Source organism: Rattus rattus, chromosome 7 (assembly GCF_011064425.1).
Source record: "Rattus rattus isolate New Zealand chromosome 7, Rrattus_CSIRO_v1, whole genome shotgun sequence".
Taxonomy (NCBI): domain Eukaryota; kingdom Metazoa; phylum Chordata; class Mammalia; order Rodentia; family Muridae; genus Rattus; species Rattus rattus.
This window is the reverse complement of record NC_046160.1, coordinates 31,088,757-31,160,845: the sequence shown is the minus strand read 5'-3', so window position 1 is coordinate 31,160,845 and position 72,089 is coordinate 31,088,757. Positions and strand designations below refer to the sequence as shown.

The 72,089-nt window shown below is 43.5% G+C and overlaps 1 protein-coding gene across 4 annotated transcripts; it reads left to right on the top strand.

Moving 5' to 3' along the window:
- The first annotated feature begins 16,511 nt into the window (after positions 1–16,511).
- Positions 16,512–63,807, top strand: Kcns3 (potassium voltage-gated channel modifier subfamily S member 3). 4 transcript variants are annotated; one of them, XM_032907473.1, is made up of 3 exons: positions 16,512–16,810; positions 43,927–44,117; positions 61,787–63,807. In XM_032907473.1, the coding sequence occupies exon 3, from the start codon at positions 61,846–61,848 to the stop codon at positions 63,319–63,321; it is 1,476 nt and encodes a 491-aa protein (XP_032763364.1). In that variant the 5' UTR covers positions 16,512–16,810; positions 43,927–44,117; positions 61,787–61,845; the 3' UTR covers positions 63,322–63,807. The 4 variants fall into 4 exon arrangements, with proteins under 4 accessions (XP_032763364.1, XP_032763365.1, XP_032763367.1 ...); XM_032907474.1 differs by lacking the exon at positions 16,512–16,810 and adding an exon at positions 17,510–17,564; XM_032907476.1 differs by lacking the exon at positions 16,512–16,810 and adding an exon at positions 36,076–36,222.
- The last annotated feature ends 8,282 nt before the right edge of the window (positions 63,808–72,089 follow it).

The following is a 72,089-nucleotide window of genomic DNA, read 5'->3' as shown; positions in this document are numbered from 1 at the left end:
AGACAGATCACCCATGACAGGATCAGCCCCCAGGAGTGATCGTGGCCTTGGAACTGGGCTAATTTCTCAGCTTCTTGGATCACTTTTCAGAGCTGGGTCTGAGGTAATCACGGCCCAGGACTGCTCAATGATAGAAACTTTTCACTGGGAACCGAGGCTTTTTTTCATCTTTATTAACTTGGGTATTTCTTATTTACATTTCGATTGTTATTCCATTTCCCGGTTTCCAGGCCAACATCCCCCTAGCCCCCCCCTTCTTTATGGGTGTTCCCCTCCCCATCCTCCCCCCATTACCGACCTCCCCCAACAATCACGTTCACTGGGGGTTCAGTCTTAGCAGGACCAAAGGCTTCCCCTTCCACTGGTGCTCTTACTAGGTTATTCATTGCTACCTATGAGGTTGGAGCCAGGGTCAGTCCATGTCTTTGGATAGTGGCTTAGTCCCTGGAAGCTCTGGTTGCTTGGCATTGTTGTTCATATGGGGTCTCGAGCCCCTTCAAGCTCTTCCAGTCCTTTCCTGATTCCTTCAACGGGGGTCCCGTTCTCAGTTCAGTGGTTTGCTGCAGGCATTTGCCTATGTATTTGCTGTATTCTGGCTGTGTCTCTCAGGAGAGATCTACATCTGGTTCCTGTTGCCCTGCACTTCTTTGCTTCATCCATCTTATCTAGTTTGGTGGCTGTATATGTATGGACCACATGTGGGGCAGGCTCTGAATGGGTGTTCCTTCTGCCTCTTGAACCGAGTCTTCTTAAACCTAAAGCTTGGAATTGGGGCCACAGATCCCCTTTATGGAGTCTTTTTCACAGTATGAGGACAGTCAATAAATTTTCTTTCTCTACCGCTCTAAAATAATGGCTGGTATATTGACCTGAGTATTCTAGGAAAGATTTTTTCAAGTTAGTTTATTCCTAATAAAAATTTTAGTTAGTATTCTGATAGAATAATTTTGCTCTATTTTCACACTGAGGTGTTTATCTTTGTACAATCTTTTAGCCTATAAACTTCTAAGTCAAAATAAAATCCCAAGCACTAAAGGTGAACATATCTAATAAAACGAAAAAAGTCTTTGGGTACAATGTGCACTTCCAACACAGTCTCTACTGTGTGTTTTGCGAATGAGTAGGGGGCTCTCTCATGCTGAAGGACCAGAACTGGAGGCAACAGGCTTGTCTAAGTGGCTGTGAACCTCTCTGTGTGCTCTTGACCCGTTTTCGAGATGGAGTTGAATCTATGAGCTACTTTCTCAGCCCATTTTACTAAGCACATCTGAATTTACGACTGACTTATACTAGGTCTGGTCTAATTCCTTAAGTTACCATTTGATAAGTAATTTCCACTGATGATGAGCTGTTCAATGTAGGGACCACGAGTGGTTCATGTGGAGTGTAATTCTCTCCTTTCTCCTTTTTCTCTCCTTCCTTCCTTCCTTCCTTCCTTCCTTCCTTCCTTCCTTCCTTCCTTTCTTCCTTCCTTCCTTCCTTCCCTCTTTCTTTCTTTCTTCCTTCCTCTCTTTCTTTCTTTCTTTCTTTCTTTCTTTCTTTCTTTCACAGGGTTTTAGGTAGATGTGGAACTTCTGGTTTTCCTGCCTATGCTGGGATTACATATGAATCCTACCATTCCTGGTGTCACAAGGTGCTGAGGATGAAACCTGGGGCTTGGGTATGGTAGGCAAACGCTCTGCTAACTATGCTACAGCTTTAGCCTGAGATACAAGAGTTTACTTTTGTATGCAATTATTCATTTATTTGGTCAGAGGTCTACTATGATCTTAGGGAGGACTGGGGTTGTGTTCAGAGGAAAGGAAGAAGAAAGAAAAGTCCAAGATTCACTTTGACTTGCAAAATAAATTCTTAATATAACCTAAGCCCACAAAAATGACTCTAATAGAAAAAGATTAACAAGAGCCAAGGTCCTGAGACAAATGAAAGTGGGTAAGAGAACCACTTTTTCTGTGTGGCTTCCACACACACTTCATAGTGCTTGATGTGGAGAAAAGTGGGATTCAGTTCTGAGAGAACTGGTCAGGAGGGAGGAAGATGGGAGTCCCCACTCAGGTGGGGTTGGAAGGGCGCTGAGCAGAGTACAGATTCCATCTTGATAATGATGATGGTGGGGGTGTGGGACGGTGTGTGTGTGTGGAGGATGTTGTTCTTAGCACAGTGTTAGAGCTGAAGAGTGGCTGTGTGAATTTTCTGGAATGGGAGACGAAGAGTGTTGACTAGCTAGCAACAGGCTTGGAGGTCATTGGAGATGGACTTCTCCCTCATTATCAGCAAAGTTAAAACAAGGAACTATGAGGCTGAAGAGTGGTGAAGAGCACTATTCCAAAGGACCAGGGTTCAATTCCCAGCACCCACATGCCGAGTGACACCTGTCTGTAACTCCAGTTACACAGAGTTTGACTGACACCCTGTTCTGGCCTCTGGAAGCACCAGGCATGGAAGGTGTGCACAGGCATAAATGCAGGCAAACACACATACACATAGACTAAAGAACTGGGAGCGAGGCATATTAGGGCACGAGAGTAGAGGCTGGAGACAGTATACCAGGATGAGCACACAAAGTGGAGTGTTCTGATGCACACCATTAGTTGCAGTATTTAGGAGACAGAGGTAGGCAGATCTCTGAGTTTGAGGGTCAGCCTGGTCTACAGAGTGAGGCTACACAGAGAAACCCTATCTCAAAAAACAAACAAATAAAAAATTAACATACAAAAAACACCAGTTGGCAGAGACAGGCTGGAAACTGTTCCTCATTTGGACTTGATAAACAAACAGGGTGTACTTGAGAAAAGCCTAGGTCCACAACTATGGAAGGGGTAGGTGGCGTGCAATGCATTCTAGCATAAGCAATGGCTTTGTGTGTGGGCGAGGGGGTTGCCTTTCCCTTGGCTCATTAGTTTTCTGCCATTCTTGTTTCTTCCCCTTTATTTTGAATCTCCCCATTTTAAAGATTAACTCCTTCTTTCCAGTCACTATGCATATCCGTACAGTTTACTAAGAGACACACGGACCTGGAAATCTCTACAGGTACCATACCAGTAGCAATATCTTTGTCTCTGAGATTCTGAATTGTCTGGAAGGTTATGAGATGGAGGTCCAGCTGGAGGCTGGTAAAGAACTGGGATCTATCATTGCCCCTTAGTAGTGACAATCAATTCAGTTGGTCCTGCCAATCACAGGACAGGAAAACACCCCCAGTATATGCTGTCTGCTCACAAGGCCCAAGAACTAATATGAAGCTGATCTGAAATGTAGATCCATGGAAAACTGTCTCTTGGCCTGTTGTTCACTCTTGCCCTTGAGTCTGCACACTCCCCTTCTCTGCAATAGACGTAACCTGACTTGTGCACTATGCTTTGTGTGTCTTGTCTTTCCAAGGAGATCATACGGACCCGGAAGCTGGGCAGAGTCCCACACTAGATCCTGATGGTGAATGTATCTCCCTCATGGCATGCTCTGTGCCTCATTCAATAGCAGGGAGGAGCTGAGAGTTTCTGACTCTTACAAGGGGACGTTGTAGCCGTGTGTGAGTTGATAGACCAAAAGCAGAGAAGTCAGACTCGTGAAAGAACAGAAAGTTTCTTCTGAGGGTGCAGAGGGTTTGTGGATATCAGTGTTGACCAGTGGTGCAGAATGAGGGTCATGCACTGAGAAGCCCACCCTGGCACAGGCCTTGGTGGACATAGAGAGACCCATTGTGTCAGAGTGACAGTTCTCCTTGGGCCATACATTAGTTTAAAGGAGAGGCAACAGAAGGTGGGGGAGAGATGAGGGCTGTAAATTCATAGAATTTAACTCTATAATATAGTCACTAGTTTGGCCTGGAATTACCACAATTGCTCTCTGTTGCTATAAGACAATTGTTGATAGGTAAAAAAAACAATCACAACTTGTATCCTGAAATTCACATTTAAGAGCCCTAGGTTTTTGTATTGAGTGTTGGTACTGTGCTAACATCAGAAAACATTTGTTGACTGGGGGCAAACGTTAATGAAAATGTAGTTCCTCTGTCTGGGTGGGGAGCCTATTGGCAATCCTCATAGCCAATCATCTAGCCTAGGGCTTTCCTGTTTATCATATGATAGCACTTGCCAACTATGCTCCAGAACGGTTTATTTTATTTTATTAACTTGAGTATTTCTTATTTACATTTCGAGTGTTATTCCCTTTCCCGGTTTCCGGGCCAACATCCCCCTAATCCCTCCCTCTTCCCTTCTTTACGGGTGTCCCCCTCCCCGTCCTCCCCCCATTGCTGCCCTCCCCCCCAACAATCACATAGAACGGTTTATAATAATGAAAATGTAGCTGAACAAGGCTGCTCAGATCTTAGTACTTCATTGTAGAAGCTGGAAGTGTATGCCTTGAAGTTTATTTAGGAGTTTGATTATTAAGGAAGGAAAGTGCAAGGTAATACTCATTTATTACTCCCTGTTGGGCTCAGCTGGACCAATAAAGCCTTAAGGAAAACTTTTAAGCTAGAATTAGCATCCCCCCATTTTGTCAGAGCTAAATTGTAGCTCCAATCAGTTCCCTTATTACTCAATAGACTTTCTGATATTGATTGAATGAATGAATGAACAAAAGCTGAGTCACGTGTTCACAGCTCCATGGGCAGAATGTGATAGAGCGGGAACGTGATCCTGATTTCTGCTGTTCTGTGAGAAGCATGCTACAACTGTAAATTAACTCCTTGGTGACTGTGCCAGTTCATTTTTTTGGATATAACAAAATATATAACTCTGTTCTATTTATAATAATATGGACTTGTTTTTATGGTTCTGGAGGTTGGACAGATCAAGACCCCAGTGGGTTCTGTTTCTATTTTGGAGATGGTGTCTTCTGTACACTGTCCTCATGGTGGAAGAGCAGATGAGCTCACTCATTTACGCTCTTTTATATGGGGTCTGATTCTATTCAAGAGTGTAAAGGTACAAATTGTTACTTAGTATTTTCTTAATATTTTCTAACAAAAAATAGCATTAAGAATTCTCTCATCATAGGTTTTGTGGCTAGAAAGAATTATTTCCAAATGGTGGATGAGAAAACTGAGGTGTATAGCCTGTATCTAGTATGGCACTTTAGATTTCTGTCAGTTCTGGTAATTGTCCCTAACATTGTTAAAAAAGTTAGCTCTTAATATTTATTTCTCAATAAATTATTCATGAGGATGGCACTTTTGAGAGCAGAGACCATGGATTCTTCATGTTTCCCTAAGATCTTAGCACGCAATGTGTAGGTCATCCAGATGGGTTCTCAAAAGACTGGTTTACACTTGGATGCTGCGTTCAAGATACAGCAGTAACCAAACTTACCTATGAGGTATCTGAAGGAGGAGACCTGGTGAGAGCACAGGTTCAGGTAGTAGCTTAATTTATTCTTATGGAAGGATTCACCATAAAGATGAGGCCTCACGAGGTTTAAATCCTCCAAGGATTCTTCCTTTGACTTTAGAAGTCCTATGTGTGTGTGGGGGGCTGGGAGTGGCATCATCTTCTTCCTGTTTTCCATCTGTGTTCATGCTGTGAGTTCACGTCTACGTATCCACCTCTATAGTCAAAATCAATTACCAAGCTCTCTTGTTCTTGCTTTTAATGACTGCCGACTTATATGCAAGTTATTGTTGAAAATAAGAACTCAGCAGGGCCTAGTGTTTTGATGAAAGAACAATCAGGGGCCTTTGTGTCATTGTGTGAAATCCACCAGAACTTTCTCCTCAGTATGGACACAAGGATGTGGCAGTGCATATGTATGTGTATGTGTATGTGTATGTGTATGTGTATGTGTATGTGTATGTGTATGCGTGTGTATGTGTATGTGTATGTGTGTATATGTATGTGTATGTGTATGTGTGTGTGTATGTATATGTGTATGTGTGTGTATGTATATGTGTATATATATGTGTGGCTACTTAAGAGCACTCAACTTGTGATTTCTTTTTTACTCTGTGATGGTGTGGAGTGTATTTATATGAACCTCTTCTATCCACTTCTACCGTGTAGTCAATCAGTTACACGAACTATTCAACATTATAACTTAGGCTATGTGTATGGTGGATTTTGCCCAACTCTAGGCAAGTGTAAATGTTCTGACTATGCTTAAGTAAAACAAGGTGAAACTTTGACATTTAGTGGGTTATTGCTGGAAATGGTGATGCATGCTTTTAAACCCTGCACTCAGGAGGCAGAGGCAGGGAGACTTCTGTGATTTTGAGGCCAGCTGGTCTACAGAGTGAGTTTCAGTACAGCCAGGACTACACAGAGAAATGGTGTCTCAAAGAACCAACCAACCAACCAACCAACCAAAAATGATTACTTATTATTTTCATCATGTGCTCAGGTGGATGCATCCTAAGGTCAGACAACAACTTTTGGGAACTGGTTTGTCCCTTCGACTGTCACATGGGTTCTGGGGTCAGACTCAGGTCATTAGATGTGGGCAGTGAATGCTCTTCCTTATGGGGCCATCTCACTGGCTTGTAAATGCAGGTTTGACTTATGATATTTTCAAGGTGGGATGTCTTTATCTGAATTACAACCCATCATGAGTTGAAGAGCATAGGTCATGGGTATCACGAAGGCTGGATGTAGCCCTAAGTCCCATGCAGCTGATTTGCTGTTCTGGGAATTTGCCTGCTATTTCAGGAGAAAGTAGAATTTTCCAGATTTCCCTGTCCTAATATGACCTGAACCATTGATTTGGAGCCACCAAAGGCAGTTTGGGAGTACCGTCATTGCTCACCATCGCCACAGCATTAGATATTTTGGGTCTGGAAAGCTGCCTCAGCAGTAAGATTGTACTCTGGTTGTGACAAAGAGGATTCTAGTTCAGTTTCCATCTTCCCAACACCCATGTTGGGGGGCTCACAACAGCCTGTAACTTTAGCTTTGGGAGATCCAAAGCCCTCTTTTGGCCTCTGCAGGCACCTGTACTCACGTGCTTATGCCCACACATGGATGCATAATTAAAAAAATAAAACAAATCTCAAAAGTATCATTTCTTTAAAATTCCTTAATGTTAGAACCTGAAATGGTGGCTATTTGTAATGCTAATGTTAAATACTGCCTGTGTCAACTGAGATTGGGATCAATGACTTATAGGCATGAACATGGGTACACACAAGCAGAGAGAGAGAGAGAGAGAGAGAGAGTGTCCCAGCTACTCAGCAGTTTACTCCCTATTTAAAGAAGCATACAGCATTGATGTACTATTTGATATAATAATCTTGTGATGGGGAAGTCCCCAGGTTCCTCTACTTCATACCCTGTTATCCTCATGTGCCCTTTGCTCTCATGGTCCCCAACAGCTGTTGGAATGGAACTGGCTCATCACAGTCTATGCAGGCAGTTGTAGGAAAGATTATATTTTCCCTCTTAAAAGAGGCTCCTTGGGGAAGCATCAGAAAGTATGAACGATTACATCTGACTGTAAAAGCAGATGTGACCACACGGGCCACAGGTATTTATGGGTCATATCACATTTTCAACTAAACACATTGAGCTTTTAAACCTCTACTGCAACCAGTGTGGCCACATCTGCTTTTACAGCTGAGAAGAATAGAAATCGAGTGCCATTTGCAGTCCCTGTCACATTGCACAGTGCCCTTATCTCTTAACAGCGGAGCCTTGAAGGCCTCCTGGGATCTCTGGCTCAGAGAGGTGGCCTGCTATATCGGCTTATTGAATCCTGAGCTCTTTGTGGGAAGGAATCTGCCATCAGCCTCGTCCTTCTGAGTCTTGAGTTCCCATTTTCAGCTTAGTATCTGGTATATCAAGGGAAACAAAGAGCAATGAGGTGACTTACGGTGGAGATTAATACTAGAACAGAAAGGTGTCAGTTCATCACCACCCAGCCCCTGACCATTTATCTACCAAAGCTGCCATGACTTCCAGAGACCCAGCATCTTCTTCAGGTTGTGGGGACTTTTGGGTGCGGAAAGCAACCATTATTTTATACGGACATGGTTCAGATTCTGGGGATGGATTAATGTAGTCTGTCTGAGTAGTTACCATTTCAGTTATGAATAACAGCATTCCCTCATTGTACCAAGAAAAAGGGAAATCATTTCTTACATGACACAGAAAATTGAAAGTTATTTAGTTGTTTTGTTTCTTTTAGGTGGTGTCTTATCTATTCTAGGAGGGCCTCAAGCTCAATATGTAGCCAAGGATAACCTTGAACTCCTGATCTTCACGTCTCCACTTTCTGAGTGCTGATATTTATAGGTGCACAACAACACTGGAAGTGGGTGTTTCCCCCACTTAAGAAAGTTCCTGGTAGATTCCCGCCAGAGACCAGTGCACCTTCACCGTCTGGCTAACCCCCACATTCTGCCTTGGTTTGCGTGAGCTACAACTAGAGCTCGGATCTTCATCGGTATCCACCCCTTTAACTTTACAGTACATTTGAGGTATGTGTCTACATTAGAGATATCAAGAGAACAGGCTGTTACACCACACCAGGCTGGGTAGCCAATAGTAGCCATCTACCTGTCAGAGAGGCACAGATGCTTCAATCCAAGAAACTGGTCACCTCCAAAGTCCCAATCTAGAGGCACAGACAGATGTTCCCTCGGTGCCACTGGTGCTGTGCTCACCATTGAAAGGCTAGAGAAGCTGCGGTCTGGGAGTTGGATGTCTGAGGAGGTGGCAGCAGTAGTGTCTATGCATCTTTAGGAAGTAAATGGAGGTTGTCCTGTGCAAGTCAGCTTCTTCTTCCCACTACTTTCCATCTGGACCCCCAACCCATTAGAGGGTGATGTCCACATTCCTTTCCCGTATTCCCTGTCTCTCATGCCAATCTGTTCTGGAAACAACTGACAGATACATGAAGATACGTTCCGGCAGTTCTAAACATCTCAATTCCATCAAGTTGACAGGCAAGACCACAGCATGAGCTCTGAGTGATTCCCACCCACACCACCAGTTAAGCCTCCTCTGCCTTAATAGTATGAGATGTAGAAGCACCGAGTCCTGAACTTCAGACATATGATACTGATGGCAGTTAACTTGCCATTTATATGAGGAGGCTACATATTGCACAGGTCTGCCCAGGGTGGCACTCAGGAGAAGCCTGGGCCCACAGGGACATGGGAAGCAGGTGTTATAGTGACAAGAGGTAGGCGACTTTCTATTGTCTTTGGGGAAGATGTGATGTAAGGGTTGAATAGTTCTGTTGTCTGTCAGGGAGGAGAAACCTATTAGGTTTAGGACAAAGTGTAACACAGCTGTCCCAGTTGGCAGGAAAACTAGCCAGGGGGACTGACTTTCCCATTAGCTGGGAGGCATTTGTAAGGTGAAAGACCTATAGTTAAGTCTCTGGGTCCCATGGGGCTCAAAGATATCAATGTAGCACATAGATTTCAGATGTTATTGTGTAAGGCCATCATCTTCCTTTTACATCAGAAGAAATGAGACCAAGTGCTAACCCTACACTGGTGTGATGCAGAGTTTGACATCAAAAGACATTTTTATGTTCTAAATGTCTCTGCAACACATCATTATCTTATTTGAGTCCTATTTGTTTAAAATTTAATTTAATGTAATTTGTTTTGTTTATTCACTTTACATCCCACTCACTGGCCCCCTCCTGGTCATCCCCTCCCATAATGCTTTCCCCCTCCTTTTCTCCTATGAGGGGATGGGACCCCTGGGCATCCCCCCTTGGCACATCAACTCTTTGCAGGGCTAGGCACATCCTCTCGCACTGAGGACAGACAAGGCAGCCCAGCTAGAACAATATAGCCACGGAGGGGCAACAGCTTTTGAGATAGTCCCCACTCCAGTTGTTGGGATTCATATGAAGTCCAAGCTGCACATCTGCTACATATGTGCAGGGGGCCTAGGTCCAGCCTGTATATGCTCTTTGGTTGGTGGTTCAGTATCTAAGAGTCCTAAGGGTTCAGGTTGGTTCACTCTGTTGGTCTTCTGTGTGGTTCCTATCTTCTTTGGGGCCACACAATGCTTCTTCCTATTCTTCTGTTAGAGGCACCAAGCTCTGTCCACTGTTTGACTGTGGGTGTCTGCATTTGTCTGAGTCAGCTGCTGGGTGGAGCCTCTCAGTGGACAGTAGTGCTAGACTCTGCTCTGCGAGCATAACAGAGTAGCATAAATAGTGTCAGGGATTGGTGCTTGCTCAAGGGATGGATTAGAGTCCCATTTTACTCCATGGAAGAATATCTTTAGATAAGGTGACTGGGGGAGAGAGAGAGAGAGAGGGAGGGAGGTAGGGAGAGGGTGAGGGAGGGGAGGGGAAAGGGGAGGGGAGGTGGAGAGGGAGAAGCACCTTGAGGTTCAATTTATGTAGGGTTTGAAAACTCAGATCCACCACATAAATTGAACCTCAAGGTGCTTATCTCAGAGTTCTTCAGAGGCCAGGATACGTGTCTCTTGTGTTGACCACCATCAGAAGAGTACCATCATCCTACTGGCTCCCATAGCTGGTTAGGATGGAGGAGGAGGATATAGCATAATAATATAGACAGAAATGCCAGTGGGGCTCTAGATTTATGACACTTTCTAAAATAAATGACAAGTGACTGGACTGAACTCTTCAGGGAAGTTTTCACTTTGAGCTGTTGTTTGTCCAACTAAAGCCCAAGAGGGCCATACTAATAATGTGTCTATCTTGAAAAATCTAGATATTAAGCACAGGACCTTCACTGTTAGCTGGTGTAGATATTGGCTTCATGGTTTAGACATGGTAGAAAATCATGGAGGATACTTGGGAGGACAAAGGACATGGTTATCAATAAATCAATATTGAATTGAGGGATATATATTTCTCTCAAATTCTCTACAAGTGTACAAGGTAATGGGGTCCAAGGCCATCCCAGGGTTGCTTGTGGTGGAGAATTTCAGGAATTCTCTAAATCCATCACTAGGAAATAGCTGTGGAAGATGCACGTGGTAATGAAGAAATTGAGCAATCATACACAGTTCTAGGGATGGACTTAAAGTACCCCACCATGTTGAATGGGACCTAAAAGAAGAGTCAGCTGAAGGACAGATTGCCACTTAGATCAATTAAAAATGTTTACATTTCAGGGGGTGGGGAGATGAGATGGCTCAGTATGTAAAGTGCTTGTCATGTAGGTGTGAGGACCTTGAGTTCAAATGCCAGCACTCATATATAAGAACCCAGAGATAGGAGGATCCCTGTGGCTTGTAGGCCAGTTAGTTGAGCTGAACCAGTGAGCTTTAGATACCTGATGTTGACCTCTGACCTTCACATAAATGTGTGCACACATGCACACACATGAGCATGTCTACATAGAGAAGCCCATGGGATTCAGCCTTAAGCAGCATAAACCTTCAAATAGAAATAGTTTAAATAAGATATAACTTTACTTCCCTTGTATAAGTGAAGGGGGATCAGGGCTCAGATGACCCAGTTCCTACCTGTGACCTTGCTCTGACTTCCTTATTACAAGGCTTTTTCTTGTGTGTCTAGATATCAAATCCGTGTCCAGCTGTCTTTTCTGCATTTCAAAGAGCCTAAAGGCAAAAAAGGGAGGAGGTACTTTCCCCACTTCCTTTGAGGATACATTCAAGAAACTGAATGCACCACTTCCACTGATGTCCCACTGTGAAGCCTTCAGTTATATGCTTTCCTGCAGCTCATGGAATGCCAGGATATGAAAATTTTATCTTCCACAGAAATACACCAAGAGAATGGGCAACTGTCCCGGTTTGCCCTGCACTGATGGCGTTCCTGGACTTTCAGTTTAAAACTGGAATCCTTCCAGACAAAAGGGAAGAATCAGTCACTTAGGCAATGACTGTAGATGCGGCTACTGAGAAAGCAGAAAACCCCACTGAATGTATTCAGCAGCTTCTGCCCTAGAGATACCCTTCACTCTTCTCCTTGCAAATAGGAGATAGACCCTAAGTTCCAGCCCACAAATGAAAAACTAGTATGGGTACAGAACTCCCCTTGGGGAAAAATGAAGACTGCATTGCTGGTCTTTGATGCTCCTGGATTGATTTTCTCCATTTTTATTCTCTCATATGATCCATCCTGACCACCGTTATCCATCCCTTCAGTATCCCCCACACCTTTCCCCCAAGATCTATTCCTCCTCTATTTCCCTTCAGAAGAGAGAAGCTCCCCAGAGATACCAACTGAATATGGCAACAGGATACAGCAAAACTAGGCACAAATCCTCATAGCAAGTCTGGGTGAGGCAAAGTGGTAGGAACAAAAGGGTTCCAAGAGCAGGCAGAAGAGTCAGAGACACCCAACTCCCATGTTTGGAATCCCAGAAGAACACCAAGCTAACACCTGTAACATATATGCAATTTTCTGTACCTTTCTATGCAGTCTCAGAAACAGCCATATATTTATCCATTCATCCATCATCTATCATCTGCCTTATTCCTAGTCAATTAAACGCCTGTAATAGATTCTGAAGGTGCTGACATTAATGGCATCACACAGTTCCTGCCCTCAAGGCACTCACAAATCAACACAAGAGACTCAGTTCAAATGAAAAAGGGCACAGTAGTCCCAGAGTGTAACTTTAATGAGTTTTGTATGAAGTATAATGGGGAGAACTAAAGAAAACAACTACATTTGTTCCATGATGATATCAATTATTTTTTCTCACGGATGGGACAGAATACTGATATAAACAACACAAGAGGGGAAAGATTGATATTTAAAATTTTAAATTTTTATTTATGTGTGTGTGTGTGTGTGTGTGTGTATGTGTGTGTGTGCTTGTGCCTGTATGAATTTGTGGGGGCCACATGGGTGCAAGTGTCCTTGCAGCTAGAGGATGTTGAATCTGATGGAACCAGAGTTATAGATAGTTGTGTGTCATCTGACCAATGTGCTGGGAAAAACAAAACAACAAAACAAAAAAACAAAAACAAAAAAACCCCTGGGTCCTCTCCAAGAGCAGTAAATGTTCCTCATTGCTGAGTCATTTATCCAGCCCTGGAATGATTTATCTTCGCTCATGGTTTCAAAGGTTTCAGTCCACAGCCTTTGGCTTCTTTGATTCTGGACCCACAGAGAGGCTGAATATCATGGTGGCTGGAGTGAGTAGAGGAGCAAGTTGTTCATTTCATAGAGAATAGGGCACATAGGGTAAAGAAGGTCCCAGGATCAGATGCAACCTTCAATGCAATGCCCACAGAGCCTTACTTATCTGTCTAGGAACCGTCTTTGATGTTTTCACCACTTCTTAAAATAGCACCATAAGCTGGAGACCCAGTGTTAAAAACATGGCCCACAGGAGACATTTCACATTCAGACTGTAATACACCACCAGTGGCCCCCAAAGGATTACTGCTTTTCATAATGCAAAGTGTACTGAGTTCACCTCCTATAATCTCCAGAGTCTTAAGAGTTCCAGTATTACTCGAAAGTCCAAGTGTAAAGACTTTTCTGAGACCCAAGGAAAACCTTTAGCTGTGACTCTTTGTAAAGTAAAAGAGGAAAGTTTTGATTCCAAGGTATCCAAGCACAAAGTAAATGTACTCATTTCAAAATGAAGGAATAAGAAAATACCAACGAAGGATCAGATCAAGGTCAGACTGAAAGCCACCGTGGCAAACGCTAAACCCTGCAGCTCCATGTCTAACGGCCCGGATACACGGAGTCATGATGTGAGCTCCTGAGTACTTTGGAAAGCCCCACCTCTACGGCATAAAGGAAAAGGGCCCAGACAAGGCCAAGACTCAGTGGTCAGGAAGCAGAGAAGAAAGGCTGGAGAGGGGCTGATTAATGAGACAGGAAGATGTGCAAAGCTGGAGAGGTAGTGAGAAGTCGAAAAGCAGCCACCAAAAGGCCACCCCCTTAGGGTACGTTCATGGCCTAACTTGTCAAAGTCTCTGTTTGGCTAAGTGGGTAAGGAATACCCACCAGGGAATGCAGTATACGTTAACCAAGGCCTTCTGCCAGGGCACTGCTCTGCAGAGCTCACTTTGGCTGGCTCTCGGGGGCCCCTGAAGGATGTCTCCAGGTACCTGAAGGGTGTATTCCTTTGCGCCGAGAGACTTGAGCCATGTTCTGTCACAGGATTCCTTCATTAATAATTTATAAACGGTCTCCTTTTATCTATGGAGGTATAAAGCTTTTAGAGCTGGCAAAGACCATGAATATCATATGGTCCGAAGCCAAAGCTAGCCAGGGAAGAAATACTGCTGAGCTTGTCGGAGGCAGAGGAGAATTGGAATTCAAGTCTTTGGACCTTTAAGAACATAAAACATTAAGGTCTGTTCAAGGCAGCAGCAGCAGCAGCAGCAGCAGCAACAACAACAACAACAATACTACACCATAAGGCGATAGGTAAATGTACCATAGTTTCATGAAAGAGGCATGATCATCATTGAAATAATCTGGAATGAGAACACATCGGCTAATTAAGAGCTAAATTTAATTTATATAAATTTAGTTCTGAGCTTCCCAGCAACCAAGCAAAACGAGAATTGTGATGGCTCATGTTTTCTTTCTACCTGGCAAAAGGCAGCATAGAAACAAAAGACTTCAGTACCCACGAGGAGCAGATGGAACTTGTGGGCTCCGCTACACAGCCTTCAGTCATTCACGGCATAAACATGAAGGTCCCTGAAATGTGGCTGCCAGGGAGCCCCTTAACTCGTGGAAGACGAACAGTTAAAAGCCAGCATGTTGGGGAGTCGGGGAAACACAGGGTGCTAAGGTGGGGTGGAGAGGAGATTCACAACCCTCGAGGGAGAAGGAACCTCCCAGAAGATCTTAATTGTTAATGGAGTCCACCTGACCCTCTGTGCAGCAAAGAAGAACCAGGTGATTGGGAATAGAGAGTCACTCTGAGGCAGGCAAACCTGAATAGCCTGGTGGTTTATGGGAAGGTGTTTTACTCACTCACGTGGCTATAGTGACATTCACATTGCAGGGTAAAGAGTAGAGACGGGTAAGGCACCAGCTGGACACATGTTGAACGTTGTTAACAATGTACGCTCACCCCTGTCCTGCAGCCTGAAGTGAGAACATCTTCATTCTCACCTCAGGCCTGTCCCCATTTCAGAGATGAACAGAGAATGAACCAGCACTGTCTTACCTCCAGTGTTGAGCTGGTTTTCTGTCATTTGGACTTTGAGAATGAAAAAAAAAATCAAGGACAGGTCTAGGTAGGCAGAGGAAGAATATGATCATGTGAGTTCATGGAGAAGTGGGCAGGGGGTGGGAGGAGGGGAGAGGAAAGAGAAGGTTTAAAGTTTCAGGAGCAAATGTGCCTTCCTGTTTATTGTCTCATGTATGCCGCTTGGTCACCAGGCAAGGAAGGAATTTTCCTTATAGTTGACACACCAGAACTGAAGGCAGGATTCAGTAGGATGTGTGAATGGCTGACCCACTGTTTCAGATGGGTGGCCCTCTATTCTACACATCCTGCTCTAGCCTGCTTACAGTGAGACTCACACTTTCTGTGTCTGCCTCCTGAAGGAACCGTTCCTGACAGCCTGGGATTGTGCCTCCTCTCCTCCTCTATTCACCTGTGCCACCCCACCTCAGGAGAAGGACTTACTGCTCATTCTGCACTGCGGATACCGTCTGCAGGCCACAGACGCTGACCATTTGTCCTTGTCCTTCTTAGGCAAAGGAGACTGGACTTGTGGGATAAACTTGGTGCTTTGAAATGATCAAGTAGCCAAGCTGCTGGGGAGACCCAGGAGTATTGATTCTATGATGCCGATAAAATGTAAACGTTTAGAATGACTTAGATCTTAGGTTAGAGATGACGGATTGCTTATGAAAATTACCTTCTGCAGACAAGCAAACACCAGAGTAGATATAGGCCTTGGGTCTTTAGTGACATGAGAGAGGAAGGCCCGAGGGGATCCAATAATGAAGACATAAGGAACAGAAGGTCTACATAGGTTCTACAGTGGCCTGTACCCTCATATTGAGCCTGGGACTTCAGAGTCCTCTGCCCATTGCTGGGGACTCTCTCGTCCGGGGTAGACTTCCTTTGAAGACACAGGTTTTGGGGCTAGTGAAATGGTTCAGTGTGTAAAAACACTTGTCACCAAACCTGACCTTCTGAGTTCAATCCACAGGACCTGCATGATGGAAGCAGGGGACCAATCCCTGAAAGTTGTCCTTTGAGCCTTTTTCCCCCACGTGCCAACGCGTGCATGCACCCACGCATATACGTACAGAAAAATAAAATGTAATAAAAAACAAATAAGATACAGTCTTCGTCTCTTTGAAACCTGGTGCTCTTTACCCTCTGAGTCAGTGTGGGTTTTGAAGGAACCGTTATGAAGCCCACAGACCCCAAAGGATGCTTCCACGGGGCCAGAAAAACATCTTTCTTCTTGTATCGATCCCTCTTGTCACCGTCATAAAGATGCTTAATTTTGCTAGGTGCATGTCTGAGGTGATTGTCACCAAGTCTGGGTTAGGGTGGCTGGGCTGGGAGCAGCCAGCAGAGCTTGTAATGCCTGGTGGGAACGCTGGGAATACTGGGCGCCTACAACTCCGAGCAGCTGGCTTTGAGGAACAGTTGCATGGCTGCACAACTTAAAAATCTGCAGTTTGGGGGCGGGAGGGGGAGCGCGGGGGTGGGTCCCCACGCGTCCCATTTCTCTTCCGGGCTGTTGGTTGTGTTTTCGCTCAGTGCCAGTGCGGGGAGGCCAGGCGTGTCTTCTGGACCACAGGCTGCCCTTGCACAGGTCCTTGGTTGGTAATTCAACCCTAGCTGGAGCCATCTCCCGGTGGCTCCTCTCCCATTCTCCTCACCTTTCCACCCAGTACCTTCCCTTTCTCCATCTGAGGTGCATATGCTTGGTGCATAAGTCGAGCCATCTCTTCAGACTTGGTAAGTCGAGGAAAGGAAGAAACTATCTTGTTCTTCACTGTGTGTGAATTTTCAGAGAGCGGGTGGTGGCAAACACTGGCAGAATCGGGGGTCGTTTCCTCCTTCGTACTTTGTTGTAAAACAAGTTGGGGCCTCGTGACGGCTCAAGAAAACCCTGGCAATTTAGCGAAGTGTTGCTTTGGACACGACTTTCGAGAGGCATTTTGCTTAGGCCACCGGAAAGGTCATTTTTCTTCTTCTGGATTGCGGTTCTCTCTCTGGAGGGAGCAGGGTGGGAGGCGTGGGACGTGACCTTGATATCCCTCTGGGGCAGGGCGGGACACTCCTGAGGAGGTGACTCTGCACTTGGGCCTGGGCCGGGATGCAAGTCCCGCACTGCTGTGTCTGGGTCCAAGCATCCGTGCGTGGGGCTCGCCGTGGGACCCCCTCGGTTTGCAGCGGTCCGCGCGCGAGCGCCGCGCCCTGGGCCGGGGGGAACCCTGGCGGAGAGCTGGACGCCAGGCGGCGGGAGGAGCACAGAGAAGCAGGGCGTTGACTGAGAGACTGGCCCCGCCCGGTCCCGCCCGCCTCTCGAGGCACCCAGCTCCGGCCGGACCGGATCCGCGGACTCGGCGACCCGTGCGGGCCAGCCCGCTCTCCTGCCGCTGCGGCGGCGGGCGCGGGGCGGCGCGGCGAGGCCGGATCCCTGCAGCGCGGGCAGGCGACGTCGCGGAACCCAGCCAGCCAGACGCGCCAGGACTCCCGACTCCTGCAGGTACCTGCTTGGGTCCCCACCTCCTCGCGCGCCCGCGATACTTCTCCAGGCGACCCCTCAACTTTATTGTACCTTTCCCCATCCTTTGCTCTTCCAGTCCCCAGTGGTTTTCAGGTTATGGGTGCAAAATCTGCTTAGGGACTTTGCATCCTGCCGGGTGTCTGGCTTCCTCCTCATCCTCCAGTCCCGGAGCCGGAGTCCGCCGTCGCTGGAGCTCGGACTCTGCCTGTTGCGCGAGCTGCGGACTGCCCGAACCGAGCGTGGGTCTCTTTGGACGCCTAGGACAGGGAGCTAGGACCAGCTTTGGGGGATAGGAGGTTAAGTGGAGGACCGACTGGAGACTGGAGCATGGGTGAGCCAGGGAAAGGCGGCACCTCGCGTGGGGGCATCCCCGGGGCGTTTCCTAAGCCGGGAAGCCCTTCCTTTCCTTTCTCGGGAGGAGGCGCTTTCCTGGCAAATGTTAGTGTTTCCCGGGCCGCCCACTCCGCCTTCTCTGCCATTTCTCCCCCTCCCCTCTGCCCTGCAGTGTTACAAGGCGCCCCGCGACAGTTGCAGGCAAGAGTGTACCCAGGGCCCTTGCCCTGGTGCGGTGCTGAGCCCGGGAACAGTCAGCGCGCTCTAGGTGGGTGGCTTGGGGGCTCACTGGGCCCATGTGGAATAGTCCCCAGAGTCTCCGCATTTGAATCTACCGTAGTTGCGTGAGGTGGGTCCGCAGGGTCAGGAACTCTCTAATTTCTTTCATCCTCACTGGTGGCTCCAATCAGATCTCAGGAGGTGCCTGGAAAGAGCTAGACCTGCCGGCAGGGGCCGCGGCGAGCCTGGCCGGGACGCCTTTCGCATTGCAGAGCTTAAGTTCCCTTGTGCTCCTCTCTTCCCTACCCCTTGCCTCCTTGTTAGATTTAGGACGGGAGCACCCTTTGCGACCTTGGTCACCCCTTCCTTATACCTGTCTGGTTTAGAGAGACTATGGTGATAGCTTAATTTTAGCGACCCTTGGCAAGGACAGAAATCTGCCAATAACTCCTTCAACCCGTAGAGTGACTTGAGGGGCCCGGGTGGACCGGGATGTTCCTTTTGATCATACTGAGAGAATGGATTTGTGATTCTACCAAGCTGTTGGGTTTTCTCTTTCACTCTGTCTGAAGGCAGTGAGACAGGTGAGGGGAGGAAACTAGATCAGAAAGCTTCCCACTCTTTGCATGGATTTGTTTATACAATTTGCATAACCATCGGTTTAGGCCTGGGTTTAACTCCTCTGGACTTCTTGTGAATACCCATTCAGGTAAACAGGAAGCAAGCACTTTGCCTCCTGTTAAAGGTAATGGTTTGCTAGAATGTCTGCGGATTCTGTACTTGAACTATTTCCCAGGCTCCCTAGCTCTTTGAGGTGACCGATTCACCCAGTGTGTCCTTGGCCAGCCACAGCGAAGGATGCCAGAGTTAGTTTTGCTCTTTTCCTTCCTCATAATTGGCATCCGTCTCCTCTTAACACTGTTTGTCTTTTCAGGACTAGACGTTGCCAGTGTTGGGACTGGGAGGAGAAGGTTGTGCTGAAGTGATTAAGACCTCTGGATCTAAAGCATGTTGTGAACACACTAAGAGAACCAATGGGATTTTGTGTGGGAGCTGAAAGTGCCTAAACTCAGCCATGAATGAAGGCAGCCTAGCCGTTTGGTTTGCCTAGGAGAGCAAGTTGGGAAGTTTAAAGCTGTCTTGGATTTGCTCAGAAATGTTAAAATACTAAAAATCCCATGCGCAGAATTGACGTCCTAGCTCTTCTCTGGTGCCGTGGTAAATTACTCACAAAACGAACTTGAAAGTGTATTATTTGACTGACAATTCCAGTTCATTGCAGCAGAGAAGTCACAGCAGTCCCAGCTTGAGAGAACTGGTCACGTTATGTTCACACTTCTAGGCAAAAAAAAAAAAAAAAAAAAAAAAAAGATGGATCAATACATGTATGCTAGTATTCCGGTAGCTTTCTAGTTTTTCTTTTTTTTTTTTTTTTTTTTTTTTTTTTTTTTCGGAGCTGGGGACCGAACCAGGGGCCTTGCGCTTGCTAGGCAAGCGCTCTACCACTGAGCTAAATCCCCAACCCTAGTTTTTCATTCAGTCCCTAGCTCCAAGCCGAGGGAATAGTGTTGCTCACAGTGGACAGGTCATCTCACATCAATGAGTGTAATTGAGATAATCTTTCTTAGACATTCTTGGAGGCCCTTCCTCCCTTGGAGGTGATTTGAGACTCTGTCAACCTGACAGTTAAAAGTATCACATTTGGCTTTGTCAGTAATTTCCCAGCTTAGGGTCTTTCTTCTCCTGCTTTTATTCTTGGGAAGAGGAGAGAAGGAGATTCCTGAATCTTCTGTCTGGTGAATTCATCCCTGCACTGTAATTCTTTACAGACCCAGCTTGGCGTCTCTCTTGTTCCTCCACAGATTCCAGTCTGCTCTTGTGTGGCATTTGGTGCTTGAACGTGTGTCAGCTTGGAGAAAGCAGGTACCATAGGGCTTTCCTCCACCATTTAAAGTAGAGAATATTTTAAATAGATAGCATTTATTGTCTACCTACGGTATTGGCTGGATTCTCTGCTAGGTGCTTCTCTAAGGATTGTTACTTGTGAGGATATAAGGCTTGCATTCGTTAGATCACTGCAGTGTTGATGTGGGAGCTTGCAGTGAATGGAGCCCTCTAGGGTGCTTCCTGAGTATGATAGAGGCCAACAGGAAGATGGCCTGAGGGTTCCCTAGGAGGGAAGGATAACTGTCTAGGTAGGTGCAGGCAGAGGGGACAATGGATTATTCTCACTTGCTTCTCAAGCCCCAGAATGATGGATCCTTACAGTGTCACAAATGAGACATGTCTTTCCTAAAACCCTTTTAAAATTTTGAGGACTCACTTTAGTCTCAGACTCATCATTGAGTCAAAGATGACCTTGAACTCGACTGACCTTTGAGTACTAGAATTTCAGATGCGTGCTACCATGTCTGATTTATGCTGTGATGGGATCTGCCCAGGGTTTCCTGTATGCTGGGCAAGCACTCTACCAACCAGGCTACAGCCCCAACTCTCTTGTGTGAAATATCTACAAGGAGGCATCATTCAAAGAGAACAGACTACCAAGCGCAGTACATGGTTCTTTGTGGCCCTTTGACATAGGTCACTTCTCTGCATTCTTTCTGTTTAGCTACAAAGACTTAGATTGCTATTCTTATTACCTTATACTAAGTTCTAAATGCTGAAGGATTTTTTTTTACACGTGTATTAACTCATTTCATTCTGAGGATAACCACATGAGCTAGGCTTAATCATTGTCCTGTTCTATAGGAGAAGGAGGAGACAAGGCCACTCAGCTAGGAAAATGTCTGCGAATGTCTGAGTCCTTCAGTCTGTCTACAGAACCACGGTGAAGCTCAGCACCTATGTCTGGTTCTGTAACTTACCTGCTGTGCCCTCTCTGTAGAGGAATCTCAGGTAGAGTTTGCTCAAGTGACTGGAAGGGGACACCCATGGTTATCAAGTGCCTTTATGCTCTGTGTCTCAATCTTACGAGGAACCTGGAAAACTAAAATTTAAAAGCTCAGCTAATGCTTAACAGAACTAGGACTTGAGTCATCTTATGGCAGAAGAAAAGAGACTGGTGAAATCATACCAAGATTAACATAAAAAGTTAGGCATCGGTAGTGCATACTGCACGCATTTAATCCCAGCACTCAGGTGACAGAAGCAGAATTCTGAGTTTGAGGCCAGCCTAGTCTACAGAGTGAGTTCCAAGACAGCCAAGGCTAGACACAGAAACCCTTTCTCAAAAAACAAAAACAAAATGAAATCCCTGGAACCTCCCCAAAAAGTAACCCCCCCAAACAAAAACAATAAGAACCAATCCAAACCAAAACAATAACAACACAGCCCACAAAGACAGAGTTTAAGTGCTTTTGTCTTTTCCAGCCTGCTTCTTAATGGACACTGCTCAGCTGATTAGAAAGGAAAGAGGGCCGGCAGGACCTAAAGCATCTTAAAAAAAAATCAACCAACTAGACAAACATCATTGTTGTTTTCAGATGATATCTGAGAAACCTAGAAAACTCATAGATTAGAGCCGCATTGACACAATCCTAACCCAGTGTCTGGAGGAACTGTCACCAGGTTTGTCTCATGCGGTCCTCATGGCCTCTTGTTCATGGTAAATGACAGCAGGGCAGAGCTGGCAGGATAGAGGGATGAGTCTTGAACAGCATGTCTGTCCTGATTCCAAACACACTGTCTTTCAGCTTCACTTTCTTGTCTCCGACAGAGAGTCCTTGATGGTAGATGAGTGAGAATTTTATTCTGAAGCCAACTTTTCTTTTTCTTTCTTCTCTTTTCTGAGGCAGGGTCTTAAGTATCCCAGGTTGACCTCAAACCTACTATGTAGCTGACCGTAAGTTTAAACTCTGGAGCTTCCAGCCTCCTTCTCCTGAGTGCTGGGGTGATAGTCCCGTACCCCTAGGGTGCTTGTGCAGAGCTAGGATTCAAACCCAGGACTATGTGTATGCTAGGCAAGTACTCAGTCAGCTGAGCCACGTTGCCAGCCCTGACCCTGATTTCTCAGTTCTGGTGTTGGCCTGGTGCTAAGTGGACACAATGGAAGAGGAGCAAATAGGAGAGGAAGAGGAGAAACTGTTCCGTTGCTATTTTACCTTTCATGGGGCTGTTATTGTAGGATGCAAGGAGAGGATTGGAGTTGATTGTAGTGAAATGCTTAGAATCTAGAGTGAAATACAAAAGCCTATTTGGACGTAACAATGCTTGACTCTTTTATTTCTTGTCACCATAGTTTGAAGCTTCCCAAGATGAGCACATTATAAAAGTAATCTTTAATAACCTGAAATTAGCTATTAGCCTAGATTGTTGCGTTGTCATCTTTGTTTGGGGTGGGGGTTGTCTCACTTTCTTTGGAATCCTGCAGAGCCTTAGATCATGATTTTCTTGTAAGAGATACTGTATAAATATTGTCCTTAATTGCACAGTGTTGAATGATAAAGGCTCATGGTCTGCTCGCTTTTAGTCAACAGTGCTACAATTGAGCAATCAGTGTTTATAGCAGCTGGCTTCAGTGAGCTTGGGGACCTTCCAAATGAATGAAATGTCCTGTTTACTGTCGGCAGAGTACTTACTAGATGCTCATCAAAGCTAATAATTACTAAACACACTCAGATACTTGATCTGTAAGAATTTGAGCACCTGCCTGGTGATGTATACTATGCTAGGAGCTGGGTACACTGTGGTAAGGGTGACAGATATAGAAGAGAGAAGGTGTGTGTGTGTGTGTGTGTGTGTGTGTGTGTGTATTTGTTAAGCTGATTTGATGAGGCCAACACACAATGGATCACAATTTGATGCCAGTTTGAATGCTATTCTCATTTAAAATTCCCATGGAAACACTGGAAATACTGTTTGACTAAATATCTGGGCACCCAGTAGTCCAACCAAGTTGACACATAGAATTAAACTAACTGTTAGATCAGGTTTAGCAAAGTATGCTGACCAGAAGGTCAATAACAAATGTCACCATTATTGTTTTAGGATTTCCATTGCTGTGAGGAGACACCATGACCAAGGCAAATCTTTTATCAATTTTTATTTTATTCTTTAATCCCCTCTCCCCTTTTTCTTACAGTCCAGTCATTATCCATTCTCCTGGTCCATGCCCTGACTGTTCCTCATCCCACACCTCCTCCAAGAGGATATTCCCATGTCCCACCCCCACCTTACCAGACTGCCCCACTCCCTAGGGCCTCAAGGGTTAGGTGCATCTTCTCTCACTGAGGCCAGACCAGGCAGTCCTCTGCTGTCTATGTGTCGGGGGCCTCATATCAGCTGGTGTATGCTGCCAAGGCAACTGCGACTCTTACAAAGGACAACATTTAATTGGGGCTCGCTTGCACTTTCAGAGGTTGAGTCCATTATCATCATGGCAGGAAGTATGGGAGCTGGTGCTGGAGGAGCTGAGAGTTCTACATGTTGATCCAGAGTCAGCCAGAAGGAAAGCATCGTTCAAGCATCTAGGACATGGGTCTCAAAGCCCACAGCGATACACTTCCTTTAATAAGGCCACACACACTCCAACAAGGCCACACCCAATAGTGCCACTCTCTGGGCCAAGCATCTTCAATCCACCACAATTATGCTGCTGTTCCTTAAAGAAAGAACTCTCAGCGATCCAGTTAAAGCTATAGACAGTAAGATTGAGCTAGGATCATAGACTTGAAATTGATACATGGAATCATCGAGTCCACTTGCTGTGTTATGATTCCCTCCCCTTCCTCCCCTTCCCTTTCTCCACTTTCTAGTCTTCAACAGGGTCTCTCTATGAAGCCATGGCTGCCCTGGAGTTCAATGTATAAATCAGGCTGGCCTCAAAGGCAGAGACACCCACTTCCGTCTCCCGAGAGCTGGGGTTAATGTGAGCCACCATGCCCGATGGGTTAAGACTCTTTTTGGTCAGGAAGACTTAAATTCTAGCACGTAATGTTTTCAGATATTAGGCAGCCAGCAGACTGCATCTGGGAGCTTGGATATGCTTATGTCTTTCTACTTTTCTTCTGCTATGAAGAAGTCTGGCTTTCTTAAACTGATTCATGTGCCAAGGTAAATATAAAAGTAGCCCCTATGATTTATTTGAGGTAAAAGTTATAATTGGCCAAAAAGATGGGAGACTTTGTGGTTGAAGGCTGTGGTTTGAGCATCTTGGCCCGAGATGCTTTGGTTCTGGCAAGGATGTTTTCACATTCTAGTCTTTGAAGTCAATAAATAATGCACACCAGGCAGTGGTTGTCTCGTGGGTTTTTATGATGCCTATTTTATAAGTGTGGGGATTTCACGAGACCACTGAATAGGACATTTCATGCTAAGGGGTGGAAAGGAATTTGTTAAGAAAGGGTTGGGGCAAGAGGATCGCAAGCTGAGGGTCGAGTGCCAAGCGCTGGGAGAAGGGTGTAGGGGAATGTGTGGGAGGAGCCTGAGGGTGGGGCTGGAGCTGGGTCAGGCTGTGGCTTTGAAGCCAAGTTCAAGATGCTATGGCTAATTCAAAGGGCAGTGGGAAGACATGAATGGATTTGTAGTAGGGGTTCTGATTACCCTGGTGACTAGATTTTATCTGGGTAATCAACAGCTGTGAAATTGTGTTCCGGGGTTGAACCCCTTTGTTTCAGAATTTATGTTTCCTGGGATGAAAGTATAAAAGAATGTCACATAAGACAGTATAAATTATCTATCTATCTATCTATCTATCTATCTATCTATCTATCTATCTATCTATCTACCTAATTTTCTGGCATCTATCTAGTATCCACCCATCCGTCCATCCATCTGACACCTATCTAGCATATATCTACCCATCTATCTATCTCTATGTATTTATATATGTTGTATGTATGTATGTGTGTACCTATCATCTATTATCCCTTATCTGTCTTCTGTCTCTATCAATTAGTAATATATCTACTTTTTATCATCTGTCAATTATCTATCTATCCACCCATCCACCCATCCAGCCATCCATTCATCCATCCATCCATCCATCCATCCATCCATCCATCCATCCATCCATCCATCCATCCATCCATCTGTGTCTATTGGTTTATCGTCGGTCTTTGTAGAATCTAAAAAGCCTCCAATATCTGCAACCCTCATCTCAAATCTTTTTATCCTTTGTCACCATCATTTGAAACTTACAGTGTAGCACAGTGTAAAAGGCAAACAATTTTTAACACGCTAAGGAGAATTGCTGGACTAGATTCCTGTGTTTCTTTGTTGGGAGGGAATGTCTTGAGATGGGAAATGGCAGTCTGATGAAGCTTCCTTTCTATGCCTTGAGAATTTGGTCCTTAAGCTGACTCATCAACATCTTATGCCGAGTCGAGAGTGAGTGTCAGTGTGCTGTTTATTATCATTATCATTATTATTATTATTTTTATTATCATTATCATTTTTGGTGAACATCTGGGTTTCTCCCAGTTCTTCTAGACGTTCCTTCTGTAAGGTGTTATACACGTCGCCTCATCACAGGGAAGCTAGTACTTTCCTATGCACGGTGAAGTGGAAAGCACGGTCACGCAGCTGCATTGCATGACCCTAAATGTTAATAGAGCCACTGCTTCTTACCAGTCATTTCTATCAACAGAGCTAAGAGTTCTGGAGCGCAGTTTTAGCCCTTGTCTTCCCCTTGGTGGGAACATCTCAGAATCCATATTTATGCAGTCATTCGATCATGGGGCCCAGCTTCAGACTGTTCAGCTGAGACTTTGGTACTCCGAGGAAATAAGACAGAGCATTGGTTGCATTCTTTTCCTGCTGTGAATGGAGTCCCTGCTGCATAGAATGCCATGAATAAGGGCAGCTGTCAGAAGGAAGAGTTTATGTAGTTTACGGCTCCAGAGGTGGAGTTCATAAGAGTGGGGGGAGCATGGCTGTAACCAGATGGAGCCAGAAGCTAACAGATCACACTTTCAGTCACACGTATGATGCAAAGAGAGTGAATTGGAAGTGGGACAAGACTATGAAAATTTAAAGCCCACCCCCCAGTAATGTAGTTCATTTAGGAAGGCTATACCACCTTTCCAAACAGTGCCACTGTGTATTAAGTGTTCAAATATCTAGAGCCTCTGGGCTGTTCACTTACAGCCCTATGAAAGGACTATATACGTATGCTGCAGACCCCTGCACACAAACTTAGATCTTCAAGGAGACAACAGTACTCATGGGTGTGGGCTGCTTAGCTGATTTGATACAAGTAGAGAACCTCAATGAGTACTGCACTGTTTTATCCAAATTAGTTTTGTAAACATGGCTTTCACCATCCTGTCTTCAGGAATTTCTTTAGGCTCTACTCAAATGGGCAAGTGTTGAGCGGTTGTGAATTTCCCTACTTATTTTAAGTAGGAAGAACATCGATGTGAACCTTTGTGCAAATCAGGTTAAGGAAGCCGCTGTATTTAACTCTGGGGCATCTGGGGTTTTGTGTTTTCAGTGTGCATTCCTGTTTCCTGTGTGGTGAGAATTTTCTTGCAATATGGCAGGACGGGAGGGATGCGAGCACCTGTCCACAGGTACTGGGCAAAGCTGGCTTCTGCAGCTTAGCCCTTGATTCACCAATGTCCCTGCTGGATGGGTGAACACAGTGTTCTTTGGATTTTAGTTACCTCCTAGCTCTCTTCTGTTTTGTTCTTCCTCATATCAAAAATTGGGAACTCCAGAGAGAGGTAGATACATGCAGAAAATGAGTTGAATAAGAGGAGGTATGGGAATTAATTTTAATAAGTAAAATTAAAAGCATTTTTAAACTTACATTGCCTGGAGATCTCATTATTTTATAATTTTTTTCATATTCATAAAATGTAATGCTAGTCATAGCAGACTGGGCAAAGCATTAAAAAACATTCCTCCAGGACAGCTTCCAGCACCTGGATGTGGATGTTTTGAAGCATAAACACATCTCCCACCCTTTCTTTCTCATACATTGGCCCCGATACTACACAAGACATAGTACTAATTTTATCATGTCTTTTAAGAATTAAGTAAAACTTGTTTTTCACTGCACTGAATAGTCACTGTGGCAACATGTTACAGCAAAAGACACTTGGCCCTCTGGGAATTTCTTTGTAAATATACTGACGATTTATGGTTTGCCAAATGCGCTCTGTTTTCGTTTAGCAGCAATAAACATTTTTCTAAAACCCTTTGCAAATGCCATAACATGTCAGGGCTCAGACTGGGTGCAGAGAAGAACTTGTACGATGGCCTGTGCATGTCTCTCAAAATTCCTGTCTTGGAATCACAATCGTGGTGATATTAAGAGCATGGAGAATCTGACTGGAATTCACATGTTGGGGGTATTTGGAGGTGTGAGGGTCTTTAGAAGGTTATTAGGATTAGTTATGTAGACGGAACTCCTGTGATTGCATTGGTGGCTTTGTAAAGAGGGAAAGGGAGCCATGACCCTGCATGCTTACTCGGGCTCACAAAGTGTGGCTCCTGCTGGTCAGCCTGTGGCTAGAAGGTCTACATCAGATGCTGCATCATGCTCTTGGACCTCCCAGACTTGAGAACTATGAGCTAAGAAAATTTCCATTCTCTATAAATTGCTCAGTCTCAGGTGTTTTGATAGCAGCAGAAAGTGAATTGAGCCCAATTATGACTTCTTATTTGTATTTATTCACTTTGCATCCTGCTCACTGTTCCCTCTCCTGGTCACCCACTCCTACAATCCTTCCCTGCTTCTCCTCTGAGAGGGTGTGAGCCCCTGAGTATCCCCCTCACCCTGGAACATCAAGTCTCTTCTCAACACACTTGTCGCAGCCCCCAGGAAAAGTGGTTTGGTGTGAGAGACTTTTCCCTGGGAGCAATCTCTACTTCTCTCCACTTTGAGCAAGGGACATTTCCCCTTAAAACTTTATTGGTTCTTTGTGAATTTCACATCATGCACCTCAGTTCCACTCATCTCCACTTCCTTTCTTTCCTGCTCTCCATCCTTACAACATGTCCACCAAAGAGAGAGAGAGAGAGAGAGAGAGAGAGAGAGAGAGAGAGAGAGAGAGAGAGAGAGAGAGAAAGATCTCATTGTGGAAGCCGTAATGTGTCACACTGTGTCCAACCTTTTATACACGAGTCTTTCTTTGCAGATGTTTATTGCAATGACTTGGTCTGGCATGAGGCCTCTAAGTGAAGCCTTATTTTTAAAACTTAATTTTATTATATGTGTTTGGGAGTGTGTGTGTGAGCGTGTTGTGTATGTGTGTATGGGGGCCCAGAGATTGAAGACAGATGTCTTTCTCAATTATTTTCCACCTCTTATTTAGAGACAGGGTCTCTCAGTGACCCAGGAGGTGACTTGAGTCTGCTAGAGTAGCTGGCTTTTGAGTCCCAAGGGATTCTCCTGTGCTTACCTCCCCAGGGCTGTAGCTGCAGGTTCTTGTTGTTATGCTCAGCTTTTTATATGGGTGTTGCGATCTGAATACTGGTTCTTATGCTTGTGAGATGGACACTTTATAGACTGAGCCATCTCCCCCCCCCACACACCGTTTTTTAAAAAAGATGTAGCCATTAATTTAGTCATACTTCCACCAGATAGACTTCTCCCACTTGTCTGCTATGAATCAGACATTGATGTCATGTCAGGGATATTGCTGGGAAATGGGGTTCTACAAACATATTTTCATAGGGGTACACCTTCAGCATTGCGTCTGTAAACAGGAAGGGAACAGGGAATGCAATGAAAGTCCTGGGGAAGTGGTGACGTTTCAGCCGGTATCTTTTTTATTAATTTTTATTTTAAAATTTGGTGTCTAATTTGCCTGTATGTATGTCTATGTATCACTTGTGTGCCAGGGGAGGATGTCAGATCCCCTGGACCTGGGGTTAGAGATGGCTATGAACCACCTTGTAGGTGCCAGGAATCAAATTTAAGACCCCTGGAAAACAGCTGGAATTTTTTGTTTTAAACCGCTGAGCCATCTCTCCAGCCCCTTCAGCTGATTTCCTAAAGACAGAACATTACATAGGAAGAAAATAATTGGTTCAACAATTTGGAACCGATGGGAGAAATCCTGGTATGGCTGGGGATGATAAATGCAACAGGGCGGTATGAAGTAGCCTGGTGGATGCTAAGGCCAGATGAGCAGGAAGTAGTGTTCTTGCTTGATGGCCAGTGAGTCTGGGCTCTTCCGTGATGCCGCTGGCCTACTTCTGAAGATGTTCATAGGATACAGAAAAGTCCGTGGGGCCGTATGCCAAGAGGTTATGGGCAGTAGTTCAAACACAAAGATATCATTTGTTTATCTACTGCTGTGATTTGAGACGAATTAGAGAAGGGCACCTGTTCTTTCATGTCTGAAATGATATCATACACACACACACACACACACACACACACACACACACACACACACACACACACGGAACAGAGGATTCTTGGAAATTTTGGTTGCATAACTGATTCCTCTTGACTGAGTTTCTTAATATGTTCCTATTTGGACATTATCTGGGTAAAAGGTATCAACTAGGGGTGTCCTTGGAAGTTGCTTCTGCCAGCTTCCTGTTTCTGCTTTAGTATAGGCCTTGGGTGGACAGGTAGAATGGGCTTAGCTAGTTACATGCTCTATCAACTCAGTGATTTCCAGTTTTTCTCAGGAGGGCTCTGACTCCTGCTTATTCTCATCTTCTTTGATTCTAGAAAGATCCCACAACCTTTTGGGATAAAGGAAATTATGTTTGTGTGGGTTCATCACACGTTCCTGTTACATATGTCCAAAGATCACCAAAGGATGTAAGAGACGTTCAATGTCTATTTCACACATTTAAAGGCTCGTTTTATAGTTTTTCCCACTGAGTTGAAACGGGAGCAGAAAGAACCTCAAGATCATTATTTGCCGAAATGGAGCCAGGACTGCCTGGGATGTACTGAGAAAATGAGGTCCCCAAGGATCAACCCTCCTGTTCCCCAGGCTCAGTCCCCAGGGACTTCTCCTGTGTTCCTGGAGCCTTTCAGAGCAGCATTAGATAAGTGGGGGAAACTCTTATGTTGTTAGAATTTCCAGTTACTTAGATAATTCTTAGGGTTCCTGTAGAAATTTGTAACAAAAAATAAAGGTCGATGTAAGGCTTATAGCACACTAGATATTGGTATAAATAAAATGTATATATTGACCAATTTAGTCATGCTTGATTGATTATATTTTAGTTCCTTTTTAAACCTCACTGTCAATAGCTATCTATGTATTGTGCTAGAATGTTTTTATCATTGATATATTAATTATCTGTATCTATCTACTTATTTATCTATCTGTGATGTTTAATATTGTCAAATTTACAAGATCTAGGCTAGTGGTTCTCAACCTTCCTAATGCTGTGATCCTTTAAGACAGTTCTACATGTTATGGTGGCCCCCAACAGTAAAATCATTTTTTGTTGTTACTTCATAACTGTAATTTTGCTGTTATGAATTATAATGTGGATATCTATGGTTTCTTTCTGTTTTTAGTAATTTGTTTCTATTTTACGTGTATTGGTGTTTTGCCTGCATATATGTCTGTGTGTGTCAGATCTTGGAGCTGTAGATAGTTATAAGATGCCACGTGGGTGCTAGGAATTGAATCCAGGTCCTCCGGAAGAGCAGTCAATGCTCTCAGCCACCAAGCCATCTCTCCAACCTCAGCATCTGTTTTCTGATGGTCTTAGGTGACCCCTGTGAAAGGGTTGTTCAATACCCCCTCCAAAGGGGTTATAACCCAAAAGTTGAGAACCACTGATGTGGGAGACAAGCCTCTGAGAAGGCCTGTAAGGGATGATAGACTAAGTTAATTCAGATGGCAAAACCCATCTTAATGCTTAACCACTCAGTGGGCTGGCATCCTGGACTGAATAGAAAGGAGAAAGGGAGCTGAGCACCAGCACCCATCACCCTCTGCTTCCTGCCTGTGGATCCATTTTGCTGCCTCACACACATGCCACTATGCTTTCCCAATCATGAAGGACTTCTCTTCAAACTGTAAGGCAAAATAAACCTTTCTTTCCTTAAGTTGCTTTGGTCAGGTAGCTTATTGTAGCCATGAAAGAAGTAACTAGCATTACATCTATCTGTTTATGGATTGTCTGTCTGTCTGTCTGTCTGTCTGTCTATCTATCTACCAATGTCTATCTGTCTAACATTATTCATCTAACAACCAACTATCTGTCTGTCTGTCTGTCTATTTATCTCTCTATAAAAATAACTCATACTGCTAGAAAGCAGCAGACTGAGATTGACACACCAGCCGACTGGTTACAGTACCTTACTCCCATGACTTCGCATCCAATGCCTACCTCATCAGGTTGGGGATGCTTTTACTCCTCTGTAGTTCTGATTTCCTCATTTGCAGATTGGGACTAACAATGATAACATTTATCTCGCACAATGCAACGCTCAGCCAAGTAATTTATGCAGTGCTTGGCACAAAGTAAGCAATGTATAGCTAGGCCTTTGAGAAAAGCTGCGCAGTGACAGACCCTGTTAGAGGCTACCTGCATTCATTTATTGAGATCTCTACTTTGTAGACATTTTGTCACTTTAAACAAACAGTTGTGTGGTGATAAAAAGGCCTGTAGATTATTCCCTTACTCACTCAGGGAGATAAAGTTGGTTTGTTTTAGGGACAAGAGCCTGGTATACAGCCAGCCATCAGCAGAAGAGGCAGAATGGTGTCTGCGCTGTTCTGTGCTTTCCTTTTCCTGAGCTTGGGTTTTTGTGGGCTCTGGCCTCACTTACTCTGCTCTGTACTCATTCATATATGTGTGTATGTATGTGTGCACGCACATTTGTATGGCTGCACAGTTGTATGTAGGTGCATGTGCACACGTGTGGTGTTTAGAGATCACCTTTGAGTGTCATTTCTCAGGCACTGTCTTCCTTGGTCTGGAATTCACCAGCTGTGTTAGGCTGGCTGACTAAAGTGTAGAGAAGATAATTTGGTAACTTGGAGGTTGTCTCCAGGCCATGAATGTCTTTGGTTTGGCTCACAATCTTAAAAACATGAGCAATGATCATTTCCAATGTTTAAAAAAAAATTACAAAAACAAGACTTGTGAGTGTTCCTGATAAATTGGATGATGTAGGCTCCCAAGACCCATGGGTGAGCTCAGCTTTTTGGATAAGCTAGCGTGTGTTTGCTTCTCATAGTGGCCAGGGCTTCTCCTACTTTCACTGCGGGCCTTGTCCTGGTCCCTGAAGGTATTTAATTTGTGGTCTGAGATTTAAAACTTGAGCAGAGGAAGTGGGATTTCCTAGGGACTTAGAAATGTTGTCAGAGAGTGGGAGGAACAGTAAAAAATGGTGTTAGTGGTAGGGAATGGTAGGGTCTAGGGAATTCCAGAGTGAAAAATGCCACTGTCCTGTAAACCACACAGACTGGGAAGCATCTTTGTAAAGTGGTAGTAGAGGAGCAAGGGCTGGGTGTAGCAACTAATTTTGGAGAGCTGTGTTGGGGAGCTCGGGGCACGGTTTAGCTCGTAAAGTGTTCGCTGAGCAAGCACGAGGTCATGAGTTCGAACTCCAGAACCCATGTATAAAATAGATGGGCGTAGTGGTGCACAGTTGTAATCTCAGCCCTGGGGAGGCAGAGACGGGCAGATTCTTAGACTCACTAGTCAGCAGGCCTAGCTGAATTGTTCAGTTCCTTGTTTAATAAGAAATACTATAACAAAAAAATAATAGATAGTCACTGAAGATATCAAGCCCAAGGTTAACTCCTGACCAGATATCTATATCTATATCTACATCTGGTAAATACACATACAGTATATGTATATGTAAATTTATATATACACGTACATGTATGTGTATGTGTGAACACCACACACATATATGTATATATACACATACATGTACACACACAGCCATGTTGCCTTGAAGCATTCAGGGGGGTTTTAGTGTCCTTGTGTGTGTGTGTGTTTCATAGCTGAAGGGCTTGAGAGCATCTTCATCAGGAGGTTTGTGATTGATAGCATTTAGTACTTTGTCTGTCCTTACAGAGGACTACGTCCAGGTCCTTGTGCATGCTCGGCCAGCACTCCACCCTGAGCCATGCCCTCAGCCTTTGACTGTGTTTTATAAGAAACTGGAGGAGTTCAATCTTAGCAGGCTTTAGTGGATTATTCCTAAAGAAGCAGTAGTTGCTATTAAAACCAACCCTTTCTGGAGATGGAATGGGACGAGGTGCTTTTGTGTTCCTTAGATGCCGGCTCTTCTGTGTCAGGTCTTCCCTTGGCAACACTAGTTTCCTGTGGTGAGCTTTAAAATACTGTCTTACGTTTTCATCATCTGTGGGTTCTATGACATCCTGGTGGGCAGTGATTTGTTACCAGTGCCATGAATCCAAACGCTGCTCATTTCCATTCATCACGAGCCAGGCAGCTTCTGTGTGTTGAGTGCATCAACCCCAGGTCCACTTCGACTTCAAAATGCCCAGTGTGATTTTATTGGTTTTATTGCCTACTACTGAGCTTGTATTTTTTATAATACACTTGATTCGGTGACGTTTACGTATATGTGTGTACGTGTGGTGTGTTTGTGTGTATGTGTGTGGTGTGTATGTGTGTGCGTGTGGTGTGTTTGTGTGTGTATGTGTGTGTGGCAGCTGAGTTGTCTTCGAGGAAGGGAAAATGTATTTCCTCTCTGCAGTACCTGATAAATAAGCTTTTTTTTTCTTTTTACTAGAAGTCTGGACCATAATTTCCAAAGCACATTGGTGCTGATTTTTCCCCCTTTCTCTCATTTAAGGTAATGGCCAAGAGAATGTTAACGTGGAATGGCAATCACTCATGGCCAAGCTGTGAGAAAAGTGCAAGTTAATAAAAAAGTTTGTCCGTTGAATCTTCAAATAATTTTAAGAATCTATGTGACAGGTGAGTTGGAAGGTACTTGAAATATTGTATGTGCAGTAGAGTGCAAATTCCAATAAACAAGACACATAGAAAACACACACACACACATACACTTATCCTTAGGGTATAAATATATCGTATACTTAATTTTGTTTCTCTGTCTCTTTTTCTCTCTTGCTCTGTCTCTCTGTCTGTCTCTGTCTCTGTCTGTCTGTCTGTTTCTCTCTCTCTCTCTCCCCCTCTACACACACACACACACACACACACACACACACACACACACACACACACACACACATTTTTTGGGAGTTGTGGTAATACAGAGTATCCAGGTCCTTGTGCGTTCTCGGTCAGCACTCTTTATAGGATATCCTATATTTAATTTTATTGTAAGTAGGATATAAATATATCCTATATTTGAACCTTGATGGGACCTTTCTCAGCTTATGCTGTGACTAGAGCATCCTTGGCGGAGATCAGCTACTGCAGAGGCCCTGAGGTAGCCCACACCTCCCTGGCAGGAATAGGATGATCAGGAAGCCTTGTGAGTAAGATCTTGAGGAGCTAAAAGCAAACAAAGAGAAGAGCAGAAGGAACTTTGAATTTGGCTTTAGGATGGCAGGACGACAAACTTTAAGATGGAGGGTGACACATAGCAGTCAGATGTGACTTACCAATCAGATTCCAGAATTCACAACCTCCTTTTTTTTTTTTTTTTTTTTTTTTTGGTGCCAGAGGCCCTTGTGGTGATTAAAGAAGCAATGGGCCATTTTCAGAACAGTATGACAGTATGTTTTTAATTCTCTCAGACTTTTGCTGCAATTTTCCCTTCTCCCACCCCACTCCAGCAATCTCCCTCCCCTTCCATCAGAGAAGTCAGAGAAGAGCAGTTCTCCCAAGGACATCGACCAAACACAGAACATAACCTTGTAGCACAAGAAGCTACCATAAGACCAGGCACATACCGTCACATCAAGGCTGGACGAGGCAGCAACCCACTAGAAGGAAAGGGGACCCTCGAGTAGGGAAAAGAGTCAGGGATAACTCCTGCTCCCGCTGTCAGAACAGTGTTTTTAAATACAAAACAAAATGCAAAACAGAAAAGCCACAGGATGGAAAGGACTCCTACATACTGAAATGCATTTATCAAAACATTAAATTGAACTTATGATTAAGCAATATATGAATTTCTTTATTGGGTCATTAAAGAAGACTTAGGAGTAAGTATGTGATTTCTGTGGATTCAAAGCAGTTGTGCGTCTAAGAGGCATTTGTGGCTCCTGCAGCAACTCTCACTGGGACGAGGGATTATGTAGACCTTTTGTTGCGGCTGCCATATTGGTGCTACTACCCTGGGCCTGTTTTGATGGAATGAATCACTCAGTATCAGCTGGAGTTAGGAAAGGTCAAGGTAGATCCCTTCTAAGATTCCTCTGCGGTGCCCTGTGCTGCCTTTTGTGGAGAGAGGGGACTGTGGAAGGAGGGATGCATTCCTGCAACGGCTTCATTTTCCTGTTCTTGCTTGCTTATGGTTCTCCTAGAAGTCACTGATGGCTACCTGAGATCCCCTGAGTTGCCCACGAGTACCTTTATTCTAGACATCCAAGGAGCAGCATCAATGCCTGGAGATGTTTGCCATTTCTTACTAGTTTAATATGGATAGAGAATTTTGGAGGGCTGAAGTATCGGCCACTCGTTTCAGGGGTGTACGTATGGCTGTAGGTAATCCAGATCCCTCTCCCTGGAACATCCTTCTTCCTAGGCCTCAAAAAGGGTGACCTGTACAGGTCGAGTTCTTTGGACATTTTAAGAGGAAAGGTTATGTACGCCAGTGTCTTGAGTTCATAAGCTGTCTTGGCTGAACTCCATGCTTCCCTACTCTTTGTACCCAGCAGAGGGTTTCCTCTTCTTTTATTTGCCATGGGTTTCCTCCATTTGGAACTGCCTTCCATCCTGTGTCCTTTGCCTGATCACAACTGCCGTGCCCCTGAAGGTTTGGCTCTATTGTTTCTACTCATATATATATCTACTCTTACTGCAGGTTCTATCCCTCCTCTGAACTGACCGCCTTCTATTGCACTTCCTTATTTACCTGTGTGCTCTGTAATATACTCTATAAGCTCTGGGGTCAAACTCCACATTGCCTCTTTCCTTCTGTCTTCCCAGGTAGCCCTTGGGGTAAAGCAGCATCCAGTGAGTTAAAGCAGCTCACAATTCTATCAGGACACAGGGGCACCCAGATGAAGAGTCTACCACTGGTTAGTCTGTAAGTTCGCCTCGGGCTGTAAGTCTCCCTCATGTTTGTCTCTCTTTTCCTTCCTGCTTAACTACTGACCCAGGCTGCCTGTGCACTTTTATATTTCCTTGCTGATGTAACTGTTTCCTAAGTATTTTATAAGACTTAACACACTTCAAGAAATTTATACAACATTGACAAATTCGAAGTCAAAAGCAAGACTCAGCCAAATTCTACCATTCAGAAAAAACGCACACATCATTTCAATGTATATTATTACAAATTTTTTCCCTCCTCTACAATCAACACAGGTATATCTTGCAAAGCAGGACCAAGCCGTACAGTGTATTCTAATTGTCTTACTTTCCAACTAAGCCTATTGTATTAGTGGTTAGGAGCATGACTTTAGGGCATTGCTTGAGTTGAAATCATGGAGCCATCACAGAGTAGTAGTTGTTGACTCTTGGCCTGAGTTTGTAGCTCAATTAGTAGAGTGCTTCTCTAGCAGGCACAGTCCTGGGTTCAATCCCAAGCATGGGATAAGCCTGGTGTGGTGGTGGTGCGTGTCTGTAACATTAGCACTCTAATGCTAGCCAGGAGAATCAGAAGTTGGAAGCTGCACAGTGAGCTTTCTTCCTTCCTTTCTTTCTTCCTTCCTTCCTTCCTTCCTTCCTTCCTTCCTTTCTTTCTTTCTTTCTTTCTTTCTTTCTTTCTTTCTTTCTTTCTTTCTTTCATCATTGACTTGAGAGGTAGTAATGTCATTGTTCACCAGTTTTCCCTTCTGTAAAATGAACACAAAAACCCCATTCATTACCCATAGGCCTTGTTACATACATCCCTGTAATGCCAGCATTTGGGAAGCTGAGATAGGAACATCACAAGTTCGAGACCAGACTGGAATTCAGAGTGGACTGACGACCTTCCAAGGTTAGACACAGAGATCCTAATTCAGGAAACCTAGAAAATAAACTCAAAACCAAGACAGGGACATAACTGAGCCCAGACATCGAAGTCCTCAGAGCAGGGCTCAGGTCCGACAAGATCCCAGAGGTTACTACGCTTCTCTTCGTGCGTGTATCTGGTGCAGACAATTCCACTCCATGGCTATCTCTAGGCTATGTAGTGTCTCTCCATTGATGAACATTTAGGTGGTGTTTGTCATGAACTTATGAGGAATTAATGATGCACGGGACACCTTCCTCCATGCATCTTTAACACATTTGTGATTTTATTTCCTCAGGATGCTAGAAATGTGAAAGGTGAGCCTTTTGGCTATGATGACCTCGGAAATGCTTTCCAGTTTACAATCTGCTGTTCCCTTTGTGTTAAACTGTTCTGCATCCTGCACTGCTGCTGCTGGCCTTTTCTTTCTCCCTTCATTAGTGCTCCAGCACAGTGGGTTGTCATTCCTATCACAGAAAGGCAGAGAGAGATGAGGCTAGGAATTGGCTGTGCACGATCTCAGGCCCCCAATTGGGCTAATTTACCTTCCTGCCTGCAGTAGGAACCTTTTTCTTCAGCCACCCTGGGCAAAGTTGATTACATCAAGGTAGGATAGTTCCTTCCTGGGGCCAGTAGAAAGGTGACAGTCACATGGACTATTCAGAGTGACTTGAGAGCTCTGTTAGTACTCAGGATGACTTACTGGGGTCAGTGGCTGTGTGATGCGCTTCTCTATGTGGGGCACACCTCCCTAGGCAGCTTCTGCCCTGGTTGTCTCTGCTTTGGTGTCATAGATTGTCTTGGGGAGGTGACTCAGCTGCAAGCCTGCTGCTCTCTCATCCCACTGGGGAGGTTGTCTGGAAACACAGAACTGGAGGAGAGGAAGGTGGTGTTTGGTTACGAATGCCCCGGGCCGTAGGGATTTCTGGGGATGCTTTTACATCCACTCGCTGCAGATACTCCAGAGAGAAACAGAACTTCACTGATCTCTCCGCTATAAATCAGACTTTGAGTTAGAAAGCACTAACCAGGGCTCTCAATGAAAACCAGAACATCTATAAATTTATGTTTAATCCTTGAATATATTAGAAGCTTTCATTTTCCGTCTGGGGTCGATTGAAATTAAAAAAATATGTGACTGTAAGAATTTTTTATATGAAGGCACTTGTTGAAATTTGATAATTTGGAGGAAGAATGTAGTTCAGGGATACTGGTGGCACCCACTGTCAGCATCAACTGGAAGGTGTATTCTTCTGATAGCTTTGGATTATAGGATTTAAATATCAGTACAACTCTTCTAGCGCAGTAAATCCAATTATGGAAGCCTGATTGTGTTATTTTAGTATTATTGGAGCAAAACACTGGATGAGAATTCTCATTAGTTAAGCAAGACACAGACAGGATAGAATTTCATCTCCCATTATTATGCCTATAATTTTATTACGCTAGGGTTTTATTAAGGATTGGTGTGTGATTGACGAGTAGTGACAAGGCCATGAAACTGACATCCATTTGCATTTTTTCCCTTCAAGACATTAATTGAGGTTCTACACGGTGAGAGCTTTGACTTGGAGTGGGTGTATTCAGCAGGAGCAATATTATTGAAGAAAGCAGGCTATGTATTTGTAGCCACATAAATACACATGCATGGTATGTCATCCTAGGAAACACAAGGCAGACTCTCATAGAGAAAAAAACGCTATCCTTATACTCGAGTCATATGAAACATACTTTGAGATCTAACATGTTAGACTTCTTTATGCATGTTTGCTATGTGTGTGTTCATGTGTGTGTGCACATGTACACACATTTATGTGTGTGTGTGTGTGTGTGTGTGTGTACATTTATGTGCCCATGTATGAATACACGAAAGAGGGTATAAGTCAATGTGAGATGCTATCCTTAACCACTCTCTAGCCTAGTTTTTGAGATTGGCTTTCTCAGTGAGCCTGGAGCTTACCTATTTCACTAGACAGGCTGGCCTGTGACTTCCAGGAATCTGCTTATCTCAGCCTCCTCATGGCTAGGCTTATAGGTATATGTCATTTTTGACTGACTGGCTTTAATGTGAATGTGTGGGATCTAAACTCGGGTCCTCATGCTCGTGTGGCAAGTACATTACTTCCTAAGCCACCTTCCCAGCTTCCCTAGAGTTGCTTTTGACGTTTCGTATTTTTAAAGTTTTTGTTGGCTGATACCCTGGCATGAAATGCCAAGCCTGATTCTAAAAAAATAAATATTCAAGGACAATTCCTTCCCAAGCAAAATGACAGGGTCTGGAGACATTTGAAAGACTCTCTGGGTTTTATTAATTTGTGTGTGTGTGTGTGTGTGTGTGTGTGTGTGTGTGTAATACATATGTCATGATGTGCTTAGGACGGTCAGAGAACAACCTGTGGGAACTGGTTCTCTCCTTGTGCGGTTCCCAGGCCTTGATGACAAGCACCTTTAGCTGTTGAGCTATCTTGCCATCTCTGGAAAGCTTTCTGATTGTCATAACCTTGTTATTTAGTAAATGGGGTCTATCAATACCGCTAAATATTTCACTCCCACAAGAAACAATCATCCCACCCTATAGAAACAGTGGTGCCAAGGTGGCGACATCTGCTGTGGAAGTTTGTAAGGCCAAGATGTCTCCAGGGAAGTTGTCTAGACCAGGAGTCTTCTTATGTGCCATTTTCCAGGGTCCTTATCACAGATAAAGGCTAGCTGTGTAACTTCAAAAACTCATTTTCTGGCATCAAAAACCTGATCAAATTCTGCTGGCTAGTTTTATGTCAATTTGACATAAACTAGAGTCATACCTCCATAAGATCCAGGGGTAAGGCATTTTCTTCATTAGTGATTGATGGGGAGGACCCAGCTCACTGTGGGTTGTATCATCCTGGGGTAGTGGTCCTGGTTCTATATCAAATCAAGCTGAGCAAGCCAAGATGGGCAATCAATGAGCAGCACTCATCTATGGCCTCTGCATCAACTCCTGCCTCCTGATTCCTGCCTTGTTTGAGTTCCTGTCCTGACTCTTTTGGTGATGGATTATGATATAGAAATATGCCAAATAAACCCTTTACTCTCTGACTTGCTCACGGTCACAGTGTTTCATCACAGCAACAGACGCCCTAATTAAGACACTGACATATCACAACTCACAGGAAACTGTAAATAAGCCACTTTCCACTTTTAAAAGTTCCATACATCGGCAAATCACAAGGGCAGAGCATATATTGGCTCCATAGTTTATGTATTAACTGTTCACAAGGTACGTGGGTCTCTAGTCACCAGGAAGTGCCTCTTTGAGCTTGGAGTCAGTGCAAGGGAGGTTTTGAGGGAGAGTACAGAGCCTCTGAAGGTTTGACATTCTACTCTGGCCTTGAGATGCTCCGCCACCGGGGTAGAGTGAGCTGACTGTCTGGGATGAGATTATTTCGTTTACCCAGTGCTGGCATAGGTCCTGGCAGCCATTTTGTCCTTCCCAGTTTTCTCCTCCTCTTCTGCCTCTGACCAGCTGCCTTTCATTATCTGTATTGATTTTTTTCCTCTAAATTACTCTTTAATTTTGTTGACTTGGGAGAGAGGAATTGGTTTGAACAAAATGTGTGAAGCCCCACTGTATGACAGGAATAATTAGTACGAAGGTGGATGGTGGGATGCTGTACCTAACTGGCGGCTTTCGCTGGTGTGATAACACTTCAGAAGAATATGGCATGACAATGACGGGGACGTCCAGAATTCTGTGTAGGTACAGAGGACAGTAGCCAGTCCTGCAATGTCACAAGGAGTATTATCTTTGATTTACTAGGCACAGGTTTATAGTTTTAGAGATCACTGCATAACTATGGCGAGAGCCAAGGGAAGCAGGTTACAATTCATTTCATTCCCCCAGGCCTCCGGCTTGTGTACGTCAGGTGTCTGGATGATGGAAGAGTCTACTGTGCCATCCACTCCTCACCTTTCCCACTCGATAATGGAGGTAGTCATTCTGTATGTTTTGAATGCTGACCTCACCAGACAATATAGCCAGGCTTGAGGAAATGGCAAAGACAATTCAATTACCAGGAAGAGGAATTCTGCAGGAGGAAGAAGGTCTTGAGGGAATGTGATCTCCCCAACCCCCCCCTCCCAAGGATTGGGCTAAATCACAAAGCAAGAGACCTGTTCAGTGCTAAACCATTCCTGATGATCCCGTTGCTTGAATAGATCACCGGACCACCTTGGCAGGCCTATATAGAAACAAACATTGTGTGGGGTTGTTAAGCAGGGAGGGGAGCACTTTGGATACCCCCACTTCCTTCCCCTACGTCTGGTGCTTTGGGTTAGGTCTTGCCTACTTCTCTCAATCCTTCCTCAACATTTCATGATGAAGACTGGAGGTACCTTGATTTCCACAGTAAATAAGACCAGACAGACCATTTTGAATCTTGGCACTGGAACTTTTGGGGTATAGAACAGTGGGTTGATAATGTCTCTGGGTCAGGATGTCCTATTTCTAAACTAAAAATACTATTTGCCACATGCACTAGTTAAAGGCTAAGGTATTTGTAAACATTACACAAATGGGCCTAGAAATGGTGTGTGTGGGTCTCATAAAATGGTATCTATTATTTTTTTCCTTGAGTTATTTAGAACACAAATGATCATAGAGTAGTGTGGATTGGTATAAATTCATAATGACTATTGATTGGTATTACACTTGTTTTCAAAATCCAGGGGTTAGGGTGTGTGTGTGTGTGTGTGTGTGTGTGTGTGTGTGTGTGTGTGTGTGTGTGTGTGTGTGTGTGTGTATGTGTGTGTGTGGGTGTATGTGTGTACGTGTGTGTGTGTTTGTATGTGTGTGTGTGTGTGTGTGTGCATGCAGGGAGACCAGAATACCACTTTGGGTGTCATCTAGAGAAACACAGTCTACTTCTTTTGAGGCAGAGTCTCTTATTGGCTAGGAGCTTGCTAATTCCGTTAGAGTGGTTGACCATTGGTCTTCAGGGATCTTCCCATCTCAGCCTGCTCGAATTAGAAAGGTGTGACACCACATGCTGCATTTTTACATGGGACCAAACTGAAGTCCTCACGTTTTTGATGCAAATGCTTTACCAACTGAGCCATCTCCCTAGTTCCCATCGTTTGATAGTGATCAAGGTGACTGAAAATCTAGTAAGGTACACACATTCTGAGGGTAGGTGGCAGTGAGGAAGCTGCTTGGTTTGAGATATCATTTATTTATGACATATTGACCGAAGGCCTCCCTGGGTACAGGTTTCTGTGGAAAGGATACACTTGGCTAACCTTACTGTGTTTCCCTGGGTCAGCCCTGACTAGTCTGTGCTGAGCCAAAGGAATGAACTTCTAGTCAAGAGCCCAAGTACTTCTTCTCTTCCTTCTGTATTGAATACGGTGGTGCTAAAGCTGCTCGGGGTTAAATTAGTTCCCAGCCATGTTAACCTTACTTTCTTTTAAACTGTCCTGTAGTTTGAAAGGTACCTGAGAAGATCCATTAGGCACAGTAGTATGTCTGCCTTTGCTTGGGAGGCAAATGTCGAAGATGCTTCTGGGAGGCACTGAAGAGAAGGAGGGAGAGGAAGAAGGGGGAGGCCAGAGGAGGACACAGGAGCCTTTAACTGTCTGAAATCTGGTTATTCATCCTTATAAGGGATTTCTCTGCTTTTCCACTAAGAGTTCCACCTGGGAATTTCAGTTTGGATGGACCTGTCCTTCACTTGTGGACCATCCTCATGACCCAGGTCTGTTAGAAGGGGGAAATTCACACCAACAGAGTGTCAGGATGGGTTCTGTCCCTGTTGGGACAAACTTGTAAACTTTGTTCCCATGGGATTCCGCCTGCACTGCCCCCGGGGTTATTGTTCAGACATGTTTGTTTTCGTGTGTTTGCTTGGCTTAGGAGCCGTGAGCTGTGAGTGTGTTGGAGAAGCTGCTGTGTGTCATGTGAGATCCCAGGGCCTTAGAAGGTCTTCAACCACACCGAGTATATGTTTAATGACTGATGTAGCCACAGGCGTTTCTTGCTTATCTTTAGCGTAACACCAATAATTTCTTTTTCTCCATGACTACCCCCCTCCTCCTTTTGGACTTACTCTTGATTGGAAAAAACATCAATGGTTAGGTGCCTGGATGCCATCATAGACCTATGGGAATACATCCATGTTACTTGGTTGAGATTTTTTATTTTTGTTTTGTTTTGACAAAAATTTGCCTCCCTACCACCCGTCCTTGCCTGAACGTCCTCATGTTGTCAAAGACTCTACATTAGTACCTGAAATCATCTCTGCACTGTGACATATAGCAATGTGCAAATAAAGAGGAATTGAATTTGACTGGCTCTTGAAATTTATTGATCTCAAATTGTAGCAGTGAAATTAATTCTATTAGACCGGTAACCCCTATAAATTTGCCTCTGAAATGGATTAAAGTATATTCACTTAGAAAATCCTCAGTGGATTGGCTAGGAGAATAACTCTTTTATAAAGCAGCTCTGTGGGAATTGAGTAAAGTCCAGTGCCCAGTGTATCAGCTTAACATTAGTGTCTCGTGGCCTTTGACAGAGGTGATGCTCCAGATGTTTCATTGACATCAAATTCGATGAGTTCTTAATCCTATCCATGAGTTCAGGTGGAGTGATGGTACCACATTGGGAAAAGACCAGTTCCTTCACAAAACTTGCATGGAGCTTGAAGGCTGGTGTCTAAGCAGTAAAAAAATGTCCAGAACACTGAGTGGGTGATAGAAGATCTTGGTTTTGTTTCCACCTTGGAGTGACAACTTGACTGGTGCTTTCCTCTGTAGGTGAACTTGACTTTGTAGCATCTGCTTTGACTCGCACAACCAGAGGACCACATCCTTCTCTTCTTTGAGCCACTAAATGCCGATGCGCACTCCACACTCCAGCCAGGGAAGATGGGAGGAGCTTCTTGGATGACGATGGATGGTCCACTGTGCAGGATGAGGGCAGGCTGTGTGACATCGCCACCACGAGGGTAAGAGTCATCTTTCCGTGTCATTTTCTCAGATGGTCATTGTTATCAGAGCAAGAGGAAAATATAATAGGGCGATAAAGAGGAAAGCGAAAGATAGCAATTATGGGGGAAGTTCTTCAGATTGTAAAATCTGATGGGCAGTTGAAACAAAAAGAGTTTAGGTCTGGAGGGTTAGATTAGAGTCGCGTCATATCATAAGCCACCTTTAGAAAGTTCTGGGGTGCGGCTGGAGATATATCGTGCATGAAGTCTTGGATTTGATCCCCTTCACAGCATAAACATCAGGCATGGTGGCACACTCCCAGTACATGAGAACAGAGGGAAGAAGAATAGAAGTTCCGTTATGCCTGGGTGCTTAGTGAGTCAGAAGCCAGTCTGCGCCATATGAGGCCCCATCTCATTTGCGTGGTATACATTCTTTCCCTGACTCTCCATTTTTCTGTTTCTTTTTCTCTTTATTCCTTTTCTTTTCTTTTTAACATTTACCATTTATACTTGTAGGAGCAACACTACTGTTTTTTCCAGTAAGAGTCCTTTTCTGTCTAGCTTAATATTGATGCCACCAAACTAGAATTGTCAAAAGACTGGCTTAGGCCACAGTGTAGCCAGAAGCACATTTTGGTAGAGTCATATAATGTTTAAAGTCCAGTTGGTCAGCCCAGATATCCCACATACAAATCAGTTTTGTTTTTTTCCAAAAATACTGATAAGTCTATCCTTTAACCCCCTAAAGCCCCGAGGTGCTCTGTGTTCTCTTACTGTTGAACTGTGGAGAATGCACTGCAGTCCCCAACTGTCCGTTTATTTCCTTGACTTTACTGTTTGGCCATTGTTAGACCATGCCTGATCTAGGTCTTTCTGCTATCATTTTTTTTTGACAAATGGCAATAGCTTTTGTTAATTCAAAACCAGTGTCTTTTACCAGACAGGGACCAGTAGTTATCAAAAGAGGCTATGGCCGTAGAGAGGATGGATGAATGCTATGGATGAGCTAGACATCTGCAGAGTAAGGATTAAGTACAGGAGTACTTGGCAAATCTTGCAATAAAGTGGACACAATGGGCTGTTGGAGAAGGTGAGCAGAGCCGGAGAGTTCTAGAAGAGGAGCTGTGAACTTGACCCAGTGTATTCAAATTCTCCAAAACTCCCTCCCCGGAGTGCCAGAACTATTGTTACAGACATCTGTATGAGCGTCCCTCCATGCAACATGGCTCAGGTGGGAAAATGATTGTCCCTCACATGCAGAATCTAGACAATAATGTGTGTATGTGCATAGCAAATACATATGTGTATGCACAAGATAACATGAAGAAAAGAGCAAGAAAGACTAAATATTAGGGGATGAGGTGACGGGTACAATTATGAAAGGGTATATTAGTCACCTGTTTTTCTAGTTCTGATTTCGTTATAGAGTTTTTGGTTTTGGGGGTGGATAAGAGCATAAAATATATTGGATACTGAAAGGGTGAAATTTAATATGCAACTCCATAGCTTCCGTTTTCAAACCTGTGCTAATTGTGTAGAAGTTTCATTGAGTTGTATAGATTTTGGGTCTGATTAATCTTGGTGTATGATATTTTTAATTTATTTGCAAGTTGTTTTTATACTACAATGTATAAAATTAAAAAACAACAGTAACACAAAACAAAAAACCATAGCTTGGGTGGACAAGAGATGGGCTGTGTGCACAGAATTAGAAGCCCCTCCTGGGGTCAAGCTTACACCTTCCTCATTGAGAACACATCGTCTGTGATATTCAACCTTTTTATAAATAGGACAGCTTCCTGGCTACTTGGTTTACTAAGCCTGAACACAAACTGTTTTTGATGAACTATATAATAGTACAGAAATCCCTGGGGTTCCAGAGAGGAGCAGACAGCCACACTAGTGCCTGGAACAAACACCCAATCCGGAAGGCTTTATGAAGTAACCATGTGTTGGCTCTGGGCCTGTCCTTGAGAACGCACAAACACAAAGCAGTAATAGAACAACTCTGATATACATAATTGTACTAGTCAGAGGGAGAAAGAATAAAGACAGGAACAGGGCCAGAGAGGGGAAGGGCAATTATATTAATATCTTAATAAACATTTAATGTTTCCAAGGGTTTTTTTTGTTTGTTTTGTTTTTGTTTTTCACTTGTATTTGATCCTCAAGGCAGGGTAACAACTCATTCTATGTTTGAAGAGTCTCCTGACTCAAGGTCCTGTAGCTGAGAAGAGACAATATAAAGTCAGGTTTTCTGAGACCTTGCCTTTCCCCTTGCTGGTTACCTTTGTAGTTCAGCTCGAATTAGGGTACTTGGTGAGAGCTACTTTGCTCCTGGCTACAGTAAACTATCTGGCTAAAGCAACGTAAAGAAGAAAATATTTAGTCTGGCCCATGGCTTGAGGTATGGTCTATCATGGTTGGGGTGGCATGATGTCAGGGGTATGAGGTGTCTGGTTACAGTGTGTCAGCTGTCAGGAAGCAGAGTGAAGTCATCCCTGGTACTTATCCCCTTTATTCTGACCTCTAGTCCAAGGAATGGCACCACCCACATTCCGAGGTGTGTCTTCCCACCCCAGTGAATCCAATCCAGAAACTTCTCCATGGATAGACTCAGAGGCTTGTCTCTTTAGTGATTCAAGATCCTTTCAGATCGACAGTCAGTATTAACCAGCATAGGGTCACAGTGGGATCTTTTTGTCTAGGTAAACGAAGGAGACTATTTATTCTGTTACATTTTTCAATTGCTCACTAGTGTCCAGGTTCCGTGTCAATTTCAGGGCATAAAGGGTTGAAATATAGCATAAGTAAAAGCACTTACTACAGTGGGTTGCCTCAAAAACCTGTTTAGTAAAATTTTCTCAGAGGGTCATGCTGGCCCTAGCTGGCCTTGACTTTGCAGTATTTTTGCCGTAGCCTCCCACATTTTAGGAATGCCAGTGTGACCCTTTATGCCTGGTTTCTTAAATCATTATTGGTGGAGATTTTAACACATACAAATGTAGAATGGTGCATTAAATTCCCATGTAGCCAGTTCCCAGCTCTGACAGTGACTAGCATATGGTCAATTTGTATGGTCAATGTTGTTGTCTTCCACATCTGGTTTTAGAAGTCAATCCCAAATGCAATATAATATTATCTATAAATATTTTAGTGTATATTTCCAATTAGAATGTTATTAAGAACTGAAAAATTAATAGTCTTTTTTAATATCACACATCTAATTGGCATTTGATGTTCCTTCCTTACATATATGTGTAATGCGGATGTAATACACATGTAAATAATGAAACGATATGCATTTGATTTGTTAGAATCAAGGTCCACATAAAATCTATAGCCTGCTTTTGTTTTCTGTGTCTCTTAATGAATGTCATTTTTTTTCTGTGTGGCTTCTCAATTCTGCTGCTAGCATTCCTTTTGATGTCATTGAACAGGTTCTTCTGAAATCTCTTATTTTAATTCAGAGTTAGATCTAGACCAGCCCCAATCAAATTTAGGTCTGTGGGATTGTTTTTATACTTCCATCAGGAGATGTTTTACCTTGGGTCTCTTTTGTTACATTGGGCATTACTAAGGAGACAGATGATAGAACTCTGATCTATATGCTAGGAAATTCTCCATTGATCGTTATCTAACAGCCACTGATAACCATTGTCCAGGTCTTTAACAGTTTTTTAATTAAAATAGAATTGGATCACTTTGCCCCCTCCTTCCCCTCCCATTAGTCCTTCCCCTAAATCTCTCCTATGTTTCCCCTGCCACTCTCAAGTTCATAGTCTCTTTTTCTTTGATTATTGATATATAACATATATATGTATATAAGCACACGTCCACACATGTATCCTTTTGGATCTGTCTCTATTCTTGGTGTGTATATGGTTTCAAGGCTGACCACTCTGATTGGATAACCAACAAAGGGCTCATCCCTTCGGAAGGATAATTCTTCTTCTCCCAGCAGTCACTAGTTGCCTGTAGTTCTTTGTCTAGGGGAAGGATCCCATAAAACTTTGCCTTTCCACGTTAGCATGTCCATTGATTTTACCATTGTTTCAGTGTTGTTTATGGAGCCATTTCTAGGAGAGATTGTTCTGCGGTAGCCTTCCCAGTATTCTCCCTGTCATAGATTCAGGAGTGTAGTGTTTTGGAACTGGACTGCCCAGGTTTTGTGGTTCTTTCCATTGTGTCCAGTTGTGGTTTTCTTCAGTCATCTCCATTTGCAGCAACACAGGCTTTTTTTGATGAGGGGTGGTAGCTACATTCATCCGTCATCTAAAGATAAAGGAAGGGAGTGAAGCTTTCCCTGGTGGAGCTGTTGACACTTGACTTTTCCATGCAGAGAGTTTTTAAGTTGCAAATTAGGTATCTTGAAAATTCACCAAAATTTCCATTCTCATCTTACATCCTCTATCAATGATATTTCTAGCAATTTGACGACTTTATCTAGGTTACAGGTTATCTAATGTGTGGGTATAACTTTGTTCACAGAATGCTCTTACAATTCTTCCCACTTCTGTGACAAGGCCTCTTCTGCTGAAGATTTTGCTAATTGGCGCTTCTTCCATACCTTCTTAGGTAATGTGGCTGAAGATTGATCAGTTTTATTGATTTTTAAAAAAATGTCCAGTTTATGGCCTTCTGAATTTTCTGTATCCCTATTCATATTTTCTGTTTCATTCATTTTAAGTGTAATCATTGTTTTTTGGCTTGAGAAGAAAGAATTAGGCCTTAACTTTTCTTTGTCCTTGTGCTTCTGAGGGAGAGAATTCTTTTTTTTTTTTTTATAGTTATGAAAATAGCTTTCTTTTTCTTTTTCTTCCATTAATTTGTTTATTCACTTTACATCCTGATTGCAGCCCCTTCCTCCCAGTCTCCCTCTCTCATACCTCCTCCCCCCCCCCCTTCTCCTCTGATAAGTAGGGTGAGGCTGGGTACCAACCTTTCCTGACACATCAGTCACTGCAGGACTAGGTACATCCTCTCCCACTGAGGCCAGACAAAGCAGTCCAGTTAGGGGGACAGGATCTACAGGCAAGTAACAGAATTAGGGAAGCTCCCTTTCCAGTTGTTGGGGGACCCACATGAAGACCTACATATCTGCTACATACGTGCAGGGGGCTTAGGTTCAGCCTGTGTATGCTCTTTGGTTGGTGGTTCAGTCTCTGGAAGGCCCCAAGGGCTCAGGTTAGTTGACTCTGTTGATCTTCTTGTGGAGTCCCTGTCCTCTCTAGGTCCTTCAATCCTACCCCCTCCCCTGACTCTTCCACAAGACCCCCTGAGTTCTGTCTAATGTTTGGCTGTGGGTCTCTGCATCTGTTTTGGTCAGCTTATGGGTGGAGCCTCTCAGAGGACAGTTATGCTAGGCTTCTGTCTGCAAGCATAGCAGAGTCTCATTGGTAGTGTCAGGGATTGGTGCTTGCTCATGGGATGGGTCTCAATTTGGGGCAATCATTGACTGGCCATTCCCTCGGTCTCTGCTCTATCTTTGTTCCTGCAGGTCTTGCAGGCAGGACAGATTTTGGGTTGAAGGTTTTGTGGGTGGGTTGGTGTTCTTATCTCCCACTGCTAGGAGACTCAGGTAGACTCACCCCCAAGAGACCCCCTGGAGTCTCCCTCTTCCCTGGCCTCTGGGCTTCCTAGAGATGCTTCTCTTTGCTCCCACTGACAATTTCTGTTCACTCTCCTGGCCCTCTCTGAGGGAGAGAGTTCTTAATTTAAGGTCTTTTCCCCCTCTTTGACCATAGGTATATAAATCTATATGTTTTTTCCCTAGTCACATTTAAAAATGATTTATTTATTCTTCTTTTATGTGCATTGGTGTTTTGCCTGCATGTATGCCTGTGTGAAGTTGTCAGATCCCCTAGACTGTTAAAAGACAGCTTTGAGCTGCCATGTGGGTGCTGGGAACTGAACCCCGGGCTTTTTGGAATAGCAACAATTGCTCTTTACTGCTGAGCCATCTCTTCAGTGACCCCACTTCCCAGTCACCCTGTAAATTGTACGTTTTGTCTTTGGATTTTTAATATCTCCTAAGTGCCATGTGTTAGGTAGAGGCTGGGCCCTTGGTTATGGCACTAGTAAGAGGTGATGTAATCTTTAGGAAGTGAGGCCATAGTAGGAAGTTAGTTTACTGAGGATATGCACTGATGAGGATATTAATTTCCCTTCTCTCTACTGGCTTTGCTTCCTGGTTGCCTTGAGGTTGACCCATGTGATTCCACAATGCTGCGCTCTCTGTCTCTCCATAGGCCTAAGACTACAGGGCCCAGTGATGATGCACTGCAGTGTTTGAAATGGTGAGCCAGGAGGCAAACCTTGTCTCTTTTTAAGTTGATTACTTCAGGTAATTTGTCACAGTCATAGTAGATGGCTGGTGCACTTTAAGATCTATCCAGGCTGTTTGATGACTTTGCCTTTTTTTGGTCTGTACTAGAGAATGTCTGTGTCCATTAGAGAGAGTTTGCTCCCACTAGCTGGAGTGCTCTGTCTTTGTCAGATCTTCTTAGTTTATAATGATGTTTGTATCTTCTTTATTTCCCTGTGGATATTTGTATAATTGTCCCATATGTTATCGAAGGTGGGATATTGAAATTCCAATGACTTCTCCCTCGAGTTCTGCCATTATTTTTACATCATGTATTTTTTGGCTCTCTCGCTAAGTATGTTTATAGTGCTTATGCCTTCACTTGATGGATTGACATTTTTATTACTAGAAATGTTCTTTGACTCTGGCAACAATCTTTATCTTAAATTTTATTCTGTGTGACATTCGGTATAGTCACGCTGACTCCTTTTCAGTTATTATTTTCCACCTTTGAAACCCCAACTTGTTTTTAAATGTAAATAATTACTATTATGCCACATAGTTATTTCCACTGCTGCATTTTCAAATTATTGGACTATTTTTATAAAGAAAAATTTCCCTCATTAACTTGTGTGTTATTTTTCTAAAATATAATTCGCATAGGAAAGGCAGGGTAAGTAGTTGATTTTTCTCTTTGCTTTCACAGAGTAATGAGTTGGTGTCTCTGAAAGTGGCCCAAGTACTGCTTTGGTTTTCAAAAATTATTAACATGGGTGCTTTGTTATCAATAAAGAGGATGCCCTCCAAACACGGGGAACTGAGTTCAAACCCTGTACCTATTTAAAAATGTCAGATACAGGGGTGTGTGCTTGTAATCCCAGCACTGAGCTGGAGGTAGACATGGACAGATCCTTGGGGCTTTGGCCAGCCAGCCTAGCTGAGTCTACGAGTTCTAGACACACGTGACAGACCCTGCCTTAAGGTTGTTTTCTGGCTCTTAAACTCTTGTGTAGCTGCATGCACACAAAACATACACATGGGCACAGGCAATCATTGCTATGAGCATAAGAATTTTATTGTATTTGGTATGTTACAATCTGTTGCAGATTTTATTCTTTTCCCTTTGAGACACATGCTTCTTCTCTTCAGCAGTTGGATGTCTCCCTAGTTTTCTTTGAGTCTTTTTGACTCTTTCTCTCTCTTTTTTTTATTGAATATTTTTTATTTACACTTCAAATGTTATTCCCTTTCCTGGTTTGGCAGCCATAAGCTTCCTTTCCCATCCTCCTCCCCTTCTTCTATGAGGGTGTTGTCCCTTCTACCTCCCTGACATTTCCCTACACTGGGGGTCCAGCTTTGGCAGGACCAAGAGCTTCTCCTCCCATTGGTATCCAACAAGGCCATCCTCTGCTACATATGCAGCTGGAGCCATGGGTTTGTTTTGGACTCTTTCTCGTCTTTGACAGCATCCTTGTTTACTGATATACAAGGACATTCCAGGCTCCTCTTGTGTATTTCTGTCCCAGACTGGGAATTGGCTGTTCATCCAAGGAAGTCTTGTTCTTTTAGGGAGAAGTTATATTTACTTGTTTCAGTCATACTAAATTTGAGTACTTCTAGTTGGTGTGGCTACATGGGTTCTCTAAACTAGACAGAGGCAGATGTATACAAGAATTCATTGTGTATCCTTGGGATCAGTGCCTGTGGAGAAGTTAGGAAAGGAGGTTTCAGCAAAAGGAGGTGTTGAACTTTGATGGGATTTAAACAATGCCAAGCAACCAGAGCTTCCAGGGACTAAGCTACTACCTAAAGACTATACATGGACTGACCTTGGACCACCTCATAGGTTTGAATATCCTAAAAAGATGCTGGGTTTTGCCCTGGGTCCTTCTTATAGACTGAACCCCAGTGAACCAGACTGTTTCAATAGCGGGAGGGTTGAGAAAATACCCATAAGGATGGTTTCTAAGGGGATGTTTGGCCCGAAACCGGGAAAGGGAGTGGCACTCGAAATTAGAGGAAATATTGGCCTTGTTGGACTTTCAGTGGGCATAGGACCTCAGTTGGCTGTCACCCTAGCTACCTGGGAAACCAGTCTTCCAAAAGATGCCTCAGTTTTGAAGATGTAGAAGTCATTCATGTTTCTGACCTGACCTTGACTGGTTTAGATGCTTGGCCCATGCATTATTCTCACCTTGATGATTAGTGGGCATGGACTGAACCTCTGAACCTATAGCTGCCCAATTAAATGTTCAGTCTTAGAGTTACTTTGGCCTCAGATGAAATGTAGAACTCTGGGCTCTGTTAGCCTTGACTGTAGAGCTACCACTCTGCCTGATGATAATGGACTGAACCTCTGAACTTATAAGTCTGCCCCAATTAAATGTTCTATTAAGAGTTGCTTTGGTCATCTCGTCTGTTCACAGCAGTGAAACCCTAACCAAGACAGCAGCTATCTTTTGGCTGAAGGTGATTCCCAAGTGGGGACTGGCTTATCTGAGAACTCTTGGGCACTAGTACTCTTAGAATGGGTGTGAATGAATACTTTACTTCTAAGAAGAGAGATGAGCAGCCAAGTAGCATCTTTCATATGGTCATCGGTTTCAGGCTGTGTGTGTGTGTGTGTGTGTGTGTGTGTGTGTGTGTGTTGTTGTTGTTGTTGTTGTTGTTGTTGTTTTTTTATTGTCATTTGTTGTTGTTGTTATTCTGGTAGATAGAGCTAACAAATAAGACTTTCCATGAGCAAAAATTGAGTTATATGTCTATGTTGCCATTTCCAGTTCAAATTCAACATCAGTGAGTTTCATTTAATTTCTTTGCTTCTCATACTCATGTTTCTTTTAGTTTGAATCTAAACTCTTGGGGAAATTTAAGGACATTAACGTAACACTTCCTTTTCTGATCCTATGTGTTCATAAAAGGTTAGGAATAATTATATGGGGCTAGAGAGATGACTTGGTGGTTAAGAGCACTGACGCTCTTCTAGAGGACTTGGGTTCATTCCTAGCAGCCATGAAATTCCAGTTCCAAGACTTCCCTATGAAGTCTTAGGGGCTCTTTGAAAAGTCAGCTGTGTGAGAGGGTGTTTGCCTAAGGTGGACATGTGAAGGAACGTTTTGCTGAAGCAGACACAGGTGAAAGGATGGTTTGCTAAAGCAAACACGTGAAAGGGTGTGTGATGAAGGATTCTTTACTAATGACATTCATGTATTGGCTCACCTTACATATATTGTTGAGCTCCATTTGCTGGGACTCCATAGAGAGAAACACACCAAAAACCTTCTAGAGGTGCGCTGACAGCTTCTTGTCCTTCCATTGTCTCAGGAGAATTGGTAGAGTCATGTCGGCTGATACAGACTCACATGGACTTTTGTTAAGACTGACTCACAGGCTGAGGCAAGACCCATGGTGGACATGTGATGTTTGGAGGGACTATAAATAGGACTCAATGGACAGTGATGGGGGCTTGACTTGGCTTACTTGCATAGTCAGCTTTGCCACACTTCTTGGTTTTGAATCTGATCTCCACTTCAAGAGAGGTACGGTGAAGAACTTCTTCTGGTATCCATGGTGGTCCTGATACCTCCTGTTGACTCATGCCAATTTGGCTAAGGCCTGCTTGTTAGACTGTGCTGCCACAGCTGCTATTGAGACACTACTGAGTTGGACTGCTGGTATATCCGTGAAGTATGAAGTGTTTGTGAGTGGATCGAGCTGCTGCTGCTCATCTGTGAACTGAACTGTTATTTCCTGACAATGCAAATGGAATTTGCTCCAAAGAACATTTTCTAAACAAGTCCACTCCCCCTACATTCTAATAACCTTTGTTTCCACTCCCTCAGGCTGGTGGTGGTAGAAGGAAGAAAGCATTAAGAACCACCATTAAATTAGGCCTTTGAAGGAATATCCTAGTAAGAGCACCAGTGGAAGGGGAAGCCCTGGGTCCATTACTGAACCAGTGAACTAGATTAAAATTGGGGAGGCCTTTAAAGAAAAGGGGATGTTTGCCCGGAAAGGAATAACACTCTTGGTATATAAGAAATACTGGAAAAAAAAAAAAATTAGGCCTTTTGAAAAATTTAGGCACTTTTGCTTCACCAGGCACGCACTTGGTGCACAGACGTACATGCAAGCAAAACACTTACGCACATAAAATAATAAAAATTTTAAAAAGAATAAGTGTATAACTATGGTTGTTAAAAATATTTTAATATTGCCATTTATTTTTGTCCTAGGCTACATACTGGTAGGATGTGTAGCCTGTTTATTGAAGTAATTCATCCATGTGAGGTTCAACCACCAGGTTGATACAATAATATTTAATTTTTAAAAAATGTCTGTTTCATTTTAATTTAATTGTTTTATAATTAAGCAAACATTAACATGGTCCCTGAGTTCACTTTCTGACATTGTCCCCTACAGATAAGTTATGTTTTTTGCTTTATATTACTATTGTTTCTTTTTTATACTAAAAGCACATACATATACAAATATACACACACATATAATACACAGCTTGTAATTTCTCTTGATTTATTAAAATATTTATTTATTTGCTTATTATTGTGTATGTTGAGGGAGTTATATCTCTTCTTCTACAAGCTGTATCCAGGGATCAAAGCCAAGCTGTAAGGCTTGGTGACAGGTGACTTCCCTGGCTGAGCCTTGTCTGGGGCCTAGTTTCACTTTCCTTTTTAGAAAAATTGCTGCATATTCCTGACACCCTTCTATGCTTTATATAAACATGTATATATCTCATTACACAGATACACATACACATATGTAGTGAGCATGTGATGTGTGTGGGGTGTGTGTATGTGTGTGTAGAGAAATAGATCATAATTCATTTTTGAGCTGTTCCTCCATTGATGGACATTTGGGTTATTTCCAGTTACACACAAGTGCTTTGCTTGTCTAATTTTGAGAAAAAATTTCTAGAAGAGAGATTTACTAAGTCTGAGGGTATGCCAATCCATCAAATATTGCCAAGTTCTCCTCCCTAAGGGTTCCCCTTCATTATGTGTTCCCTACACAGTGTGGAGAGGCCTCTTTCCCCACACACTGGTTAGCACTACATGTAGATGTCTTTCTGGATCTTTTGCCAGTGTGTACATTAGATGTCATGTGACATATCAGTGTGGTTTTCGCATGCACTCATGAACAAGGTTGAACATTTTTTTCTGGCTTTGCTCCCATTTGTGGTTTTCTTTGATGAACTCTCTGTTCTTATTTCTTGCCCATTTCTCATAATTTAATAGCTCACTTTCTTCTTTTTAAAAAAGGCACTTTATATATTAAGTGCACTAAACATCTTCTGTGTGATATATGTGGCAGTCTTTTCTATAATTCATTTTAATGTTGCTATGGTATTTTTCCCATATAAAATTACTTTCATGCAAACAGAATTTTTGAATCAGAAAAATCCTCATTTATGATTCACAAATTAGTTGAGCCATATTTGTATTTAGGAGATGGATGATTCAGTATATAATCTACATGTGTGCATATATGCTGTATAATGACATTCATCCCTTGGTTTTTAGGATCCCTGCAGATACACATCCTGAAACTCCATGTAGTGTAACTTCAGAAACCCTGAAGTATATTGATATCTACAAGATATAAGGTGCTTAATACATTAATTTTCAGGTATTCAGCATGGTGTAGTATGTGCGTAAACCACATGCATGTTCTCCTGTATATTTTAAATGGTCTTTATTTGGCACCACACACTGTGTAAGAGATGTGTCAATAGTTGCCCTATGGTTCTGAGACCAGTAAGAAGAGAAAGCTGTGCATGTATTCAGTGCACACATTTTCTAAGTTTCTTAGTCTATGTTTTATTTCCTGTCATACAGCAAAATTCACACTTTCCTAGTTATAAGATAATCTTAGTTTTTTTTACATTAAGCACTGTTATTTCTTGATTTAATTAGTATCTAAAATGTCCCATAATATAATTAGCCAGCATCAAATATTAATTAAACAAATTGTATATTCTTAAATGATAAATTTTTACTTTTTTCTTTTCTTTCTCTTTCAACTTTTTATTGCTTCTTTGTGAATTTCTCATCATGTACCCCAATCCCAATTATCGCCATCTCTTTATATCTGCCCTCTGCCTTTGCAACCACTCCCCTAAGAGAAAACAAAAACAAAACAAACAAAATCTTTCCATGAAAGCTGTGGTGTGTCACAATGTGTCACACAGTACACCCTTTTGCCCAAACAGCTTTGCTTGCAAATGTTCATTGCAGTGAATCATTGATTTGATTCAAAGTTCTCTGGCTTCTGCTACACTCTCAGCACTGGATTCTTACTAGGACTCCTCTGGGATATCCTATTGTTGATCTGTATCATGGACATCCTCAGTTTTGGTTCTGCTGGACTGGCCCCTTCACACACTCCAGCAGTTTATAGATAGGGTAGATGTTGGGTGGGTTAACTCAAGGCCCTGGACCTGGGCCGGGGTAGAACTGAGTTGGTCAGACTGCCAGGTCTCCTGCACCCAAGCCATTAGGGCCAGCTCTCTCACTTTGCCCAGGTGAGTGGCAGAACAGCTCTCCTGCATGCTGCAATTGGAGGGGGGAAGGGCCAGCATTCCTGCTCTCATACCCTTATGGGTCAGCCCCCCCACCATTGCCTCTAGTGCTATAACCTATAAGGGATAGGGTCAATTTTGTACAACTCTCGGACATCAACATGGCCCCAGGTGGCAGCCCAGACCATGGATGCCACTATGGCCTTTGCTGGTAACATGGGCTATAGACATTGACACAGACTTCTTCTCTCCTGCAGGGCTATGGACCCAGACATTGTCCTTGGTGGCAGTGCGGGCTGTGGCATCACCATGGTTTCAGGTGTAGCATAGGCTACTCACATCAGGCTTTCTCACTACCCTCCAGTCTTCAGTTCTGCCTGTCTTTATTGTGCACATACTGTTCTACGTCTTTTTCTCTCCCTCTCTCCACCACATACCTGCTCATCTTAGTAGTGCCTAGGCCTCTGGAGTGGGCGTCTTCTGCCCTGTCCATGTTGCGTGGTAGCAAGGGAGGGTCCTAAAATTTACCTTCTTAGAAAGGCTTTTAATTTCAGCAGTCAGGGTACAGAGGCAGGTGGATCTCACTGAGTTCAAGGCTAGCTCTCTCTGCACAGCAAGTTGAGGCCAGGGAGTCCTTGTCTCAAAACCAAACCAATCCAATCCAATCCAATCCAATCCAATCTCAAAAACCAAACCAATCCAATCCAATCCAATCCAATCCAAACCAAACCAAACCAAACCAAACCAAAATAAACTGAATACCCCAGCTGCTTGCTTCCTTTCTTTTTCTCCCTTCCTTTATTCTTTCTTTTGTATGTGTTTGCGTGTGTGTGTGTGTGTGTGTGTGTGTGTGTGTGTGTGTGTGTGTGTATTTGTGCATGTGTGGTCGTCTGTGTTTACATGCATGTAGGTACATGCGCACTTTTGTGTGCACGGTTCCCAGGGCTAATGTCAAGCACCTTTCTCTATAGAGCTTCACCTTTCTATATTGAGTTAGGATCTCTTGCTGAAACCTGAGCCCATAGTTTCAGGTAGTCTGTCTACCTAGCTTGCTTTTGGGAATGCCCTGTGTTTACTTTCTATGCAGTTGGGGTTACAGAGGGACTGTCATACCCACCTGACTTTTGCATGTGTGCTGGGACCTGAACTCAAGTATTCGTGTTTTTGAGGCAGGTGCTTTACCTCTTGAATCATCTCCTTAATCTTGAAATCCAGCCTCTTGATGACATTGTCATGGTAAAGAAAACATGACACTAGTGTGGCATAAAGTACAAATCCAACATGATTAAACATATTTCTTGACATTTACTATACCAATTTACTGTGTTCAAGTTGATATATTTAAGTTGATCTTTATATTTATATAATTTATATTGATCTTAAAGTTCAAACATATTTCACTGTGCTCATCATTGCAGTACATTCATTGTTTTCTAAATTAAAAGAGGGCTTATTTGTATGTAAGTGTGTGGGCACCAACTTGCCATCATTTGTGTATGGAAGTCAGAAAACAACTTTGCGGGAGTTGATTCTCTCCACCATATAGGTCATAAATAAGGTTTAAAATAGAACATTGTCAGTCTCGGCAACAAGTACTTTTACCCACCAAGCCATCTTATTGGCCCTTTTTTTCTGAATATTATTGATTTGTCATTGGTAGAATCCTCTGGTCTGGAACTCATGGACATGGAGAACCAAGTGTATATAAATATGCGTGTATAAACACAAACCATATCATGTGGTACAGAAGCATACCTTTGGTTCCCTACATGTTTCCTGAAAGGAGCAAATAAATGGATGTTGATAAATTCTAGTCTGAATGCAGCATCCTTGGAAGTGAGGATGTTCAGTAGCTTGCTGTATCCATGTGATTGTGACCATGTGAGCTGGAATGCTGACGCACGAATAGTACCAAACTCCCAGTTAAGGCTTTGTCTCCATTCCTTCACTCGGATTCCTTGTTTCCACATTTGTCAATCCTCAGGATGAGAAACAGATCCTATAAGGATGTTCTACAATTGGAAAAGGACTGTCTGCACACAGGGACTCTTACTGCAATTTGTAAAATTAGAAACGTCACCTTCTCTGCCCCAAGTGGTCTACTGTGGATCAAATGCAATCAAGGAAGCCAGTCCTGACTCTGCACATCCCAACTTACCTTTCGAGCTGTAGTATTGGATCTAATTCAGCAATGATTTCTTTTATCTGTTTCAAAAGCTTCCCAATGGAATCTTTGGTTTTAGGATGTGTGTTGCTCTTATGATGAGCCTCTGTGGAGGAGATGGATGGACTTCATAATGACCTCTCCTTCACCAGTGTGGACGAAAGAAATTGCAGGAGGACAAAGCAGAAGGACATGGTGGGAATGTGGTTATCATGAATGATCATATTCTTTAGAGAGGTCACTATGAAGAGATTGGGGAGGTGAATTACAGACCCTGATTATGAGATCCTAATATGCTTGCAGTGTCATGAAATGTTATGTCACTTAGGGATTCCAGGGTATCCAAGATGAAAAACAATCCACCAGAAGACAGCTTCCATTAAAGTCTTAGTGTGAGCTTAGCAGAACTAGCTCCCAGGAACTTTTTCCTACTCCCTGTGCCATTAGCCTGCTCTGGCCATCAGAGACCTGACATTACATAAATATTTGGACCAAGGCAGCAGCTCTGACTTAGGTCTTTGAAAGAAGAACCCTAATGAAAAGCAGAAAGCAGAAGGAGACAAATTGAAATTTTGGAAGAGGTCATCAAATCTACTGAAGATACATTAACTATACTGTGGTCTCTGGCTTCATGAAGTATGGTGTCCGAGAGGCAAACATCCAAGGATTCTTTATGACTGTAGACTTTCTTCTGGAGTAGATGTCAGGGCCTGTGTTTTAAGGCTGTGACCTATCGTGTAGTTCTCTATTTCAGGTCAGGAATCCCTTTCTCTTGCTGACGGCTTTGCTGGCCACAGCATAAGGAAGAACAATTCCTTCTTGCCTTGCATCCTTTAATGGCATTATTCTTCATAAGCACGAGCAGATTAGAAAGCATATTCTCCTTTTCCTTCTCTGTACACTTCTCTTTTCTCTTGAATGAAGTGCCAGGTCCTGTCAATTTTACTTTGTAAACTCCTGAACTTGACACTTCTCTTTATCACCATCCCTACCATATGCATCTTGAGTCCCTGTTTTATACTGATACTATGCACCCCTTTTTCCTGTCATCTTTCCCTGTAAAGGTCCCTTAGTGGAGCTGATATTTTATTATTGGTTTTTGAGTTTTAAAGAAAATTATTAATTTTACTCACATTTCTGGAGGCTAAGGAGTCTAAGAACATGGTGGGGGCTTTGCACCGTCAGTGTTATGCTGACGCACAGAGGACCAAGTCTGAATGGGCCTATGTCATGGTCACAAATACGCAGGAGAAGATCCCTTACTTGTAGGCACGTCGAACCTTCAGTTCACTGGCTGCATGCAGCTCATGATAGCTATAAATGGGTCTAAAACCAACACTGAGGTAGATTTTTTTTTTCTTGTAACTCAGTTACATGATCCATAAACATGAACTTTGTAGATTACAGCATTCTATTGAAATGTCATACCTGCATGGTGGCTCAGTTCATGATAGTCTTAACAATAGAATCTAGTTTCTTCAGACTTATGTACCAGATCCTTCACAGTCCTCCTGCTGTTCACTTCTGATGCCCTCTGCTGACAGTTCCCTTTCCCATTCTGTTTAGTCATCTAGATTGTTCTTGTTGAGAACTTTGGTTCAGTTCCCAGCATTCACATACAGCAGTGCACAACTGTCTAATAGTCTTGCTCTGGGAATCCACAGATTCCCTCTTCTTGTTTCCAAGGGCACCTGTACACATGGGACACATATACATATCAGATTAAAAACAAATCTTTACTTCCTCAAACCCCATATTTTCTGAGAAATGGATCTGATATGCACTGGTTAGCATCAGAAATAAAAGCAGGCCATGAGCCCAGCCAGTGTAGACCATTTATGTAGTGATGCTCCTTGATGACTGGGACAAGGGAGAAGAGACAATGTGTGTCAGGAGGTAGAGTATGTTTAACTTGAAATGGTCTTCCCCATCCAGTTTCTTTCCATGTGGATAGTCCTGAAACCCCATCCTGAAAAGTGTAATGATATCTGCATGATATAAGGGTGCTCAATTACGGGGAGATAATTATATCCTCTTGAGTTGCAGTGTTCAAATATAAATAACGGGCTCATCCAAAAGAGCACAATGCTGGAGCATAAAGTGAAACCCACAATCACCTTAAGAGCTGATCTCAGTCTCTATGAATCAAATGTGGAGGAGAGGAAAGAACTTTCTCTCCGGGTACATGGCTGAGTTAGGGATGGACAGGAGTGGGCTACAAGCCTGACAGTGGCTGAGTTGTTGACAGCATCGTGGTTGAGACTAGATGTGTTTGAGTTCTGTGACTAAGCAATCAGAAGGGCAGTTCTTTCTGGTGTATGTGTATTTATGTGTATCTGTGGGGGAAAGCAGAAGATGAAATTTGTTTCATAGAGAAATGGGAATTAGAGTTCACAAAATTATATCGTCTCTTTCTTCTTTTCTAATATTAGATTTTAACCTCACGTTTTGACCCCTTAACCCTACCCTCCAGACACACACTGACACACACACACACACACACACACACACACACACACACACACACACGCACCCTTGTTTAGCTTTGCTTTGCTTCCTGTCATTGCATTTCCTCTCCTGTCTGCTGTGCAGTCAGGCCATCGTTCTGGAAAGGACAGATTAAAAATAAGTCTGATGAGGCACAGGCTAATATTGTCTTGCGCTCTTTCCAGGTTCAGCGTGATCTTCTGTGTCTCCCTTCTGGGCCAGCACTCTGCCTTCTCAGTCCATCATGGTGTTTGGTGAGTTTTTCCATCGCCCTGGACAAGATGAGGAACTTGTCAACTTGAACGTGGGGGGTTTTAAACAGTCTGTGGATCAGAGTACACTCCTGCGGTTCCCTCACACACGACTGGGGAAGCTGCTTACCTGCCACTCTGAGGAGGCCATTCTGGAGCTGTGTGATGACTACAGCGTGGCAGATAAAGAGTACTACTTCGATCGGAACCCCTCCCTGTTCAGATACGTTTTGAACTTTTATTACACGGGGAAGCTGCACGTCATGGAGGAACTGTGTGTCTTCTCCTTTTGCCAGGAGATTGAGTACTGGGGCATCAACGAGCTCTTCATTGACTCCTGCTGTAGCAGTCGGTACCAGGAGCGCAAGGAGGAGAGCCACGAGAAGGACTGGGACCAGAAAAGCAACGATGTGAGCACAGATTCCTCCTTTGAGGAATCGTCTCTGTTTGAGAAAGAGCTGGAGAAGTTTGATGAGCTGAGATTTGGTCAGCTCCGAAAGAAGATCTGGATCCGAATGGAAAACCCAGCTTATTGCCTGTCAGCCAAGCTCATCGCCATCTCCTCCTTGAGTGTGGTGCTGGCTTCCATCGTGGCCATGTGCGTGCACAGCATGTCAGAATTCCAGAACGAGGATGGGGAAGTGGATGACCCTGTGCTGGAAGGTGTGGAGATTGCCTGCATTGCATGGTTCACCGGTGAGCTGGCCATCCGGCTGGTTGCTGCTCCATCACAAAAGAAGTTCTGGAAAAACCCTCTGAACATCATTGACTTTGTCTCCATCATTCCCTTCTATGCCACGTTGGCTGTGGACACCAAGGAAGAAGAGAGTGAGGACATTGAGAATATGGGCAAGGTGGTCCAGATCCTCCGGCTCATGAGGATTTTCCGCATTCTGAAGCTCGCCCGGCATTCCGTAGGGCTTCGTTCTCTTGGGGCCACGCTGAGGCACAGTTACCACGAAGTGGGGCTACTGCTTCTCTTCCTCTCTGTGGGTATCTCCATCTTCTCCGTGCTTATTTACTCTGTGGAGAAAGATGAACTCTCGTCCAGTCTCACCAGCATCCCCATCTGCTGGTGGTGGGCCACTATCAGTATGACCACAGTGGGCTATGGAGACACCCACCCAGTCACCTTAGCTGGGAAAATCATTGCGAGCACCTGCATTATCTGTGGCATCTTAGTGGTAGCCCTTCCCATCACCATCATCTTCAACAAGTTTTCCAAGTACTACCAGAAGCAGAAGGACATGGATGTGGACCAGTGCAGCGAGGACCCACCGGAGAAGTGCCACGAGCTACCTTACTTTAACATTAGGGACGTTTATGCACAGCAAGTACACGCCTTCATCACCAGTCTGTCTTCCATTGGCATCGTGGTCAGCGATCCTGACTCCACAGATGCCTCAAGTGTCGAAGACAACGAGGATGCTTACAACACCGCATCCCTGGAGAACTGTACTGCAAAATGAGCAGGGGCATTTGCACAGACAGCTCATGTCCCTTCCTCACGTTAGGTTAACACAGCTTTATAAACCTCAATGGGTTTGTTCAAATCAATCATTTAATTCTCAGGGTGTACCTTTTAGCCATAGTTGGACATTCATTGCCGAATTCTGAAATGATAGAATTATCTTTATTTTTCTCAGTGAGATCAATTAAAATGCCTTGTTCTGAAATTTATTTTTTAACAAGAGAGAGTTGTAATACGGTTTTTTGGGGAAAAAAATGTAAATGATATTGGGAAGGATTTATTGCTACGGCTTACGCATCATTCTGTATTTGCCATTCACTCACATTGAGCTAACTATAAATTACTGATGTTAGAGCAGAGGCCCAGCCGACCGAAGACGACATGCATGTAAGATCTACAACATGAGACAATGCATGTAAATCCATGTTCATGTTCCAGACACGGGAATTAGGAGCCCAATAAACTTCTAATTCGGTATGGAGAATGCCTTGTTTCTGTGTTTTCATGTCAAGTAAGTACTTCCTAGTATCCTCACAATCGGCTCGAAAGGGCACTCTTCTGTCAGAATATCAAGGATTTTTTCATGGCACCTTAGGTGATAATTCAGTTGTCAATGTGCTCCTAAGGTGACCAGAGTTTAGTCCTCAAAAATGACAGTTTAAAAAAAAAAAGCTAAGCATGGTGTTGCATGTGTACAATTGCAGAGTTTGGCTTCTCTAACATCTCTATACATATGCATGTATGCACTCCAGTACACATACATACATACACATGTGCATATGCATGTATGTGAATTTTTCTTTTTGTTTTGAGTATGCCCAACGATATGATAGTGTTTTGGTTCTGGTTATGCTTATGGTTGGCAGGAAGAAGAACATATTAGTAACTGAACTATTCTGTCTCTTGTAAAATAATTAAAATGATTGAATACATAGATGTTTGAGACATATGAACAAATGGCTTACTTTATTAGGTATATTTGCAGTGAATTTTGAATTTTTGAATTTTATAATTTGCACGTGCAGGATAGAACTTGAAAAATTAAACACACCTGGGTAAATCCCACCCGCTCACAAACAGAGAGCTACGTGCTGAGTGGAGGAGAGGGAGACACAAGCACACAGATGTGTGGATCGCTGTGCAGAGCTAAATCTCTGAGGCATAGGTGCCGACAGCTATAAATGAGCCACATTTTCAAACTGCCATACATAGACGTATAGCTGCTTCAAACTGCAGGCATGAAAGGAAACACACTAGTCGCTGCCAGAGCCAAAGGCACAGCTCCATCCCATATGGAGGGAATGTAGCCTCAGACTCCATTTTGGAGACGTAGCAAGATGCTAATGGGTCCTGTCAGGTTGGTTGCCAGTTTGGTCCCCTGAGCTCTTTCGAACGGAGAAACCACAGGCAACATTTAATGTGTGGAGATGCACCTCATTGAAAGTCTATCTATAGGCTGTCAGTACCTATAGCACTCCTCATTCCTCTTACGATGTCTGTGACATCTGAGGGAGACACGAAGAACCAGTTTGCTTCTAAACTTGATGTTCATTACATAAGCGTGTCATCAGAATTATATACTTGCTTGGGAAAACCTTTTCAACCAAAATGACTTTTTGATTTTTTTGTCATAAATGTAAATGCAGTTTTATAGCATAAACGTGGGAGTTGGTATTCTGTTTTATTGAATATTTCCTAGCTAATAGTGAAGTAACTAGAGGCTGCTTGTACAGCCATTGTCATAACAGGAAGTGTAGCGGCAGCCGCTGTGCATGAGACCTCAGTGACTGTTGACATAATCTCGTTTATTCCTTGTAACCACCCCAGATCTTAGAGCTTATTTCCATCTTCATTTGAAGATGCAGAAGCTGAGGTTGGCGGGAAGGATGGTTTGGTAAATTCACAAGACGAGCTTTGAATGCTAGAAGACAGATTTCAGAGATGGCCTCTGAATTGCCACAGGGGTGTAGATTTGAGGCAACCACAGAACAGCTGCCCACAAAGAAAAGAGGAGCTAGCAAACACCGAGCTTGATTTTTCCCGTGCTTGAGTCAAAGGGGCATCCTGGCTTGTGTACTTTCCCTTTCTGATCCAGAAACCAGACATCATTATTTACAGACTTTTCTAGAGTAACTGTAAAACTGGAACAGGCTCTCAGGGACACTGAGTAGTAGACACAGGGAATGAACTAGTTCTCCAGGAATTTGAGTAGGTTTCAGTTGGCAGAAGCACAGGGGACATTCTGAGTCAGCACTCAGTAGGGACTGCTTCTGTCTGTGCTCCTGGGAGGACCTGTAGTGGTCACCCTGTAGCCTGAGTGTCCACTGTGGCTCCTCCCTGGTCTTGGCTGCAGCTTCCGGTACCTCTTCATCCAGTCCCAGTATCAATCCCAGTCCTTGCATCATTCACGCAGTGAGGCTTTTGTGACAGGCAGCTACTCCTGGCTTTCCCACACTCCTCAAAGATCCCTCTCATTCCATACAGAGACATAGGCTCCCTTTCTATGGAAGGGTGGACTTCCTGGCTAAACAGCAACTTCGGAAGCTGGTGAGGATGTGAGCATGAACCGGGAGCAAGGGAAACCAGACAAGCTCAGTGACGTCTGCTTTTGTGTTGATGACCTTGGAGTTCATTTCAGCCAACTGCTTCAGGGACTGCTTCACTTCGTTACTGTATAATTTGCTTTTTTTTTTTTTTTTTGGTTCCTACTCTGTGAGCTCTGCTTCCTTACATTTGTTTCGGTCATCACCAGTAGGAATTGGGAAGGCCATGAATTGTGCTGCCGGAATGCTGCCTTCCTAGTCCTTTACTCTGGGGGCAGAGAAAAAAGGGACAGGAGGGTGAGAGAGGAGGAAGGGGAGAGTGGACAGCTTCCTGGAGTAGTTGATACCAGAGTTGTCTGGGGGCTCTGTTCTAGCCTGGCTTAGTTCAGTTGGGGATAAAATCAGGCATCGATACTGCCAAGTACCCTGTTCCCTCATAGACTTTGCCTCCCACTGTATACAAGAGCGTGCTAACCTCTACTCTGCTTTCTCTCCCTCCCTTTCTGCTCAACACCCAATTTTAGTGACCTTTCACCTTGAGGTGCTCTGACCTCCTACCCACTTTTTGTCTGGTAGGGGTCAGCTATGTAGTTACAGTAGAACTTTGATTGCCTGGTTTTATTTTTTGTTTTGTCTGAACGATTGGGTCTAAGATGTTTTTTATACTTATCCAGCACGCCATCTTGTGTTAATTTCATATTTAACTCAACAGTTTTGGGGGAGTACTGTTGTTGTCCCCATCTGGAAGGTTATAGTGTGCTATTCATTGCCGTGGGGCTTGGAGACCTCTGCTGGATTTTGATTTATAGCACTGTTAAGAAATATTTGTTAACATTTAGAAAAGGGTGGTTTGTACCATATGGAATTGTCAATATCTATTATTTTTGATCTAGGACAACAGCAGTTTCAATATGGTTCAATTTAGTGGTGTGAGCTTGCCTTCTGTTAGGGGAAACATTTCTTTTAGGTTAGGCAAACAATTAGAGCAGACAAACGTGTGCTGTATTAGTGAGAAGTGGGCATGGGGAGCCTGGAGTTTCCTGTTAACCCCATTGCTCATAGCTGAGTGATCAGGAAGTGAGAAGCAATCAGACCTTGTGTTCTCTTTTGGAGGGGAGTGGGTGATTGCTAGGATTTGTGGCTCTCATATTTGATAATTTATATTCTTTCCAAGCTGTCTAGGTTCTTTCCGACTTCGTTTATTTTCTAAGTGTGCCCAGCGAGAACCAGTTTTAATTTACCAACTACCTTCCCATTTGTGCTCACCCAGCAGAGTCCTAGCCATTGAGGTCTGACTTTTGTCACTGGGGCCCTGGGAGTTTGCTACCTTAAAGCTTCAGGGATCCAGTGTGCTCGCAAAAGGTTGCTCATCTCTCTGTGTCTGGTGGCAGGAGTGAAAGCTTTTGTAGTTCTGGTAGCCAGGTTGGGTGAACGGTTACCTGAGAAACCATGGGTGCATGGCTTTGATTGGCTCACACATCGCTGGTGGCTTAACCTTGCTTATTTGCAGCATCTGTTAACTTTGCCCTTCCCTGGCAGGATGCCAGAACATTTAGGGGAATAGAAGAGAGGAGGGCTAAGCTGCGGGGGGAAAAAGACAAAGAGGTCTTAGATGGTTAAGCACTGCTTAAGGTCATGAGACTCGACAACGTGAGGCAGCTTGGAGAGGCCTCTGGGGTCATATCATTATTAATTTTCCAGTGAGGAAGAATGAGTTGCTCAAGGTCATAGAGCAACACAAAGACTAAATCAATCAATCCTAGAACATAGTCACGGCTCGGACTCCCTCCTTTCCTATTTACAACATACACACGCACGCACGCACGCACGCGCGCACGCACGCACGCGCGCACATACACACGCACGCACGCACGCACATACACACGCATGCACATACACACAGTGTCTTTGGTGCGTGTGCACATATTTGTACATGTGTGTGGTGCCTCATAGTTGATGTCCAGTGTATTTATTATGTTTTCATAAAGGAGAGAGAAAGTATTAGGTTCACCAGTTTCATAAACATCCAAGTGATTTCAGTAGAGAGCCTGATACCTCTCCCAAGAGTATGCATTTTCTATTACAGCTATAACAAGTTGCCACTTATGGGATGGTTTGAAGCAATGGAAATTTGTTTTCTGATTTTGATCTTGAGTTCTAGGTGTTTCTGGATGCTCTAGGAGGGCAATCTGCTTCTTGCCTTTTCCAACTTCCAATGGCTTCAGACACCTTTGGCTTGCTGACGTATCCCACCAGTCTCTGCCTCCATGGCCACCTTGCCCCCACATCTTCTGTGTTCTATTCCCTTGGCTACCATTCCTACATTAAAATCTCACCCACATCTGCAGTCATTTTGTGATCTAAGATGACAGTCACAGGTACTAAAGACTGGGACCTAGATATCTTTGAGGGCTCCTACATCCACAGGTAAGGACAACTCCAGGTAGTTACACCGCCACTACCAATAAGCAGCTTTCATTTTAATAGTGTGCTATTATCAGTGTAGCTTACTAGTTAGGAATAACACAGTAGGAATGGTGCATAACAACACAGACAAGCTGAATTTTAGTACTTGCTTTGTCTTTGATCGTGGGTGAATTGTTTTAAAAACATGACTTCTATTTATTTAGACAACTACATACGTGTGTATTATATATTATGATCATATTTACTCCCATTACCCTTTCTTACCCTTGTTACTTTTTCTTGCTCTTTCCCATCTTCCCCACTAGTTTCTCCACTTCATCTTTGTGTCCTTTGTGTGTGTGTGTGTGTGTGTGTGTGTGTGTGTGTGTGTGTGTGCGCACTCGCAGGTTTTGTGCAGGTAAGAATATCCATGTATCCAGAAGGTAGCATTTTATTGGGCTCATCTCCATTCTCTGGCTCTTGAAGCCTTTCTAACCCATTTTTTTTTGTGATGTACTCTGAACTGTATAATATAGACGACTTGTTTAGGGCTGAGCACTCAATAGTTACTTATCCTCTACATTTGACCAATTGTGAGTCTTCACATCAACTATTGCTATCCGCAAAAAGAAGCTTCTCTGATCCAGGCGGGCAGCAGCAGCAGTCTATGGGCATAACATATGTATTTGAGAGGCAGTGAGGCTACTTGTCTGTTAGGAAAACATGAGCAGTACATTCTAAGGGCTGTGACATCCTCAGCCATAGACTTTCCACCAGGTGTGTCATAGTACCAGGCGTGTGTTAGTTCCTGTTGGGCAGACCTCAGATTCAATCAGAAAGCAGTCAATAATAGTCATGCCACTGTTGCACTGGTGGGCACATATGACAGGCAAGTTCTTTAACCTCCGTGGGCTTCCATTTTTGATTTGTGTACGGAGATAATACCAGTCATCTCATAGAAATAAGATAGAAATTAAATGCCATGGCCAGTTTATAGTGCCCTGTGTAGTGTTTGGCATACAGTATAGAGCTGTATGCAATGATACCCAAATGGCTTTCCGTATTGTAATACCTGGCCCCAGTTAGCTCATCTCAGTGAGTGCTGGCTTAAGAACTGTCAGAACTTCTACACGCATCAAAACAAAGATAATTTAGAAGGTTCAATTGTACGAAAAACTACTGATGCAGATTTTGAAATATGAAATGTAAAATCCTAAAGAGGAAAACCATGAAGAATACAATATAGACTTTGGAGAGAATTGATAGAATAGATAGCTTTTTTCTGAAAGGCAATAGAGTCAAAGATGGGATAAGCACTTGATCTAGAGTCAGAATAGCTCCTGCTTCAGTGTCTTAAGGGATCATAGTTTTGAAGGTATGAACATGTTTCTAGTGTATTCTATAAGTACTTTCTAGTAAGCTTTTTCCAACAGGATAGTTTTTTTCCTTATAAGGACAGAGAAACAAGTACACATTGAGTTCCCAGTGGGCTTAATCACAACATTAAAAACAAATAAACAAAAAAATTATCAATAAGTAGAACATTTGGTTCCTGAAGCCCTGTGTAGCATTTGAACATGACTTTCCTTTGAAATGAATCCTGCTACTCACCAACATGGACGTGCATCCTATTGAGAAGTTACTGTAAAGCCAGATGTACTAAAGCACACACAGCGTTGTTTCTCCAGTAGCAATTAGCTGATGCAATCGTGCCTTGTCTGCAGCGGGCCAACAGGCTGTATTCCCACTGGAGTGGGAACACATGCTCTGGTATTTATAAACTTAGAAAGATATTTGTCAGCATGTGCGGTGCACACATCCATTGCTGAGAGCTGGTAAGAAATAGCTTCCTTGTTTCCGAAGAGCTACTGACGGTTTCATAAATTCTGTCAGCAACTCTATCGTTGCTGTGGAGTCTCTCTATAGATGACAATTCTAGTACGTGCGATTCTAATCTTGGGCCAGGCAGAACACAAGGCCCTGAGTTGGATGTGTCCATCTTTCTTTGGGCCAACTTGGCTGTTCTAGAGACAAGGGGTCCTAGTGCAGGAAGCATGGTGTTACAGAGAAAAAGATTCACAGGAGTCAGAATACTGAGAATCATCTTCTTTATCCCCTTTCCTGCCTCATACAGGAAACCAGGAGAGACAGAACAAGCACAGTATCACCTCATGGCTGGGGTCTGTAGGATTTGTGAACTCAGGTTCTCCAGGGTGTTGGCTTTGGTGGGAATGGGCTCATGTTTACCTAGCCCCTTTGTCTCTGGGCCGGCTTCACATAGAAGAGAACTCTCTACGAGGTTCACAGAATAAAGCTAACCCCTCATCACTAATCCCTTGGATCTTTTGGATCTGGGTGTGATCCAGATTCTGACTTTAAGCTTTGTCTTTTACCATTCACCCCTGGGTCTTGACAAATCATTCATTTCTCACTCCCATTCCCACTCGTTCTCTTAGTCAACAGTGTATGTGTGACCATATTTTAGATCACACTGTGAATCTACCCTAAGCAGTCTCTCATGTCAACCCTAGTCTCCAGCCTGCAGGGGTTGAGCCCAATCTGCTAAAATCTGTAGGAAGGGCTGAGTATCTCAAAAGCGTGATACAGGCTACTGTGTGTTCTATGCTACTGTGTGACCATGCTCTGACAATGGTGAAACAGAAGCAGCTTCTGTGGATGAGAAGCTTACAGTAGCTGCTTATCAGGCTGATGTGCATGAGCCAAGCAGAAAAACAGCACAGGTCTTGGACATAGGTGGTTTAGGACCTGACTTTCCCACTCTCTTGATTTATAGTTAAGATCCAGTTAACTTCTCTGAAGTACCCTTTTCTCAACTTCATAAACTGGGCTATCAATCTCACAAAGTTAAGGCAAGTCATACTAAGAGTACTTAATAGGTACTTCTTATACTTGAATAGAAATGGTCTCTTAACTATTAAAGGCTTGACTGGAATTGATTGGCAGCAGAGATCTCTGATGATATTAATGCATTGGTTCATTGATATACTCATAATTGATAGATTATTGGGAGACTGTGGGAACTGTAGTGGGTAGAAGTTAGTAGGAGAAAGTAGACCACAGAGTGCACATTTTTGAATAGTATTCTGCCTCTATTCTTTTTCTTTCTCTATTCATTCATCTCTCTTTGTGTCCTCTCCACTTCCTTTCTGTCTCTCTGTCTCTCCCTCTCTGTCTCCCTCTCTCTCTCTCTGTCTCTCTCTCTGTCTCTCTGTCTCTCTCTCTCTGTCTCTCTCTGTCTCTCTCTGTCTCTCTCTCTCTCTCTCTCTCTCTCTCTCTCTCTCTCTCTCTCTCTCTCTCTCTCTCTGTCTCTCTCTCTTTCCTGATAGCTACAAGGTGAGTGGCTCAGTCTCACCAAATGGTCCCTGGCATGGTGCTCTACCTCACCAAAGTCCAAATTGATAGAGCCAAGTAATGTCTTCTGAAATTCAGCCAAAATAATTTTCCCTCAGGTATTTTGTCAAAGTGATAGAAAGCTGACTGACAGTGTTCAACACATGCTACTTTCTTTCTGATTTTATTAATTACTAATACAATCATAACTAAGATTTCACTACATAAGCTGAGATTAGACCCTTGACATCTGATGGTGAATATGATGAGTAGTTTAGGGATCTTCAGGGACTTTTGATCTTTTGCAGTGTGCCTCATATGGAATGACAGCTGAACTACAATGATATTGTGTCTGCGTGTTTGACTTTGCTGTGTTTTATTTAAATTAGCCTAAGGATGCCCACATCTCTACTATAGTTCAAAAATGGTCCTTAAAGTCTTAGCTAGAGCAATAAACCAAGAAAAA

Bases quoted from the DNA above. Each gene is read 5' to 3' on its own strand.
- Kcns3 (XM_032907473.1), top strand. From the start codon at position 61,846: ATGGTGTTTGGTGAGTTTTTCCATCGCCCTGGACAAGATGAGGAACTT.